The 60,948-nt window shown below is 34.6% G+C and overlaps 5 protein-coding genes and 1 pseudogene across 10 annotated transcripts; 4 read left to right on the top strand and 2 right to left on the bottom strand.

Annotated features, from left to right (window-relative positions):
* Positions 1-348: 348 nt before the first annotated feature.
* LOC145574974 (serine/threonine-protein phosphatase PP-X isozyme 2-like) lies at positions 349-9,039 on the top strand. Its single transcript, XM_081632876.1, has 8 exons — positions 349-674; positions 3,701-3,853; positions 6,286-6,348; positions 6,427-6,512; positions 6,709-6,784; positions 6,859-7,127; positions 7,226-7,304; positions 8,506-9,039. Exons 1-8 carry the CDS (start codon positions 534-536, stop codon positions 8,554-8,556), a joined length of 918 nt encoding a protein of 305 aa, XP_081489002.1. The 5' UTR covers positions 349-533; the 3' UTR covers positions 8,557-9,039.
* A 1,364-nt stretch (positions 9,040-10,403) lies between these two features.
* Positions 10,404-14,283, top strand: LOC145574973 (O-fucosyltransferase 23 pseudogene; annotated as a pseudogene). The gene is made up of 2 exons (XR_014098233.1): positions 10,404-12,181; positions 14,166-14,283. The product of XR_014098233.1 is annotated as an O-fucosyltransferase 23 pseudogene (transcript).
* A 2,057-nt stretch (positions 14,284-16,340) lies between these two features.
* Positions 16,341-23,350, top strand: LOC145574972 (60 kDa jasmonate-induced protein-like). 5 transcript variants are annotated; one of them, XR_014098231.1, is made up of 5 exons: positions 16,341-16,493; positions 18,622-20,288; positions 21,204-21,330; positions 22,255-22,409; positions 22,533-23,350. XR_014098231.1 is itself a non-coding variant. In XM_081632875.1 (2 exons), the coding sequence occupies exon 2, from the start codon at positions 18,635-18,637 to the stop codon at positions 20,225-20,227; it is 1,593 nt and encodes a 530-aa protein (XP_081489001.1). In that variant the 5' UTR covers positions 16,341-16,493; positions 18,622-18,634; the 3' UTR covers positions 20,228-20,505. The 5 variants fall into 5 exon arrangements, 1 of the variants encoding a protein (XP_081489001.1); XR_014098232.1 differs by lacking the exon at positions 21,204-21,330; XR_014098229.1 differs by having other exon boundaries at positions 21,204-22,409.
* A 1,850-nt stretch (positions 23,351-25,200) lies between these two features.
* LOC145574970 (uncharacterized) lies at positions 25,201-28,174 on the bottom strand. Its single transcript, XM_081632873.1, has one exon. The coding sequence runs from the start codon at positions 26,099-26,101 to the stop codon at positions 25,406-25,408; it is 696 nt and encodes a 231-aa protein (XP_081488999.1). The 5' UTR covers positions 26,102-28,174; the 3' UTR covers positions 25,201-25,405.
* A 119-nt stretch (positions 28,175-28,293) lies between these two features.
* LOC145574971 (protein GOS9-like) lies at positions 28,294-29,889 on the bottom strand. Its single transcript, XM_081632874.1, has 4 exons — positions 29,770-29,889; positions 29,443-29,643; positions 28,694-28,960; positions 28,294-28,512 (listed from the first exon to the last, which is right to left on the bottom strand). The coding sequence occupies exons 1-4, from the start codon at positions 29,788-29,790 to the stop codon at positions 28,489-28,491; spliced, it is 513 nt and encodes a 170-aa protein (XP_081489000.1). The 5' UTR covers positions 29,791-29,889; the 3' UTR covers positions 28,294-28,488.
* A 3,966-nt stretch (positions 29,890-33,855) lies between these two features.
* On the top strand, positions 33,856-35,157 carry LOC145574969 (protein GOS9-like). The gene is made up of 4 exons (XM_081632872.1): positions 33,856-34,011; positions 34,136-34,336; positions 34,501-34,764; positions 34,866-35,157. Exons 1-4 carry the CDS (start codon positions 33,991-33,993, stop codon positions 34,890-34,892), a joined length of 513 nt encoding a protein of 170 aa, XP_081488998.1. The 5' UTR covers positions 33,856-33,990; the 3' UTR covers positions 34,893-35,157.
* Positions 35,158-60,948: the final 25,791 nt, after the last annotated feature.

Genomic DNA, 60,948 nt, shown 5'->3' with positions numbered 1-60,948 from the left:
TTTGTTGAACATGAATAATACAATTTGTTTGATCCACATCTTATACTACATATTATATTTTGTCATAGGCAACTTAATTACAAAATACCTTGTTTATTTAATTTTTTTTAATAGTTATTTAATAATTTGAGCTAATTTAATAATAATATTGTCTTGTAATATACTTTGATTAAGCTCATGTCAAAAAAAAAAAAAAAAAAAGGTGGAATGTCAAAAAGTGGTGAGTAGAAATGTAGAATGATGATCAATTGAATTAGTGATGCTAAAGAGATCTAAATTAAATCCCTTGAAAATATAAAAAGGAAGAAGAAGAAACAAATCCAGGAAAAAGAAAACAAAAAACATAATAAAAGAATCAAGTCAAGAAAAATAAAAATAAAAAAAGAGAGTGCTTATTTCACTAAAAAAGAGCGTATTTTCTCTCTCCTCCTTCTACTCTTCCCAAATCTGCTCCTCCTCTCCTCCATTGTTACACAGAGGAGAGAGAAAATAGAGAGTTTTTGGAGAGAGAAAGTGAATAGGTGGATGGGAAGATGTCAGACCTTGACAGGCAAATTGAGCAGCTAAAAAGGTGCGAACCCTTGAAAGAATCTGAAGTGAAAGCACTTTGCCTTAAAGCCATGGAAATTTTAGTCGAAGAAAGTAATGCTCAAAGGGTTGATGCTCCTGTCACTGTTAGTCTCTCTCCTCTTTTCAATTTCTATTTTAAAGGTTCAATTTTTCTGGGTTTTGTTTGTTTTTTGCTCATCTTTTCTGGGGTGGATTTCTGGTGTTTTTTGTTTGATTATTGGATTTGTATATTTATTGCTGTAATTCTAGTTGTTTTGCCACTAAATTTTTCTGGGTTTTGTTTATTTTAGCTCATATTGGGTGAATTTTATATGATTGGAATTGTATAAGCATGGTTGCAATTTTAAGTGGAAGCCTTATTTAATGATTAATTAGGGGAAATATGAGAGAAAAAAGCTGATTTTGCAGTCTATATTAAGGGTTTTCGTTGGGGTTAAGCTTAGTTTCTTGTTTGAGTTGATATATTGATGATGGGCAAATTTAAAGTGACAAATTTTGATGGTTGAGAGTCTTGCGACTGATAACATAGTGAAGTATTAATAGTTGATTGGGGACTGAATATTTTTGTTTGACACTTGGCCTGTTTTTTGTTTCCCTCCTCCGGCTTGGATTGCGGGGTTGTGATAGAGATCATACAAAGCTAATGTATATAGTGTTATTTGTTTTCTACAGCAAAAGTTAGAGTTAGGGGAATGTTGGAGATATAGAGTAATAGTGTATTGAATTCGAAGCTGAGGTTTTTGTAGTTGAACATGATGGGAATGGCCGAAAGAAGAAAAATAGACAAATCCTGATGCTCTTTAATTGTATAGAAGTTTGAGCTGGATTTTGGTAGAAGTTGAGAAGTTGATTTGGAGTGGTTGATGTTCCTATAAGTATCTCTCAGGGATCTTAGTAGGATGGATTTTGGTCCAATAAGATCTTGGCTTGATAGTTTAGATGAGGTTTGGGTACATTAAGCACTCGGGATGATGATAGTTTTTTTTTTGTTTGTCAAATGTTATTTGTGTCTATGATAGATTGGCGGCACACATCCTATAGCTTTAGGGTAGAGAAATATGTATAGACATCTACAAAAGCTTCTATCTTCTTTCTTAATAGCTTTGTGACAAGAGAAATGAAACTTCTGTTGATGGTTGTAATAAAAATTCACAAGTCCTGCATATAAGCCCCAATCAGGAAGATGATGTTTTGTAGATACCATCTTAGGGGTCAATTACTTGAAAAAATCCTTTTATACAAAGAATCTGAATTTTTTCCATAACATTTGGAGGTAGCCCAACTGGTTGAAAATTTGGAATTGGGACGTTGAACCCGGCGCCCAAAAATCATGAAGTGGCCCAAAGCAAGTCAGCATTTAGTGCAGGTCGCTTGCAAACATTAAGTAGTTAGTCTATGGTTAGCATTGAGCTCCACATTGTGTAGCATGCCTAGAATGTAGTAACAAACTTTGGATGGCCCTATGGCCATATTGGCCAATACCATCATTAGTGTAGTTCATGGCTAGTGTCAAAACAAGCTAAGCTGAGTAGGGGCATTGATTCATGTCAAGCTCATGATGGCGAGGCTAGTTAGTGTTCTCGCTGACAAGCTCACACATTTATGCTGTATGCAAAGTCTGATGCGTGTGATGCTTTGCTACAAGAAGATTAAAGTTATGCCTTTCTGGCATCTATGCTTCGTTACTTCAAGTACAAGCCATTGTTTGTGCAAATGAAGCTTGCATAGATCTTGTGCTCAAATCCAAAGCCTGAATACCCAACGATATAGCTCTTCTGTGAAGTATGCATTTTGTGAACAACTGGCAAACAAGCCGTCCAGTGATAGAAACTAGTTACCTATCGTCCAATTTGCTAAGGGCAGCATAATTGTGAGGCTGGAGGCTGATTTATTCAGCTCTAGGTCAGTGCTACCTGGAAAATCCATTAGTTGGTGTGTTGGACACTTCATCAACCTGGAAAATCTTCTTTGACTTGAGATAAATTGAGTAGCACTATAGGAATTAGAATCAAAGTTGTAATGTCCTAATATTTGATAGTGCTTTAGGTGTCCCTAAGCCTTAATCAGGATTTATGGGTTTTATTCATCTCGTTATGAATCTCATAAAGCCCTAGTGGACCCTCCATGGTCTACAACAAGGCTATTAACATGATTTATTGCACGTTATTGCTGTGCTGTTGTGACCAGTAATTATACTTTGCGATTTATAGTCAAGCATGATTAGTGTAGCTTGTAATCATCTTGATTTATGAGAAGAGCTCAAATGAGCTATTTGAGGTTAATGAGGCTTTTTTTGGACTACAAAAAGTGTCTTTGCTGTTGTTCTATACCAAGTAATTTGTAGGGGTGTGTTATTTGAAATAAGTTTTCTAGTATATATATATTCTTCTCATTCATTGGTTAGCAGCTTGTATCTGTGTAAGAAATATGCCTTGAATATGATTTCGGGTCTTGGAGTAGTGAGCGATAGCTCGCGAGGTAGCTTAGTAGTTCGTAGGCAATTGTGAAGTTGCGACGAAAGTGAAGCTATAGCTCCTAGGCGAGCGAGCTATAGGTTGCGGAGTTGTTTAGGTGTGGCTGGGACTAGCGAGAGCTCACTCAACAGCGATCAAAAGCTCGGTCGCGCACAACACAAGAAGTCTCTCAAAATTGCGTGCGGCAATTTAATGCCGAGGCGGTCAAAGTTTTTCTGCTCGTCTATCTATCTTATTCCGGAGTGCTAGCCTATATATATACTTCCCTAGGGTTATTCGTAGCCGTATGATGTGTCATTGGGTGATTATTCAGAAATTTGAGAGTCTTTTGTGTATTTCTCATCCGTGAAATCTGAGAGAGATAACATTAGAAGTCCGAGAGACAATCAATTTGCTTTTGGTGTTTGGTCTCAAATCTGTTCTGAATATTCTGTATTCCCCAAAATCAATAAAACTATTGCTCTCGCCTGCCCATGGACGTAGCCAATGCATTGTTGGTGAACCACATAAATCTGTGTCTGTTTTTCTTGTTAATTTTGCATTCAATATTTGTTCTTTCTTGCATCTGTTATAACGGTTCTTCATTTTTTATATGATTTGTTAGCATGGGATGTACTTTAGAATAATTGGTGATGTCTCTTTCAATGCTTTCACAGATATGTGGTGACATTCATGGACAGTTTTATGATATGAAAGAACTGTTCAAGGTGGGTGGTGATTGTCCAAAGACAAACTACTTATTTCTTGGAGATTTTGTGGACAGAGGATTTTACTCTGTGGAGACTTTTCTACTCCTTCTTGCCCTTAAGGTATGTTATAACCTTGTTTTTTTGGCCTTAGTTTTGTTTTTTTGCTAGCTTAGTAGTCAGATGAGTATTATTGTTTAGCTAAAATGTGCGAGATGTTAGCTCTTTTTTTGAATGTACATGATGGTGATGATGAGCTGATACCCATTGAATTTTTTTTTTTTTTTCATAGTATATGCAAATCAACATTCCAAATAGTCCAGTTTAACAAATGCCCTGTGGAAAAGTACACATACTTCAGTTGCTTCTTACATCATGATGTAAGTTTAGTTTCTTGCTGTTAGTGAGCCAATTCAAGATGGTTAAAACCCAGCAACAACTGGTGCTATGATTTTACAAATTACTTAAATGTTATTAGAAAACAGTTAGACAGGATTTGATCCCTCCTATGCAATGGCAGAACTGGGGAAAATAAATTATTAATTTTATTTTGGGGTGTGTGTGTGTGAGTGTGTGGTTTTGAGTGCCTGACCTCTTGATTTTGACAAAGTTAGATTTACCATGAGTACTTGTTTTCTCTTATGTTTTATAGGGTATTATATTATTCATATTATATTAAAATAAATCCAGGCTGGCCACCTTGGTCCCCCACCTGCCATAAGGAGTTTTGGCACTCCTATTTAATTATGTACTAAGACTAAAATTACAGCGCTGACCAATCTGATGCGCTTCCAACAATGATCAAAGGTACAATAATGTATATCTTATCTGTATATGCGATTGCGGAGGTGGTAATTCTTGAATCTGTTGAGACCTGGCCTTAGGTGTGACCCTTTATATGTTAGGATTGATGTTGCTGTGAGTAAAAATGGTTATTCTCCAATGTAAGCCATTGGTCAGTTCTTCTGGATGATTTGCACTCCTAGAAAGCAAAGGGAACAGGGTGCTATGCTGGATACTTTCTTTTCACTCATTGTTCTTACGTCTCCTCAAGAAAAAGCTACATGGCCACTAATAGAGTAATAGGTCTGCAGGAACAATTAAAAACAAACTACTTCTGCTGTATGTCATCTATTTTTGTGTGATAACTGGCCTGGTTTTATAGCCATGCTCTGCATTTGGTTTCTCTTTATTTGTATGTAGTTAGCATCATTTATATATAAAGCCTTTGAAGAACTGCTCAATGCAATACATGATGGAAATGAATTGAGTGTTTTTTTCATGGGTCATGTGGCTGAGAAAAATCCATATTAGGAAGCACAAGCATCCAAGAAGAGGCTGCTTTCTATGCATTTGTTTGATGAGCAAGAAACTAATGTCTTGGTTGAGATTCAAGTCAGATTGTGAGATTCTTTTAAAGATTCAGAATTTTCTATGGTGATAGCCTGTTATCCATCCTTGACCAAACCGAGCTAGATATGAAGCACTTTGTAGGGTGTGATTGAAAAGCGTTGGAAAAATGTCCTTTAGGATTAGATGAAGCTGTCTGCTACAAAAAATAATTATCGATCAAATGATTTTAGGGGTTCATGTTAAGATTGTTGTCTTAGGCTTCAGCATCCTATTAGATCATACCTCTGAACTGTTTTTATGTCCCAAAATACAAACCTCTTCTCCTGCCTAGACCTGCAACCTGAGTTTGAGTTGACAATGTGTCTTTCATGCAACTGTAACATCTTCTTAATGGAAGTTTCTTTCAACTTCATTCCTGACTATTATATCAAATCCTATTCCCATCTTTTTTTTTAGATTATTTTATTATGATGTAACAGAAAATGGTGTTTTGTTTTGCTCAATAATTAAAGTCTTCAGTCAAGAATATGACTTCGTAGTCATAGTCCTCATAGGCGAGTGATTTGGCCCATAGAAACAAGGACTTGGAAAAAATTGTTGATACTATGTCAGCGTCTATATTCGGGGGAACCAAAGATTCACCATCTCTGGTTTAGTGTACTAAATTAAAACAGGTTATTAAAAAATGCTTAAGCTTCTTGTTATAAAATAGCAACACAGCTACTATGTATTCCGTATCAGACAAAGGGTCCTTTCCCTACCTTTAGAGGCCACAGAGTAATAGTGAGGTCAACTAATATTTGGCCAATATGGCAATTTCTTTCTTCGTTGAAACTTGAGATTGCTAGAAGCAGGACTTTGACTTGAATCAAAATAATTGTCTAATGACGAAAGTATATTGAATAGAACGTGGAATATAAACACCAAAGGAGACTCAATAAAGATGTGCTTTAGGGGAGAAATAAGGCTTCTTCACTGAAGAGTATTGGATCCTCTTATCTCCTAATGTCTCAACTCTCAATCATTATAAACTTGTTTGGAGGATTATAGTAATTTAGTGGAAGCCAGGAAAACAGGAATGTGCTTATATTTCTATTGTGCGTCTAAATTTCATCATATAAAATTAATTGTTTATGAAGTAAGGTTTCTTCTATCATTTTCTTACTGATTAGTTTGGAAACTAATTGTTTGTGTAATTATAGGTGAGATATCCAGATCGGATTACTCTTATTAGAGGGAACCATGAAAGTCGTCAAATTACTCAGGTTGTTATTTGTGTCACACCTTATTTCTGGCTCATTTCAGAAGTGCTGTTTGGTAACTGATTATCCTTTGCTTCCCAGGTTTATGGTTTCTACGATGAGTGCCTCCGTAAATATGGCTCTGTGAACGTTTGGAGATATTGCACTGATATATTCGATTATTTAAGGTTTGATTTCTTTGTTAAATTTATATGTAAATTAAGATTGCACAATGATTTCTGAGTCAATTGAGAATGTGCAATGATGTATTAATGTTAATTGTCAAGAGTCAAGTGTTGTTTATTATTTTATTTCCGCCTGTCTTTCTTGTAGCTGTGGTTTTGGCATCCACTTGTTTTTCTGAGTAACTTTATTCTATGACAGTCTATCAGCTCTCATTGAGAATAAGATCTTTGGTGTTCATGGTGGTCTATCTCCATCCATAACAACGTTAGACCAGGTTAGAAAATATATTCATATTATTTTTCATTTATTTTGGCTCCTGCTGGATCTTCTCATTGATGTATTGTTCAGATACGGACAATTGACAGAAAGCAAGAAGTACCACATGACGGTGCCATGTGCGACCTCCTGTGGTCTGACCCTGAAGATGCAGTTGATGGTTGGGGAATGAGTCCTCGTGGGGCTGGTTACCTCTTTGGTGGCAGTGTGGTTACCTCATTCAACCACACTAATAACATTGATTATATATGTCGTGCGCATCAATTGGTAATGGAAGGTTTCAAATGGATGTTTAACCATCAGATTGTTACAGTTTGGTCTGCTCCAAATTATTGTTATAGGTAATTTTGAGATTTATAATCATGTTCCCATTCATTAATAGCCATTCAGGCCATGATATAGATAACTAACACTTTGTTCTTTGGCGGGGACATTCTAGATGTGGTAATGTTGCTGCAATACTTGAGCTTGATGAGAATCTTAATAAAGAATTCCGAGTTTTTCAAGCTGCTCCACAGGTTTGTACATCTGAATATCTGATCCTGCTGTTTCTTGTTCAGTGTATACTATAGGCTGTTTGGTGACGGTAGCTGCTACTGTTCACTCCTGGCCGGAAGCCAGTGACTTGAGTTTGACTTTTAGGCCGTGTTTTGAACTTTAGCTTCAGCACAAAAGAGCTATATATTCTGGTTCTCACGGGGAAGAGCACCGGTTGAAACTAATCATGAGAAGATGGCTTGCGGACCTTTAAGTTCACTTCTCATGTTTCATTTTCATTAATGCCGATGCTAGAAAAGTTATATGTTAGCTTAAGTATTGTATCAAACATAATGCAGTATATATTATTCTTCACAACTTGCTGAGCTTTTTGTTGGGAGTTTGTTCTTTAATACTTCGTATATGGTAATCACCTGAGCAGAAAGACGTACTGATGAATTTGATGAACCTTTGCTGGTTAAGGTTTTAGCTATTAGAAAACTTAACCTTGAAAGTTGCAACCATGTTATGATGTCTTGGCCCTTTAGTTTCTGAAACTACTTCCTCATGACCTTATCAAAGTAGAGTTATACACTGGATGCTTCAAATTATGAGGATGCTAGGTACAGTTCTAGGCACTGTGTAGTCTGTATGGATGGCTGGATTGATTAGACATTAACAAGATTTTGGCCTAGTGAAAATGTTGGGTGTATTGGAGAGTACTTTAATGTATTTTAGATGCAAAAGCCATTTAACAATCACACCTGAAGTCACCAAATGAGAAAAAGTCGATAGGGAATATGGATTGTCGGTCAAAATGATGAATGGGTGCATATTGTGATAAGCAAGACTCAATGAGATACACTTGTGATCTCACCCAAAAGATCTTCTGTAAATTAAATAGAGTAAATTGTTCTGATTGAAACAGGAAACTAAATATCTTCTAGTCAAAGTGAGTGTCTTACGTACTTTTTTACATTTGTATGCTCACCAAGGACTAGTTTAGCAAGCTTTCCTTGGGTGCTAAGCCTCAACACCTTTTGGTACTAAGTAATCTCTCACTTAAACTGCTGTAACAAAATAAATTGCCCCTCTTACTGTGCCTTGTAGTACTGTCCAGGAGTGCCTGATAAATGTAGCCTTGTTAGTCCCAATAAAATAAGCTTTAAGAATATGCGATCTTTAACATCCTTTTGAAGAAATGGTACGAAGTGTATCTCACTGTTTTGTGCTTTGATACAGGAAGCAAGAGGAACTCCTGCTAAAAAGCCTGCACCGGATTACTTTCTCTAAAGATGTTGCAGGTCATGGTATACTCTGGTCAATCAGCGATTATTTAATTGTGGTTGTGAAGCTGGTACATACGAAGCAAATGAAACAATGATTCGGCTTTTTGAAGGAGCTGAGCTGTCAACCTGGGTTACGTGCGAATTTTGGGCAGTACTTGGAGCCTATTCTGCAACTGTACTGTCTGTCAGTTATCGCATGTACTTGTAGTTATGTACTGTGGAATCAAATATGGAGCTGCCCAACTCCTGTAAATCCGCAACATGGTAAAGAGGAGGGGTAGTTATGGTGTGTGAATGATTTATAGTTTGAAATAGGCTTCATTGAGATACTTAGGTGGAAAATTACACAGCAATTTCCAATGTCATTTTTGATTGTTTTGGGGAAACATTGAAGCAAATTGGCAGTGCAACAAAATGCATCATTCATTTCTGCTATACCTTTTATAACCAATTCATCTTTTACAATGGTAACTTGACATATATCTCAACATTTTAATGTCCTCAGACTCGCATCTATGAGAATTTTTACTGATCAAATATGTTCGGTCTAGTGGTAAGAGATTGGCTTTGTGACCCAGGTCACGGGGTTGACTCCCACCCATGGCTCTTGGGTTGGATCCCTTTTCTTCCCCCCACTCTCAAGAGTATGTGTTTTGACAGGCGAGGGTTTTTATTCATGTTTATACTGTGTAATTATTCATGCAGGTTATAAGAAATGAACCATGAAGCATTGATACATTGATTTTTTTTTTTTTTTTTTTTCCAATGTCGAGTTTACTGCTCTTACATAATATGAGTATCATACATATCACAAATTCTTTTGGTGCTTATAAAAGAATGTCTTGTTTATTGAAAAATCTGACTATTTACCGTAATGAAAATACTATGTTCCAACGCAACCATGCATAATTTGCCAATGATATCTCTAATAAAATAAACTAGAGCTACTTTTACTAATTGGAGTCTAGAATCCGCATAGAATCGAACTCCCAACTTTTACTATTCTTGTATGTTGTATCTTGTGGCAAATACTCATTGATTAGGAGTAAAGATGAGAGCGTTTAGATTACCACTATCCACTTTCTTTGAATACATTGAGTCTGATAGAATGAACTAATTGAATGATTAATTTTGTCAAGAGTAAAACAATTTGTTCGAAAAATAATTACATTGTCCACCAAACTAATGCCACTTTAACAAATCTGCCAATCAAATTCTTGATAGAAATGAAATCCAACTGAAAATCTGATATAAGGTTCATTACTTAATTTCTAAGACCCACATTCGAGTACAACATTGTCATTCATTAAGAGCGAGTGAGCCAAATGATAATCAATCTCCAATAGACCATATGACCCTCTCTACGAGTCGAATTAACTTGTCCATAAACCATAACAATCACAGTCTAAACAGAAGTTAGGTTTACAAACTAAGAAAGCCATAAATCTGGACCCCATTATTCAAACATTCCAACATCCCAACCAGAACGCCAGGAAAAGGAAGTGTCGTTAAAATTAGTGAAAAATGCACGTGAATGCTCTTCTGGCCACGACCAGGAAACATCACGAGAAGCCGGAGATCTGAATTTTGGTTCTCTTTTTCAAAAAGAATATTTGCACTCCATCTTACTTGTAATTCAAGGAATCAAGGTTAATACACTTCACTAATATTTTCCCATTTGAGGTCAGTCTTTTTCTATTCCAAGCCCAATCTTTTGGCAATTTTCTTGATAAATCTTTCTATTTTTTTCAATTTGGAGTATTTTGAGATCTGGGTATTGGTTAATTGTTGCTAAATTGGTCAATTGAAAGCAAGATTGAAGTGGGCTTGTTGATAATTATTTGCTGGAAAGTTGATTTTTGTTATTGTTGTTTGTAGAATTTTCTGGGGTTTTTGTGGTTTAGATGAAAAAAACTTGGAGATCTCATGCATGTGTTTTGGGGTTTTGAAGAATCCCAATAATATTTGATGTTTGGGTTATTTTGAGACCTGGGTTTTGTCTTTAGTTGATGCTTTTGAGGAGTAATTTGGAATTTTTGCCTGACCTCATGAGTTTGTGGAATTTCAAGGTTTGGAAATTATCTCATTCCCCTTTTAGTTCCTTGATTTGTAAGTGTCTTGCTTTGGTTGTTGCTGCTTTGGTGTTTAGAGCTGTTGTGTTCCCCAATTTTTCTGGGGTTGATGTGAGAGGGAAGCTGGTTGTGAGTGATATTCGTGCTGCGCCATTAGAAAAGGATTCAGATTATGGGATTCGTGGAGACAAGTATGTGGAGGTTCCACAAATTATTTGGGGGTTAAACAATCAGAAGATAGCATTTGCTAGGGCGTGCCTCACTGCTCGAATGCTAAACCGGACCCTTCTGATGCCTAGTCTGAGTGCTTCATTGTTCTATAAGGAAATAGATCAGTTGCAGCCCATTTCATTTGATAAGGTGTTCCAATTTAGGAAGTTTAATTCTCTCTGCAATGGGTTTGTTCGGTTGGGCCGGTACTCAGAGCTGTTGAATCAAACTGAAGTTCTGGAGCTGCAGAAAGGGAGTGGAAGAAAGTGGACATTGGTGAGAGACTTTGATCAATTAAAGGAATTCAGCAGAGACCCGTATGATCAGTATGAAGTCATACGCATCATAGGGAAGAACCCATTTCTCTGGCATGATCATTGGCCTGTGAAGGACTATGCTAAGGTTTTTGAGTGCTTAGCTTTAGTTGACGAGTTTGCAAAAGAAGCAGATCAAGTTGTTTCTAAGATTAGAGCTGTAGGGGCAGAAGCAATAGGCAATCAATTGGCGCCTGAGCTAGGTCAGGGTGCTAATAGGGACAGATCCAAGTTGCAGCCTATGCCTTATATGGCTGTTCATATGAGGATAGAGAAAGACTGGATGATTCATTGTAAGAAGCTAGAGCAAAGAGCCAATATCAATGAAATTTGTAGCAGCAAGGAAGAAATTATCGAACGAGTAGGGAACATTAAGGAGCTGAGCACACCAACAGTTGTTTACCTAGCTGTTGCAGATAGTCTGTTGGAAGACAAGACAATATTGAAAGGCTGGCAAGAAGGCTTGCTTCCTTTCGAGAAAAAGAAGCTCGGTGTTAGTCAGATTTATGACAAATACCCATATCTTATCAAGTCAGCAATCGACTATGAAGTATGCTTAAGAGCAGATGTTTTTGTGGGGAACAGCTTTTCTACTTTCTCTAGTCTCATAGCACTTGAGAGGACACAGAAGATGATCCATATGGGAGTTTCAAGTTCTTGTAATAACAGCATAAGGTGGCCTTCATATGCCTACAATATAATGGGGGACTTTGGTGGTCCAAGAAAGTGGCTGACAAATATGTCAGACACAAGCCTTCAAGCTATTAGCTATGGTTCCAATCATGTCACATGCTGAATGTCTTGCCACACTGGTCTTGAACGTACATTCCTTGATTTGTGCACAACATTCTTGGTATACTGATTGCTGGTATGATCGGAAATCTTAATTTGATTTATATTGAAAGGAGCAGATAGCCTGGGGCATAACATACTATTGTGTACTCGAGCTATCATTTGGGATATGCACTGCAAGTAGCTTGTTATTGATGAGGTCACCAAAGGAATTCTGTTTCCAGCTTCATGGAGTTTACAGGTTTAACTGTTGGGAATAGATATTATTTTATTGCATTTCCATTCTTTGATACTGTGGTTTTTTTTTTTTTTTTTTTTTTTTTTTTTTTTTTTTTTTTTTTTTTTTTTTTTTTTCCCGGAAGATGTATGTAAACAGTAGTACTTAAAAGTTACCTTTCTATATCCAGGATTAGATATATTTTCTTGCTTTTCCATTCTTTGAGGCTGTTTTTTGTTGAAAGATTTACCTAGAACCTGAAATATGACCTTTGTATATCCTGTACACTTTACTTATACTGGTATGCTGCAATGGCATTATAATAAAAAAGCTTTGCTACGCTGCATGGATAAATTAATGCTCTTTTATTCTATAAGGGCTTGAAGATTAAACTTAATTTTCTCCCTGTTAAAACCTGTTGACTGTAGCCTTCAAAGTCTTCAGGTTTGTGCACATTGATTCTGCTGTCATATCATTTGATTGCTGTTTGTGCCTAAAAAATTCTCTGCTTTTATTGATTGTAGTTCAGTCCTTTATTCCCCTCTGAGCAGGATTTCTGTAGCCTTCAAAGTCTTCAGGTTTTTTCTGTGAAGTTTCTATGTTGTTTTGCTTATGTTCAGTTGGTTGTGAATAACTGAATGTAACTAGTAGTTTAATGTTAGGCATGTCATCCATTGGTTTGGAGCTTAATATTTTATACCATGCCATCATGGGGTATTCGGGTAAGATCTGAAGATAGATTCATGGTTTCTATTTTCTAACTTTCTATACCACATAGAAAAATGCTGACTTCATATATATATATTTTTCCATTTTATTTATACAAAACTGTACCTTTTCAAGTAGGTATAGAAGTTGTTTAAACTTTTTATGATTTTTTATAGTTTATGATTTTTTATAGTTAATGATCTTGCTTTAGAAGAAATTGGTAATGCTGAATTGAAATGCATTATGCATGATGAGTGGTAAATTATCTCTCATGTTCCTTACCCCTAAAAGAAAATGGTAGTTTTGACTATTGATATACCCAGCAACGTGCCATTTAACATTAATTGATCATGGCATACTGAAAGAACAATTGCTAAGTTGGATCTATGAGAACTTTTTTCTTTTCTCAACTTAATATACTCTGTACTTGTTTTGAATGGTTAGGGCTATAGGGGTGAGTCGGCATACAGTTCAACCTTTTTAAGCCCTGCTGGTGGCAGGGGCTGTGTTGGGGATTGGGGTAATAGGATTCTAGTTGTTGCTGCTGCTACTGCGTTTTTTTTTTTTTTTTTTTTTAAATGTTTTTTTTTTTTTTTTTTTAATAATATATATTGTTCGTCTGTTTAACACAAGAATTGTAGATGCATCTTTGTGTGGGTGCATATATTTTCCAAAGGGGGAGGCAGGGTAACATTTTTACGGTGTTTCAACTTTCAACCTAATTTATGGAACATCTAGTTTGGCATTGTTTGGTGGCTGGCTTTGATTGTTTTGTTTCTTCATGACTTCATGTGAGCAAGCAGCCTAAAAAGATGCTTTGTAATTTTTATTTTTCCCCAGTTGCTTTAAAGCTAGCTTTTTAAGCTGACTGGTATAGCTGTAAATAAGTAAATTCTTTTGTGTATAAATTTTAAAGTTTTAATCGGCTAACATCTAATAGCTGGCTTCATCAAACATAATTATAGCTAAAGCTACCAGCAGACTAAAAGAATAGATGTAGCTACTAACAGCTGGTTAAGCCAACTGCCAAAAATTAACAAACTGCAAACCAAGGCCTTTGTCTGATTACTGTGATATAGTACATCAGTTATTGATTTTCAGTTTCAGTTTGTGTGGCTTTTATGTTTTAGTTTAAACTATAAACCATGGATATATTTCTGTGCAACTGAGGTATCATGCTGTTTATGCCGAAATTTTGATACTGTATTCCATATACATTTGTTTCTGCTGTTTTGGTTCAAGATATTGGCTTACAGGCTCTTGAAGCCATCTGTTGTTTATTGTGATTCTATGTCTACAGGATTTCAGAACTGCGCGATGTTTCAATCACTCCACTCAAACTGGCTTTTGAATAGACTCGATTTGGTGAAAGCTGTGTTAATCCTGGATAGCAAGCAACAGGTCTAAGAGTTTGCGTCGGACTTAAAGTGTTCCCCTTGTATGATGACTTGGTTATTTGGAGCCATCTTTCATTCAGATAAGTTTTGTTTACTTCTTTCTGTATTATGCACCTATATTGAACATACTGAGAATATTTCGTAGTACATATTATTTATACGAAGTTATGAACTTGTACGTAGTGTAATTTGTAGCCAACTCATGTAAGCCAAGTTTCTATTTTCTGATGAGTAGTCAAGTCCCGTGAAATTTGATCTATAATGTGCTGCAGGCCTGCAGCTCTGCTGCTAACCTAAGCAGTAGTTACTTTTGTCTAGAAGTTTAAATCCTCTCTTAAACTGAAAGAGACAGCTTATGCCAGAATGACTGTTTAGAATGATACAAATTTTTATACTTGTATAACTTATGCTTAAATGATTTTTTAGAATGCAAAGGCAAATTTCATGAATTGATATGCACTACGAGGGTAGAGGGATTGATTCTGGATAGGAGAGCATCTTAATTTTTTCTTTTTTTCTTTGATTGGAATATAAAGGGAAACAGAAAGACGATAAAAAGGTGGATTCTTGTGTATTTTGTTCTGCCAACCTCAAAATGTTGAGATTCTGCGTAATTTGCAAGTTGTGTATTAAAAGTTTGACATTACGTTTTCTAATGCAAAACTTTGACCATTGATATCTTTAATGATCAATTACAAAAGTTTGATAAGTTTAGACTAATCTCACATCATTAAAAAAAAAAGAAAATATACTTCCTTTGTTCTTAATTAATAAAGGAGTAACAATTAACTACAATGTTATTTTGGAAAGTTTCACAATTATTGCAACAATTTTATTTTGGGGATAATGAATTAAGGGGGTAATAAAAGTCAAACTAGAAAAAATATAAGTGATTAGCGGTGGTATTATAGGAGATAAGGTGTTTACAAATGAAATATGGTAGTGGTGTCATGAATAAAGAGAGAGATGGAGGAATCATTATGATAGTAATAGTTCCCCACCCTCCCCCTAGCATAACTATTACCCCCATAATGAGGGGTTATAGTTCTCTTTTCTTCACCTCTAACCACACCATTACTACACAAACTCTCTTACAATCACACCATCACTATCTCATCCTTAAATTCTCTTTCATTTTATATAGTTTTGACTTTTATTACCCTAGTAATACATCACTCTCAATCCAAGCATGCCCAAAAAGTAGAAACTTTAACCTTGCCAAAACCACATGTTTACCTTTTGTTTCTCTCTCTTCGATTTCTCATCACATGAGGTTCAATATAGAATCAACTCAACTTGGGCAATTAAATATTTTATCTACTTTGGAGTTTTATTTATGTCTTTTTTTTCGAAGCATTTACTTATTGTCTTTGCGTGTGTGTGTTTGTGTGTGTGTGTGTGTGTGCATGTGCGCGTACATTAAAGTGTGAAGTTTTTTACGAATTTACTAGTTGCATTTATCTTGAAACACTGTAGTTGCATCTTGCATTATTGATAGTTACAGTAGAATAGGAAAAGTATTCTACCGTGGAATTGGCCTTCCAGAGCAGTAAGTAATTTGAACCAAAAGGAAGCTTTGAAAATGACTCTTGTTTAGGGATGGAGAGATAGCATGTATATAGTTCAAACTTGAATATCAAGGCAAACACTAATAATTAGATGAGGTTAATCTCTATTTAGAACATGTACTGAGCAACGAGAAACTAATCGTGTAGAACATGAAAGGTGATCAATAGCAGCTTACAGATCTGTATTATTATGCCTATCATAATAATGATGCATCTGATTTTTTTTTTCCTTAATGCTACTATTTTTCATTTTGTTATCAAATAATATGCGAAGTATTAGAAATTTAAGATCGCAAATTATATTCATGCATAAAACTTGTAGGTATAATTTTAAGTGTTTACTTGTTTATGAATAAAAATGCAATAATTTGCTCTCATGTCCTACATTTTTTTTTTAGTTTTTATAATCTGTGACTTGCAATTTTTAACATTTGGAGTACTGTGGGGCAAAGGGAATAATTTGATTATACTAGTTTATGATCTTTTACTGTTGTGAATCAGAAAGAGGAGGGGGGGGGGGGTATCCATACTTGGTTTATTTCTGCACGTGTGGAAATACTTGGCCTATAAAACAAGGGCAGTGGTTTATCTACTGCATGTGTGGAAAGACCTGGGTTAGAGACCAGAGGAAAACCAACTCTTGAAGCTGCTCTGCTACTAAAGGTATGTAATCCCTTCTATTTATTTATTTACATTGCAATGAATATATAATTTTAGTGTGATGCAGAACAAACATTGCTATTTGGCTACCACTGATCTCCATTACCATGTCTATCGTGGCCACTTGTTTCAAAGTTGTTGATTGCCATGACTGTATGAGTTAATGGGGTGTTAGCAAAGTGTAGCTGCAAAGCCAAAGTAGTGGGCCTCTGGGAATCTGGGGTGATTGGCTGATCCTTACCTTGGTATGTGTATGAGACATATGACATTGTGATGGTTTAGTTTTGATTGTTTCTTGTTTGCTATCCTCTATATATGTTGATTACTGAGGAAAATTCATTCGTCCCAGAAGCATTATTTTTCAATCTTTTTCCCCTGAATCAGTTCAAATTCTTCTACGATTTATCAAATACGATTATAAGAATATACTATGTAAATACGTAATCATTTAAGGTATTGTTGCAACCCCAAAGAATAATTGAGTGGTAGCTAAATGGTTGAGCTCCCACCTCATGAATCCCAACCATGAGGTTTTGGGGTTCAATTCTTATCACCTCAATTTCATAGTAGGGTCATTGTCGTGGCTTCCTTCTGGATAATTTTACCTTTTTAGTGTTTACCCATCCAAGTGGTTGGGTTTTCTTGTGGATTGGGATCCGGTTATCAACCCAATCTAACAGGCTTTTGCTTATCTGGCCAGTAAATCTTTGAATCTAAAAACGAGAGATACAAAAAACTCAATTAGATCTCAAACTCTTCCAAATCCTGACACCACCTTCCTAAAACCAGATCACCTGGATTCCTGGAGCCTAAGCACAGTTAAATTTGCGAGCAGTTTACTTCATAGCAACCAAACCTTTTCTAAGAATCTAGTAGAACACATAAATTTGGCTAGGAAGTGCATGTTGGTCTTATCTTCATCTTGTAAGTATTGATAATTGAATTTCTTTCCCTCCAAAATCATGAACATACCCCATCAAATAAAAAAATATAAAAAAAAATAAAATAAAATAAAAAAAAAATCATGAACATAGCTAGAAATGCTGATCTGTTCTATCAAATTGTTGGATTCTTCTTTGATTCGCTAAATGTCAAAGTAAAATTGCTAAAAAAAAACCTTTTCATTTATTTTTACAAATTAACCTCACTGTTTCTCTTTCTCAACACCTATCGCAAGGGTCTCAGCGCCTGTCATTCATGTGGCACTGAGCCCTTCTGTAAACATCAGAAAATGGTGGCAGAAACTTTAAAATTCAACTTTTTTTTAAGGTAACTGTGTAGATTTTATGCCTGACAATTGAGCCAGGTTTGTAAAAAGTATGCTTTAAGCCTTGGTTAGGTGTGATGAAAGCCTACTAGTGTTGACAGAAGTGTCCGTGTCTCAAACTGGACCATTTCTTATAAGATGCCAAGGTGTCCAAGCCCATGTCAGACTGTTGAGCTCCGACAAGGGTGCTGCCAGTACATGAAGTTTGAGTAACGTGTGAAATCATGTTTGGACATCTGGGTTTAGGCTTGATTTTGCATTACTATTTAGTTAAAGAGTAAAATTCACTCACCTTGTCATATAGATGGCTACTCATTTCCGAAATACCTAGGCTTTTGAGTATTGAGCCACCTTGAAACACCTGCCTAAATATTTCATGAGAAGATGAGAAAAACAAGTTGGATGACATCTGTTCAGTTCACATTGCTGCTGAATGTAACATCCGGTAATGCTGTTAAGCTGTTGAAAAAGCTTATGCATGCTTGTGATTCACACACACAACCAATATAATAACTAGATGACCTCATGACCGGCTTTATGTGGGAGTATTCTTTTATCCTTTTTATAAACCTCTTCAATAAGGTAATAGGGAAGAAGATGAAGGAAAGTTTTGAGAACTTGTACCTTTACTTTTATTGTTTGGAACTGAAATTTCTGATTTGGTAGAACAATGTATAAATGTGTTTTCAATTGTTCTTAAATTTACTTCTCCTTTCCTTATCTTTATCTGAACCAAATGTGACTGAGATCAAAAGATACTGTTTTTCTTTGATATTAACTTTTGTGAAAAGCTTACTATTTTGGTGTATTTATGGGTAAAAACTTTTTGTTATTGTAAAATCTCCATAAACTTCCTTCTTACAGGGGCTTGACAAGGATGATCAAATTCAACATATCAACTGACAATTACATGACATTCATCCAACAAGTACGAGACTGGGCAAAGGATCCAAATAGGTTTTCCCATGGTCGTCCTGTCCTTCCGCATCCACCTCCAACAATGAAAGAAGCACAATATATGGACATTGAATTACGAGCAAAAGATGCTAAGCAAATAGAACGAGTTCTGACTGTGAAAATAAGACGGCATGACCTATACATTATTGGCTATCGGATGGATGGAGCTACCAACTGGCTTGAGTTTAAGTGGGACACTGCCAAATTAAAGTTAATTCCTCATTCTGTATCTCTTGGCTTTGGTGAGAACTATGATAACCTTGGTAAGCTAGAGAATCTTGAGAAGGTGGGCTACAGCACACTCAAACAAACCATCATTGACCTTGCTTTAACCACAGACAGCAAAACCAGGAAGTCCTCATTGCGTGCTTTAGCTGTTATGATATCAGAGACAGTTAGATTTCAGAAGCTGTCTGATACTTTCGCCCCAGTGATGCAGGGACTAAAAGATATTAAATTCGATGAGACTTGGATGGAGCCTCTGATTAAGAATTGGGGCGATCTTTCAGACATGTTACTACGTGAGGACCAATTCGCCATTTACTTCCGCCTACCTCGAGATAAAGAGACTAATCAGCCTAATATCCTTACAAGGACAAAGGAGTTGGGAATAGTCACTTCAGCAGATGCAGCCAAGTGTATCGCTGTCTTGAAAGGAAACTATCCAACTCGTAAATTGCAACTCATGGGAATTCCTGCCGCAGCTAATTCAGGTACCTCCATTCAGGGAAAAGGGTTACCTCTTCTCCAGGTGTTCTCTGTTCATATCAACAACATTGCTGGTGAAATCTATGGAACAATTCAAGTTGATGATGGCTTAGGTACTCTCCATCTCTACAACCGACAGAGGACTGCTTACGAGTCCATTAAAACTAATGAGGCTCTGACTCTCACTGGGCCCTATCGCTGCACATCGGTTAGTCAATACTTTAAAGTGAGTCTTGATCTCAAGAAGCGAGGCAGTAACCCTACTTCAGATGTTGAAGTAAGCAATGACTTGTTCTCATGGGATATTTGTCAACTCAGCAATGATGATTACTATGACAAGCGTCTATCTAATGTTGTGAATGGCAGAAGTGGGTCTGCAACAGTGTACTACACCCCGTTTCGTGATGCAGTGCAGGCTAATGTGGAAGTTGTGCTTATCAATGGGGATGGTAAAAACCCAGCTGAAGTGTATGGAAGCCTGGTTGCTCATTATAGCAACTATATTTTTTCCACTGGTGATGAGCAAGCTAAATACCAAAGTACTCTGTTTAACAAGCCAAGCAAGGAGTTTGTGAAGGTGAACCCTGGTAAACCCATCCCATTGTCGAGAGCTGTGATCAGTGTGCCTACTACGGGATCCCTTATAACTGAAGCTAACATTTTTGTTAGTTCTAATAAAGAAATTGCCAAGGGGACAGCTGAATTTCCTCCTCAGTTGGATGGTAAAACTGTGAAAGACATTAAGGGAAAATTTGGTCTTGTTCAAGTGACAGTAGCGTGGAAAGCTCGGACTTCTGACGACTGATTGACCAAAAAAATATGGTTCCTGCACTCGATCAATGAACCAAATAATCTGTTTGGCCCTGGTAATCCTCTAATGTCTTCTTTGTGTTGTAATGGCCTTTAGGCTTTAATAATGTATAATTATGTGTGTGTGTGTGTGTGTGTGTGTGTGTGTGTGTGTGTTGGCATGTCTTGTAATAATGGCTTCCACTTCTAATCTGGGGAATTGCCAATAATCCTTTGTCTTGGAGTTGCCTTGTATTTCCTTTGGGTATGAAGAGTTTGATGTTACCTGTGCTATCTCTTCACTATTTTGCTCAATGTTGTTGCTTCTAAGAAAACACAGTACTTCAGAATAAGCTCTCCTATTAGACCCCTTTAGTACAAAAAGATGGCCTAATAGGTGTGAGATAGGGGTACGTGAGATCCGAACATCTGACCTTGTGGTTGATGGCATTGCTTATTTACTGACCTTTTGCCAGATTATTAATTAGCATATTTATGTGGTCAATCAGCCAAAATATGAAAATATACACTAGATATGACTATCTTAGTCTGTCTAGTTTGCTAAAAAGCTAACTTTTCAAGCTGGTTGAAGCAACTTCTTCATGTTATTTTTTGGGTTTCCAAAAAGCTGGTCATTATCCCTTATAAATGGCTAAAAGCCTAAAACTACCAACTTGCTAAAAGAATATAAATAGCTAAACTACCAGCTGGTCAGTGGTCAAATAAGCCAAGTGACGAGTGAACTGATGGAAGCTATCAGATTATGTAAAATAATACTAGCAACTGAAGTAGGCTAGCAGCCTGTGTTGCACTTGTATTTCAATGTATACTGTGATCAAGGTTATATTACTTTGTAACTATGGTATCTCTTTTTTGATTCATGTGCTGATATTTTGTTACTGTACTGTACATCCATATTCTATTTGTTCTGCTGTACTGTTTGGCCATAGCTGGTTTAAATAATCTTATTGTCTACTCGTATATGATTTCAGAACTGAGTGTTGTTTCCATCACTCTACTCCAACTTTATTTGAGTATACTTGATATGGTCAATGTTGCAATCTTGGAGAGCAACTAACTGGTGTTAACAATTTGCAATGAAGTTGAATTATTTCCCTGGTATGGTGACTTAGTTATGTGGATTCACCTTACATCCAGATAAGCTTTATCTTACTATTTTCTGTTTTATACTTTGCATTAGATTGACAGAACCTTATGTATGAACTTGTACTGTAATCTGTAGCCCATCTCTATAAATTATGCGATTTTTACAAGTATTTTCTACCGAGCAGTCAAGTCCTGTGGGTTTCCTAAGAAGTAGTTCCTTGTCTTATATGAGAAAGCTGATTGAGATAGTTTATGCTATAACGACTCTTTAGGAGACACACGTACATGAATTATAGCTTATGCTAAAAGATGCTTTAGGATAAGGAGAATTTCATGAATTGACATTCACTAGAAGGATTTATTGATTCTGGATGGTATAGCATCCTAATGTTTCCTTCGTATCATTTTCGTAGAACAAGGAAAGAAGATAAAAGGTGGATTTTTTTTTTTTTCCTAAAGCTAAACTTTCTGCTTATCTTTTCAGCAAAACTTCAGTGTGATATTCTGAGTACCAAAAAGATCTGAGAATCTGGGCATAATTTCAGTATTGAATGAGAATTGTATATTTTAGCATTAGAGCAACAAAAGTATCCTCCTTTATTTCTAGTCACTGCCACTTGTACCTTTTATTATTAGTTGATTAGTTTATCTAGAATGAGCGGTAGAGTTAATATCAACTCACTCTTGCCAAAACTTGAGAATTTCAAATTGGATGTGATGCAATTTGTGTTATAACTGGTTTTCGAAGCTCAGTATATAAATCAGCTCAACTTCCAGTATGATTTTTGTCTCTAATTTGGAGCATTAAATGTTTATTGTGTATTTATGTGTTTGCTAAGTATATTCCACAAAAGGGGTGAAGTTTATTCAAAATTTACGAGTTGTATTAAGATCCCTGATGATGAAAACCCTGCAAAGCCTCATCTTATTACACAGGAGCTGGGAATAGTAACTTTGGTAGATGCAGCTAAATGAATAGCCCTGTTGCTAGGAAACCATCCAACTCCAGCAGACTTGCGACAAACTTAACCTGGCTCCATTCGATGGAAAGGATATCTTCTCCTCCAGCCTCCAGGTGTACTAAATACTCAGTACGTATCCAAAACCTTGCTGGTAAAATTTAAGAAAGATTAATTTCAAAGATGACTTGGATATATGAGATTACGAGTACATTCAAGGCTCTCAGACTCTGACTCTTACTGGACCTGTCACAGTTTGAAGTGAATTCTATTCTTCAGAAGCAAGGCAATAACCATTCTTCAGAGATGAAATCAGCAGAGGGAACTTCGTTTGTTAGTACACTGCAGGCTAGTGTTGTGCAGGCTAGTACATTGCAGACGTTTGTGGAAGCCTGATAGCAGCTCGTTATATCAACCATGATTTATTGCACTGCCACTGGGATGAGCGAACTAAATCTTACTATGGATTATGGGTCTACAGGATTCCTTGGAAGTTATTAAGGGAAGGGAAGCATGGCCATGATCGAGTGACAGTTACATGAAAAGTGGACTATCTTAATCCGAAAAATTAACCTGGTCCCTGTGATAAAATCGCTGCTGCGCGCTGAACCAGTTAGTGCTCTGTTTCCGCTACTGGTTATGGTATATACATTTTCGAATTGTTATACGATCTGAGATATTGCGTACAAAGTACATCCATCAGGCATTATAATCGAGTCTTGATCGAGTACAAAGGATTATCAACAACAACAATATCAAACGCAATTATGGGATCAGATCAGCACTTCTCAACTCTCTATGGAGGAAGTCTTAATTAATTACTCTGTAGTTTATTAAATTAAGGGTCTGTTCGGCAAAACTAGGCGTAGCTGTTGGCTATTAGCTTTTGAGTAATTGTGAGCTAGAAAGGTAGTTGTGAGCTGTCAAGTAGTAGCTGTTAGAGGTTAGCTGTCAAGGTAGCAGTTCATACTATGAGTGTTTGGTAAAAGTAGCGATTGAAACTATAAATACAGCTATTATTATTATTATTATTATTATTATTATTATTATTATTATTATTATTATTATTATTATTATTATTATTAGTGTGACATGTTATGTATCATCTGTTTGATAATTTCAAATATTATACTTCCCCCGTTTTTTTATTATTGCACCATAGGAGTTGGGTTCAAATATTTTGGTAGTGGAAAAAAGTAAGAGAGAGAAAGGTAAAAATATAAAATTGCCCATATGACATATTGATAAATTAAAAGTGTGAAAAAGCAAGGGTATGTTGGGTATTTGTAGTGTGAACACAAATACTTTTTTTCCCAAAGAAGAAATGGTGCAATATTTGTGAAACTTCTTAAAAAGGCAAGTGGTGCAATAATAAAAGAGCGGAGGAAGTATGGTATAAGAGCAACTTCAATGGCAAGCTAATTTGACAATTAGCTTGCCATGCCACATAACCTTTTAAGCTAATTATCATTTTAGCTGCTTTTTACTCCAATGGCTAGCTATTAGCTTAGTAGTAGTTGTTGGATACAAAATAAATGGAAAGAACTTAATTGGTGCAATGAGCATTTTATTTTGGCAAGTTTAATTTTCAAGCAAATTAGCTTGGCTAATTTGCTTAGCCAAACTAATTGAATTTTCTAGCTCCAATGGTCAAGCTAGCAGCTAGGGAATTATTGAAATTGCAAGCAAGTCCCTAGCTACAACCATTGAAGTTGCTCTAACATATATTGCTAATAAATAATTAATTTAAAAAATAAGATAGAAAAAAAAATACATAGTGAAAGGAAAAAAAAAAGATATGGAATAGAAAAATTTGATATTATGGTTGACCGAAATAAATAATACTGAGTCAAAAAGAAAAGGAAAAAAAAAAGTTCATTAGAAAATAAAAAAATAAAACATAAAAAAAAGGGTTGAACGCTGCTTTACAATTTCAAAAGCTATCTTTTTTAGCTTTCAAAAACGGCTACTTAAAAGCTACCTCTACCTATAACAGCTACTTAAAACACTAATTCACCAAACACTAATATTATTTTAAGGTAGTGTTTTGATGAATAGGTCTAAAATCTAACATCTACCTTAAAAGCTAATGCTGAACGGGCTTTAAAAGTATAATATTCATAATCACAAAAACTTCCATATTGATAATAATTATATTGATTGACTTGGTAAACTAAGTAGAAAAAAGATATATGCAGCCTTAAGGGTTGCATATAAGAAGCAAAAAAATGGAAAGAAAAGACAATAAATAAACATTTATTACACCGATTTACTCGTGAATTGTCGATAAATTTCCAAATTAGGGCGTGTTCGGTGCTAGTGTTTGAGTACCTTTTAGGTAGCTTTTAGTGGTTTGACTTAGTCAAACCACTACTTAACAAAAAAATGTGAGTGTTTAGCATAGTAGTGGTTAAGGTAGCTTTTAGTGGTGGAGGTAACTTTTATGAAAAGTTAGAAATGGTAGCTTTTGAAAGTAAAGGTAGTTTTTGAGATAGCTGTTGAAAATTTAATCTATAGTTTAAATGTAAAATATTGATCTTTATATGTAATAGCTAGTCAACCTCAATTATCTATCTTCACAGCTACACCTTATTGACAGCTAAAAGCTACCTACACAACTAACATCTACCTTCACAATTAACAGTTACCTTCACAGCTATATTTTGCCGAATACGCCCTTAATACCAAAAAGGAAAGTATATTAAATGTTTATATGCAGGCCTAAAGGGCCGCATAGGCATTACCCAACTAAGTAATAGTGGCCTTTTCAAAATCAATATACTTATTATAAGATTGTAACGTAACACAACAAATCACCCAGCTGTCTCTATCTTAAATTCCATAGCCAATTCTGTGTAACATTATTTCATTAAATATAACATTACCAATTCCTCACGTGTTGACCTTAATTACAACCACCAAATCAATGAAAGCAACCAAATCAAATATAAATTATTTTCTTCAATATTATTGTTTATTATAGAATATAAAACAAACTAAATGATATATCTAATCTCATAAAATATAGACATATTTTTTTTTTGTTTTTTTTTTGTTTTCCCCTTCAAAGAAGGGAATATAGGAGAATGAGTAATTACAATAAGTTAATTAAAAAATAATTAACATAATCAAATCTTATCATCTCCAACAATCAACCAACCTTCATCCTCATCTTCATCCACATGATTAAGCACATATGCAACATCATAAAATCCCATGTACCCATCATCCCCATCATCCGTTACACCCGCATGTATAATAACATCATCATCATCATCTTTATCCACCATAACATCATCATCATTATCAACAACATCATGAATATGAACATCATCATTAACATCATGATGAGTCAAGGCCGTTTCAAGCAAAAGCTCTCTTATCCCTACCTTCTCATCATCACCATCATCCACGTCATCATGATCATAATAATTATCATGATTATGATGATAATGAATATTCAATTCATCAAGAATACCCGAAGCAGAATAACCATTATCACGTAATTTATTCGAACCCATAACGCAAAAAGTAACCTGGCGGTAATCCAGCTCAGCATCAGCGTTTTTAAGTTTTAAAGCACCCTTAGACTTAACCTTAGACTTCCAAGACGGGTGTAGATGGCACCCGGCACACCGCAATTTTTCACATTTTCCGGTGAATTTAGAGTGGTTGGTAGGCTTGTTAGTGACCTTGGCGAAAAGGCCGGCAGTAGGGGGTGTATTAACCGGGTTTACGATTCGAGAGGCGGGTCTCGGGTTCAATGGTGATGGTAGTATATGGTATGTACGGACCATTCCATGTGGACGCCCTTCTCTTCTCATTTTGATTTTCAAAGAATCGAATTTCTCTAGGGTTAGTTTTTTTGGGTTTTTTGAGGGAGAAATGGGATAAAAAAAATTGAAGGGATAAAAAGATGTGAACGTTGAAAGCGCTAAGAGTGTATTTTTTTAGGGTGAGAGTTGTGTTATTTATAGGAAGAGATAGATTTTGACTTTGAACCAGGCTTTTTTTTTTTTGTGTGTGTTTTTTTATTTGCTTGGAGAGCAAGGATTATGCGTGGAGAGAAAGGTAACCGACGTGTTTGATCGGGGAGTATTTAAATAATTAATACTTTTTTTGACGTGTAATTAATTAATAATTTTTTTTTTTGAAATAAATTAATACTTTAATTGAGATATAATGATATGCGATTATCGAATTCTTTTTTTTGACACAAATTATCGAATTCAAACTTGATTAGTAAATGAAATTATATGATTTGATTTGGCATGAATTGTTATTGACCACCAACTCGAAATCAAAAGATTATTTATGAACAGATCGGGCCGGATATCATTTATGAGACTAATTCAAAGATTTTTTTGAGCTCCACTTATTTAAATGGAAAATGGTATACATAACCCTTAGGGCTATATATATAAGGCTGTTCATTGGTCTAAAATCGGATCAGACCGAAAATTAGAATTTTAAGAGCCGAAAACCGGATCGATTAAGCTAGGTACAAACCCGGACCGGAACGAAAGAATCGGTCCAAAACTCAAACTGGACTGCTTTGGACCGATTTAAGAATTTTTTAATAATTATATGGAAAAGTCGAAAAAAGTAAAGGAAAATCTACACTTTAACGTCTTTTTTTTTTTTTTGTATATTTAGTTCAAAAAAGCTCATAAATTTAAAGTTTTTAAAGCTTATTAAGAATAATTTTAACCATTATTTAAGGTTTCACGCATATTTTTTTTAAAAAAATCGGTCCGATCCAAAACCGGTTTTTTTAGGGTTTTGGACCGGATCGGACCGAAGACTGAAAAAATACATTTCTAGACATGAAGACCGAACCGATTAATTCGGTTTGTTCCGGTCCGGGGTAGGTCCGGTCCATTTTTTCGGTCCGGACCAATTTATGAACACCCCTAGCTATATATAAGCATTAAATTTACACTAAAAAATCGTATAGTTTAGGAAATAAAAAAATATAAACACTAATTACACTGATTTGCGCGTGTTTTTTAGTGTCATGAATTCCTAGTTTTATACAATTTTCAAAAGTATATTTAATGCTTAGGGCTACATACAGCATTACCCTATTTAAATTAAAACAACGCTTTTTTAGTGTGGCCAATCACACCGTGAGCAAATTGACACATACCAAAATGATGACCGAGTAACTTCTAATCGAATGAAAAATCCCTGACCGAATAATAAGACCACATAGTATGGCCAATCACATATAAAAATTTGTAATTTCGAAATATCTTACTACGTAAACGGTAATTATTCCGGGATTTCCCTTCTCTCACATAGTCCCAAACCTACAACATTTGTTGTAATTTTTAGGGTATTAAAAAATCGGTTTGGACTGGGCCGTCTAGTAGGTTGCAAAATTTAAAATTTCAATTACCCCTTAAAAATGGGTCTTGGAATAGATCTTTTTATTTATTTTTTATTCTATAAGTTTGACTAAAAATCCTCTATAATGTTTAATTTTTACCTTTAACATTTTTGTTTATGACCTTATATTTTTAGATGTTCAAGTAGATAACTAAAACTGAGTTACCAATAGGGCATGTAATGGATAAAATTTGGTTAAGGGTAGTGGGTCACAATCCATCGTTCAAGTATACGTTGGTATGATTCAATTTCTGTTCTGATAAACTTTTTCAAGTTAGTTTAGTTTTTAACAATTAAATTTTTTGGGTGCTGATAATCCACTAGAAAAATACAAATTACAAATGAGGATCAGCGGATTTTAATCTATGAGCTATTGTTTCTCAATTTAGTTTTAAGTTTTTAAAAATATTATAAACACTGTACAACATAAATAGTCAACTGAATTGTTAATGTATGTTTGCATATATGGTCTAGGCCATAATTAGTTATTTATTTATATTTATTTTGTTCCAGGTCATTATCTTCTTATTATCTTCAATTCATGTGTTATGAGGTCATTACTTAAGTTACATAAAAATATATGTGAAACTTTTAATTATGCACTAAAGGGTTAAGAGATCAAGTATTGATATATCAAGGCTTGTTAATATAATATATTAAAAAGACTGATACAACAATCACTCAAGTTGATTAATGGCTACAAATCACACTTGAGAGGCCACTTTGATGAGTAGTAAACATGATATGTGGCTTATTGGAAACAAAGAAAATCCCACAGCATAATCGCCAAAGATGGAGGCTATCGCGGTAGCCAAACACTTCAAGCGCATGAGCAGTCCTGAAGCTGATCAATTTGCCATGGAAACCAATTCAAGCATTATTAGGTGTGAACAAAATTTTTATAGCAAAATCTAAATTAAAAAAAAAAATCTTGGTATTATTAACTTTTTACAAATATATAATCATTTTTAAGCTGATGGTTAAGGCCCAGAAATATGTTTTATACTCTATCAATTATGTCTCACCTTTTTCTCGACGAAAATTCCAACAGACTCGAGATAGTTGTGGTGCCTTCCAAAAACTCCGACAATAGGGCCATCGAGTGTACATGGAGAAGAGAAATCCTTTGCGGTGCATTCAATACCCTTTCCTTGTCCGAATGGTCCGTATCCATTTGGACATAAGTTGGTGTGGATCTTCATTGTGCCAATCAAGCATTGACCACCTTGGTATATGTAGTTACCATAGGTGCCGCTAATTCGAGTTATCTTTTCACCACACTTGAGCACAATCTATATTCATTTATGTATGAAAGTGGAATTAAGGGAAAAAAATGTTAGAAGCAAGAACTAAAAAAAATTAACACAATAAGATATTCGATGATTTTACAACGGTATTATTTTAATGATATACAATATGATCGGTTTATTTTTTCACGTTATAAAATGGCCACAATTAATCATATAATATTTACCGTGTAAACTTAATTTTTAAAAATATTAATCCAATATAAAATAAATATTTTTCGAGTAATTATAAAATAAGAATAAAAATTACATAAATGAAAATATATACTACGTATTTGATAAATCAAAAAAATATTGATAATACTATTTTATACTCCGTACCAAAATTAAGTAATATAATTAATTACTAGGGAAAAATATATCAATTATGAACTATATAATCATTAACCATTATAAATGACTACTGTAAAATTTTCATACGTTATTAATTTGCTCGTATATATATTGTACGTGTATTAATTACTAACCTTGGACTCATTTCCACAAGTGCCACCAAACATCTTGGTGTAGGTACCACCACATGGCTTAGCTACGACGAACCCAATGGCATCGACAATGAACCCGTGCCTTACAATCACTTCCTTGATGCTCTCACCTTCTTGTAGTTTAAAGCTGTAGTTTTCGGGGCATTGTGAACCATAAGGTCCGTATTGTTCAATCATACGCTTCTGTTAAAAATAAACTTAATGTCAACGTACATGAATAATAATCAAATAATTGGAGCTCAGCTCGAAGTAATGGATTAAACTTATTTATGCATAGAGAAATAGAAAAAAAAGGAACTAACTCCGAACCTGGGCGATTTCTTGAGCCATTTTGTTGAGAGCGAGGTGATCGAAGAAGCTTGGAAATTACTAATAAGTTGTAGTAACTAAGTGAATGCTGTGATTTGTAATGAATGAAGAGGATGTGTATATATACACATTTAGATCATCACTTTGAATATATTCTAGTGGTCCATAATTCTTCATGCCTGCCATTTAGATCATGGATGTAGAGCATATGAATGAATGTAGTGCGAAAATGAAATATATAGTGTAAAATTTAATCAATTTATGCATCTGTACACGTATTCCATTGGATAGTGATAGATTGATTGAATTGATGAATTATCCATTAAATGTGAAGCTATCTAGTTTATTTGGTGCGTCCAAAGTAGGGCCGTGTATCGGTGCAAAACCGGATCGGAACCCGGAATCGACTTTTTTTGGGGACCGGGACCGAACCGTAATCAACCGGTCCGGACCTGTTTATTTCGGTCCGTTTCGGTTTTGGACCGGAATGGAATATATATATATATATATATATATATATATATATATATATATATATATATATATATATATATATTTTTTTTTTTGCATTTTAGTATCTTATTATATACATACATTTATAACGTCTTGTTTTTGTTTGTGTTCTTTCCTATTTTGCAACTAGAATTTATAAATTACAAGTTTTGTACCTAAATTTTTTAGAAAAATCAACATTAAATTTAATATTTTTACCCAAAATATTACAAAAATACACTTTTCGGTCCATTCCGGTTTTTACCCGGACCGTATCAGAAGTTGGGATCGCCAATTTGTGAGGACTGAAGACTGACCCGGAATCCCTCGGTCTGGTCCAGTCCAATTTCGGTCTGGTCCTGGTCGGTTTTTCGGTCCAGATCCATTTATGCACACCCCTAGTCCAAAGTATGGAGTGTGTGCCACATTTGGAGCTTAGTATTCGGTCTATAAATTTAATTTCCTTTTGGGTTAGGGTTGGATTGGGTCAGATTTCATAAATTTGATGGTAGAGGTGTATGCAAACTACTCAATGTGCATTCCCCTCAAAAAAAAAAAAAAAAAAAAAAAAAGAAAAAAAAAAGGTGCTCAATGTACATTTGTTGAACATCAAGCGTAAAACGAATGAACATAAAGACTAAGATCTTGTTTTTTAGTTGAACTGAAACATCCATTTTGAATTTTAACACCACAAAATAACACGAAAATGGTTTTAACACTTAAAAATAACCCTAAAACCATTTTTTTGTTTTTTTTTTTTTCAATTTTTTATGTTGTTAAAATTCAAAATTTTCTAATAATTATTATTATAAAAATCAATAGGATAATTTTGCAATGATAATGTCGCCATTATAATAATTTGATCAACCCCATTATTATAATTTGATCACAACCATTATATTTTAGTTTTAAATCTATACCATCCATTCCATTGACTAAACTATACATATTTTATTATATTAGGAAAATTACTTAGTTACCCTTTCTTCTTTCCCCTTCCCCTTTACCATCCCGTCTCAATAATGACAATCTGGCGCAACAATTGCATGCTCAATCTCCATAATTGCAAATTTCTACATTATAATTGCCAGTATTGCCACAATTAATCGGGGTTTAATTAGATCGTGGAGATAGCGTGATCTCCAAATTTTAGGATCTGCTAGCTTGTACAAAGGTTGAAGTTATGACATACACTCCAATAACTTGAGGAGTTTTCCCGAAATTTAAAAGTTATGACTTGTGAATCATGTGATGTAAGGTTAATACGGTTAAAACAAGCCCAACCGATATTCAACTTGAGCTCGATTTGCTTACGGTGGGCTTAAAATGTAAAAAGTTTAGCCAAGATTATTACTTAGTCATCAATAATAATTTACCTTGTCGTTATATGGTGTGATAGTGCTCAATATATTTCACATCAGATGAGCATATATGATATATTCATCAACTAGGGTGTTGATGTATGTTGATTCAGTCCTATCCTTGCATTTATTCCAAAGATGTTGCCTTTTGATCTGTAAATGTTAATAACAACATTGGCGATTTTCAAAGGTGCCACATAATTTTTTCCTAACACATCAACTAATGCTGCCTTTTGAGTTGGAAATGCTTTTTTTTTTTTTTTTTTTTTTTTACAAAAGCAAATTATATTAATAAATCAGAGTTTACAACATACAAAATAAAAACTTACCACTACATGGCTTTTAACATTTAAGCCTTTACAACTTTCGACACTAAAAACCATAAAACATAACTGGGGTTGGCCGGACATGTTGCGAATTAAGACCTCTTTATAGTCCCAAGAGCGGATACCTACTTCAATACACAAAGAGAGCAAAGAGTACCGAAACTGTTCAATCATGGCTAGTTCAACCTTACTTAGTGGGATCAACTTATCAACAAACAAGGCCATCAAACGATCACTTGGACATGTGACCTTTTATTCATAAGCTGTTCTTGTTGGCAAGAAAGCTTTGACAGCGTCGAGGCTCGAGAAACCCCAAAACAAAGTTTGGGCGCCTGCTTCAGATAAAAAATTTCAAGAGTAATGATTACAATGATCATTACAAAGAAGGGAGCAAAATGAAAACTATAATCATTCCACCATAACACACACTTCACCCTAGCCATGATCAACTTCTTGTTCGTTTCCCAAACAACGATAACCCATGTTAACTCTCTAAACACTACAACAAAACCAAATATCTTAACAAGGGATCCAAACTCCCTCCGCACACAACCATCCAATAAACTATAGCCAAAACAACCAGAATTACAGGACAACAACCAAGAAAGGCTAAATAAAACCATACATAACTTTAAAACATAAAGCAAACTCTGAATAACAAGAAGAAAATACATACTTAGGTAGGAAGACCAAATCAGAGAGCACCTTTCGGACACAAATTCCGAAACCATAATAGCAAAGAACCTCAAAACCCTAACCCTAACTTCACCGTTTCCGTCACAAACCACTCCTGACGGCGGCGTTAAGCCTAGCCCTCCACCGCAAGGACCCATGAAACCCTAACCTTAACTTTACCGTTTCATCACAGTCAAAATTACCAATGACCTATGACGACGGCGGCATTAGGCTTAGTCCTTAGACCACTTGTTTCGCCGGCGAAATCCTTTGAACGTGAACCTTCCTCTCTAAGGTGGGTAATACAAGGGCTACTCTAAGTCTTCTTAGCGGGGATAAGAGTCACAAAAACACCTTACTCAACACTAACCCGAACCCGAGTGTACCATCTTGTTAACCCATCCAAACCCGCCTCAACACAACCCGAACCTGAAATTAACCTTGATATGATTTTAACTCGAATTGAACTCGACCTATATCCGAAAAGGTGAACGGCCCGTTATAACTTGAACTTAAGTTGACCCGACCTGAACCTGAACTTGATCTAAAGCTAGATTGATCCGACATAACCTGACCTTGATTTAACCCGAGACCTAATTTTACCCGATCCAAACCCGACTTGAATACTCAAATTGACAGCTCTAAATACAGTAGAGGGATGTACATGTAATAATTTTAAAAAAGAGGTATATTATATGAGAAATAATGTGATTTTCCGTGCACACACTTTGTTGGAATTAGATTCTGCCTACTCTTTACGCAGTGGAGGAAGGGAAAATATAACATTATAATCTCTGATAGATTCTATGATTCTATCAATATGTTAAAAGTGCCCTGACAATTTTTTTATTGCATTTGGGAATTAGTAAGTAAACAAAATGAAATAAGGTTACAGTAAAATTAAAGTACATAATGTGGAGGGTTAAAAATGATTAATTAAAATTTACGGAATAGTTTTTATAAATGCTTTCTATGCATAGAAGATTAGCAATTTATAGGAGGCTAATTAATAGCCTAATGATATTCAAAATATATTTTTGACATTTTACTTTTTTTGACAATAATTTATGTGTGGTTAATACCTATGGAGTAGTAATTATGTTTACGGAAGTGTGTTAAATGAAAATGTGTTCTTACACTAATCGAATACTTTTGCCCATATTAAGAATCGATCTTTTCAATAAAAAAATAACAAAAATACAGAAAAAAAAGAATCGATCTTTATATCTCAAAGTTATAATTAGATGCCAACCCCATTATCGAGAGTAGTATATATATAACCTATTTGGTATTCTTTACCGTATCCAACGCAACGCAATTAACCAAAACTTGTTCACAACTTCAAGCCTCTTATATTATCCAAGAAAATGGCTCAAGAAATGGCAATGGTATGAAATTATTTCTTTTATTATAGTTTTAATTACTTTATACGAAGTATATAATTTCCTCATTATCATGGCATATAATTCGATCCTTCATTTATTTTTTTATTTATATATTAATTTCGTATAGAACCAAATTGTTGAAAAATACGGACCATACGGTTCTCAATGTGCAACAAACTGGTCCGTGATGCTTGATGAATGTGACAGCATAAGAGAGGTCATTATAAGGCACGCAAACATTGTTGACGGAATCGGATTCGTTATCATCGACGGAAGTGGGTGTAACACCACTAAAACCGTCGGTGGGCAAGGCGGCAAAACTTCCAAGGTATTACTATCAATTATGTTATTAGTTCATGTTATCACATATTAATTCACATATATCATCAATCCTAAGTTCCTAACATAATACATTTTGTTAGCTCGGGGCAAAAACGGATTATTTTTATTTCTGACCAAGTTTATAATTTGAAACATTTTGTATGTACGTAGATTGTACTAAGGCCTAATGAGTATATAACACAAATAAGCGGAACCCATGGAGAGCACAAAGGCAGTGGTTACGAGCGTCGTATCACCTCGTTGAGGATTCACACCAATTTATGTGCTGGAGGATATGGACCTTATGGACTAGCAAAGAACTGCCAGAATGTTTGTAGCTTCTCAACTCCACTTGCACTAAGTGATCCTATTGTTGGCTTTTTTGGAAGGCAAGGAAAGTTCTTGGATTCCATTGGTATTTACATGAAAAAACAGGTAACGTAAATACATATATAATTGGTCATATGTTCGAGTACATTAGTGTATTTTGTAATTTGTATTTCCCTTATCGCTCTAATTAGTTGATCTCATGCTAGTGTTTGGAGCAATACTCACCATACTGAAGTCCGTAAACTTTAGAGCTGGCCGAAATCAACTAGCAAAAGTGGAGCTTGGATCTGTGTTTATGATCGGTGCACCTTAATATTATGTTATAATTCTCTAATCTCTATTATATGAGTGTATTTCGTACCTACCAATAAGCCACTATGAGATCAGATCGAGTGGGCTGTTAAGTTTTAAGTATGATTTGTATAATCATAAGCTTAAGTAATTGCGTTGTTATTTATATTATGTTTGTCCTTTTTATATGAGTAATTGGTCTTTCAATTGTGTGGCTTGGGACTATTTTCAATATACCACTTGATATATGTTTTTATTTATTTATTTATTTATTTATTTTTATTTTTTAATATTATTGAAAAAAAAATGACATTTATTTTATGAAGAATTGATTGATAAAAACTAAGTGATATAAAAAAATCAAAAGATTTATTCTCCACACATTTAATGTTGGCTTCATCCTTTAATTTTTTTTTTTCTTTTTTTTTTTGAAATGTTTACAGGATTTATTTTGCTAATCTTATTGTCATTTTGATTAATTAGAAATTGAATGTGCTTTGGAGACAATAAAAATGTAATGGCTAAAATAATATTAATAAGAATGTCCAATTAGAAATTGCGCTTAACTGCCTGGAATAGGTCCAAATGGACCCTTGGCTTGAAATTCAGCCCGACTCACGCACCCATATGATCACATAGATTAGCTACAATATGTAATCTGCATTGTAAGTTTAATTTGTAAAATCAGAACGGAATAGTAGCCTATGTAACCTTACTAAGACATTATTAACACGCAATTGTTTAGACTTTTAGTAACCAGGTGATGGTATTTATTAGTGATCGATCATGTGCCGATATGCGCGGAAGAAGTTTTGATTATTGATTAATTATTGATCGTGGTTACTATATTACTGCTAAAAATTGTCAATTAAAATTTAAAAACAATTACAAGCTTGATACGATGAGCGCTAGATAAGGGTCAGAGTGAAGGAACACTATGTAGTTTAAGATGAGCAAATTAATCATAATTGCACCTATTATGTACTTTGTTTTAATAATAGTTGCACAAAATGAATATTCATGAAAGGAAAGTTCATTAAATGCGATGAATAATTTGTCACTGAGTACCTTTTTTTTTTTTTTTTTTTAATTGATTGATATTAGTCATGTAATGAAATTAAGTTACAATTATGGACATAATAAGGTTAATCGGATGAACATTTCTTTCTTTAATGTTTAGAGATTTACAAATGCAAGTGATGGAAATCAACTGTACGACAATTTAAGATTACTCAAAACAGCTGGATGACCAATGTGAACTATACCGTGTGACTAACCACAATAATCGTTTTAGACAAGTGTTGTATACTTGTATCTAGCGAAACGAAAGGACTATTTGAGTTTACTTTCCTACGCAAAGACTTTAGTCATATTAAAAGTATATATTATCTCTGCAAGTGGTATGTTTACTTTCCTATCCAATGCAAGTTGTTATTTGATTATTTGATCATTAACTAGTAGTTAGAATGAGACTAGACATGATTACATCTTAAATATTTTTTTCCTTTTTAAACATGGTTAGCATGATGAATATTGGTACATGACTAGATAATGGGGAAGAAGTTAAGTTGCTACCATACCATTTTCAAGAGACGAGCAAAACACAAAACAAAAAACTCAAAATTCAAAAGCTTCATAATTTCATCAAAACATGGCCTCATCATCAGAAAAGATGGATGAGGATCTGAGAGAAGCAGCACTGAATGGAAGTGTAAAGTTTCTTAAAAAATGTGTTAAATCCAATAAACCTGTGGAATACTACATGAGTTATCACCCCAAAAGCAGCAGCGATGAAGCTGATCGCCGTCACGGGAATATCTTTCACATGGCAGCGTACAATAACAAAGAAGAGTTTATAAAAAAGGCTATTCAGATTTTACCTGTGGAAAACACGCAACAACTCCTCCTCCAACCACGCGAACCAAACAACGGAAACCCTCTACATGTAGCAGCCAACCCTGGCAATGTAAAGATAACAAAGATATTCCTAGATGTGTATAGATCTTTGCCATCATTACCATCTGATATTACACAACGACCTTGGTTACAGCAGAATACCGAAGGCGATACCCCTTGCTACGTGGCTATTGGAAATAATCACGAGGAATGTGCGTTGGAGATATTGAAAATTGATATGGAGTGTATTTGCAATACGCCTGATAACCGCGGCTCCTACATAATTTTCGATGCTATCTATAATAAGCTAACCAAATTAGCGTTGGAGATATTAAGGTCCCCCTTTTCTATTTCTTGCACCGGATATGAGGGCTCATCTCCGTTTATTGCGATACACGTTTTGAATAGCTCAGGTAACTCCCATGTTTCATTCCTTCTTTTAAATCTCACAATTTAACACATTGCATTCTTCTTTATGTACACATTCCGATTTCCGAGTGCCAAATAATTTAACACCACCCTCACAAAATCCACGAAATCCCCCAGAAAACTGATGGAAACCGCACCCTTGTCAACCACCGTTGTTTTGAATTTTAAGCCTCCACCATATCAAACATCCGGTCTTATAATCAACTACAGTTGGGTTGTTCATGCCTGTGACATGGTAAAATGAAGAATAATGTTTTATTTTTTTAATCTAATCTTATTATTCTAATTTATCAAAAAGTGATTTTAATAAAATAATTATGAAAATAAAAATAAATTTTTTGAAAATCAGAAATTATTTTTTGGAAACAAGAATAAGAACTAAAAATAGAACAAAAATAAAAAAGAAGCTTGACCAAGTATTTTTTAAAAAAATAACCAATAACATTTAAGAACAGTCTATTAGCACCCACTTACAAACATCTCTAATCACCAACAACCACCACCAAGTTGCATTGCTCCTTTTCATACACTGTACTCTGCACCCCCACGGGCCCACCCCTTCTCCACCTTGCACGACCCACCACAAACGCACAAAACCCCATAATCCACATAACCTAAAATCGCCTATTAAAACCACCCCCTCTCGCAACTCTCCCTCAAATTCTATACCTCCAACGACATTACAGTGACGTCATTCCTAAAAAAGCACCATTCATAACATGTTAACATGGCATGTTATGATTGGTCAATATTTCCTTTATTATTAGGCCAAAATGTGCTATAATGAATGTATAATAATAAGTACACTTACTTTTATAAAGAATACATAATTGAAGTATTTGAAAATCTATTTTTATTTTAAAAGACGTCTTAGGTAATGACCAAAAGTAGTGTAGGTGATCACCTAATCCACAAACAAGATCGCGAAAAATTTATTACGTTTTTATGGATCAAACTAATTGGGCTCGAAAAGAAAAGAAAAAAAATATGAGCGGTTGTCTTTTCCGATTGCACAGTCCGAAAAACATCAGTCATTAAACCTAAATCACTTTGCTACCTGCCACCACGATATTGCAAAACACCCAGGTGATAATTCTTCCTTAACCAAATACTTAAAAATGACATTGTTGTTGAGATTGTTTTATGAACAAAAATCCCCCATTAAACCAGCAAAAAATGTAAAAAAAATTAATTAAATAAAAAATAAAATCATAAAATATAGATACCATTGATAAATCATAAATGTGGAGACCTAATTTATGGTCGTATTTGACTATAAGAACTTTAAATTCAAGCTAAAACTTGTCCATGTTCAATAAAAATCAAACAAAGAAAAGGCATGAGAGAAAAAGGATGACAGAAGAAAGAGAACAAAAATAAGAGGAGAGAGAAAGAGATGCAAGAAAGAAAGAGGATGAGAGGAGAGAGAAACAGATGCAAGTAATTGGTATAGATTTTTTAAGTTCTTTTTAAAACTAGAAATTCTTAGTTTTATACTCTACAAACAAACTAAGTAACTACTTCTATTAGTTTCTGAAAATTTTAAGGTACATGTGGTGGTATCATGCTTGATACAGACAAAAAACGCAGAAAGAACATGTAACTATTTTGTAAAAAAAAACATATAACAGTTTTGTAAAGAACATCTAATTTTATGTTTTTTTTTTATTTATATCTAATAAACATCTGTAATATTAATTAATAAAGAACATGATAATATTAAGTAATGAACATTATTTATATATACCCACTATAATTTAAAGACAAAATTCAAATAACATTTCGCAATAAGAAATGAACAATATATCACAAATAAAAGTACATTACACTGACAATTAAAGAACATGGACATATGTTCTTTTCACTATTTTTTGATGCAAACATGTTTTTTTTACTTTAGGTATATGTTCATTATAATTTAATAGTATGTTCTTTTCACTATACCTGTATGTTCTTTACATTTGTATTATATGTTCTTCCTTTGAGAAACGTCTGTACAATACACGGTACAGGTGCCTGTAGGAACCACGCACTAGCTAGTTTCTAGTGTATACGGAGCGCATATATATATGACATGTATATCTCATGAAAAGCATTTCTTGATGATGCAGAAGAAGCAGATGAAATCTTTCAACGGTTGCTTGAAAGAGATCTAGACCTAATCAAACAAATTGATGAGGATGGATTTTCGGTGTTCTATCACTGGGTAAGGTATGGTAATAAAACATGGCCATTTAAAAGACTTCTAAAATGCCATGATATTATCCCTAAGAGTGTTTTTGTCGACATGTTCTTTTCAACAAACAATTATGGTGATAACCTTCTACACAATCTAGCCGAGTATACGTCGAATGAAGAAGTTGCTATTGAAATAGCAAAATTGCTCATAAATACATACAAAGAAGAACCATCCAACATTGATGTGCATCCTTGGTTAGTGGTAGACAATGACGGAGATACGCCATTGTCCCTGGCTATTAACCGTCAGTTTGAAAAGTTTGCAATTTATATTTTGTCATTAGATGCAAATACCGTAATTAAGATTCGGAAAAATCTTTTATTCTTGGCTGTCGAGAAGGGATGTCATCAAGTCGCTGAGAAGATTTTGGAGATAATAGAAAACCAAGGTTGGGCTCACCTTCTTAATAGTTATCACAAGAATGTGTTGCATATTGCACCCTTTTGTAAACGTGAGTATACCCCTCTCTCTCTCTCTCTCTCTCTCTCTCTCTCTCTCTCTCACTCACTTTTTATTGCAGTAAATTACTTCTGCTGATTGAAATTACATTTGTGTTAAAGTGATGAATTTTTTAAATGGAGAAAATATTAAAAAGTATATTGATAAATTATATTTTACGTATCACTCTTAAAAGATAGCTTTTTTTATTTACCACCCTTTTTGTTTAATTTAGATTACCATCTATAAAAACACAAAACATTAAATATTACCACCTCTTCATAATGTAGAAACCATTAAATTTTAATTTCTAGCATTTGTGAAGAAAATTACCAAAACTATCTCATTTTATGTGCTAAGACACATGTCTCGATTTATGTGTGACTATTTTGAATAATAATATTATTTTTTTTGAAAAACAGAAGAGTTTTTTACAAGATTGGTTGAAGGGCATCCGGAGTTACTTAACGAAATAGACAAAGGGGGGATTACGATTTTACGCAATTGGGTTAAAAACGGTGAAGTATGGCTCTTTCAATACATTTTAGAGAGCAAATGGAGAAGTACATTTGTTAAGCTTCTAAAGGAAATAGATTACAATAAATGGAACAACCCTTTTCATGATGCTGCAAGTACCACCAATAATGAGGCAACAAACCAAATAGTAAAGCTCCTTGTAGAAGCTTACAAAGAAGAATTTCCTAATTGGGATGTGTACGCGACTAGTCAATTGCCATGGTTTGTAAAGAATAAAGCGGAGGAAGGACCTTTGCACATTGCCATAAGCAACAAAAATGAAAAACTTGCATCATACATATTGTCACTACTTGATGAAGATGATGATATTAGTGAACTACTAGATTATTACAAGCCCGAGCACAGAACTTTGTTTCTTGCTATACTGAATGATTGTCAAGAAGTGGCTGAATTTATAATGTCAAGATTAGATAAGGAGGGCTGGACAAAATATCTTAAGGATTTTTCTGATGGTCGGAATATATTGCATTTGGCTCCAACTTTGACAAGTAAGATTTCATATTCACTCTAGCTTAGCATTCTTGATATTTAAATCATCCAAAATTAAAGTATAGTATTTTCTCTATTCATTTCCTTTTATTTAGGTCGATATATCACTTATCGATATATATGACAAAAAGATAAACGGTAAAATATTTTGAGTAGGATGTATGGAAAGAGAGAAATAACATATTAAGAAATGAGAAGAATGAGAAATATATATATATATATATATATATATATATATATATATATATATATATATATGGTCAAATGAGAAGTTCCTTAAAATGGGAAGGATGAGAAGGATTTTATGTGCATAATTTTCGTCCTAAATGTGCATATTTTTTTAGCTGAATGTGCAAATATTTTTTAGTCATATTCGATGTGCATAACTTTTGAACAAAATATACATAATTTTACTTCTAACTATGCATAATATGTATTCCACTTATTCATTCACCTAAGATGGTCTACTTCTTGATCTCTCTTCCTCATCCTCTGTTTACCTTTAGATGCTACTACATGTCTACATGTGTGTTCAATCGAAAGAAAACTGATATTAATTGTGCATGATTTTACTACTAATTATGCAAAAATTTACTTCAAAATATGCATAATATTTACTCCTTTTTATTCATTCACCTAAGAGTCTCTTCTATTCTCTCCCTCATCCTCTGTTCTTGCAAGTATTTAGCTAAATGTGCATCCTTCTCAACTAGATACGCGAAATTTAGCAACAAAGAATACTAATTAATTACAATTGTGAATTACATAGCATCTGCTAAAATAATACAACCACTTAAAAAAGAATATCCCAATAATATGTTTTACTCTATACCTCCTTGTTTTGGGGTCGTTGACGACATTGTTCGAGAACTTTTTCCAGATTAGAATAAGAACCAAGAGCAAGAAATTAAACTTTGCAATTTTAAAATTAGGATTATTGATAAATCACCAAAAGTCATATTCAAAGCTTTGAAAAGAAGTGGGAGATTTGAGGAGTGAAAAATATGAAAGTGATGGAGTTGTGTCCATGGAAGAAGTAAGCAGCAACTAGAGTTGTCCATAAACAAATTAAGGTAGCAACAAATAATCGGGCTTTTCAATCTCATCTTGGTCAGTTTTTAATTTTTTGTTGGGCATGTTTCCAAGTTTTGCATGGCCGTTGGATTAATAATTTGAATGGTTAGGATTCCTTCTCATCCTTCTCATTTTAAAGTCCTTCTCATATATATATATATATATATATATTTTGATTGTATATATAAATTGGTTGTATTTTTTTAAATAAAAAACGGTTGAATAAGACGAGTGATACATTTACAATAAATTGGAGGAATTAGCGGTGGGTTCGAGAGTGTTTTGAAGTCGATTAACGATGGAAATTTGGTATAAGTAGTATTTTATAACATTTTACCTTTTGTTAGATAGTTTTTTTACAACATTTTACCTTTTATTATGTAATTTATTACAACATGTTTTTTTTAGGTATTTTCTCACAAAATCTTAGTTTTATTAGGTAGTTTTTGACAATAAAAAGTCCTAAAATCTAGTATTAATATGTCATATTTTAACACTTTATTATGTTTTTAATATTGTTGAAATGTTCCCCGTTTTTACTAAATTTTGGGGGGAAAAACTCTGAAAGCAGATGTAAAGTTCGGGACATGGCTTGTCAGTGTTGCACCAGAATTCATTACCCAAAAAGACAACAATAATCAATCGTCTTGGGATAAAGCATATGAAATTGGTCCTGCATGGTTTATACAAGCAGTTTTGGAGAAGGATCCATCCGTGTTCAATAGTGCACCCTTGGTTTGGACCAAAGCTTGCGAAAAAGGCCATGTCGATGCTCTTAAGGCATTCATTGAACATAATCCCGGTGCTTTTCGAGATCTTTGCGTTAAGTATAAGGATTCGCCTTTGCATCACATAAAACTCCATACCTTAACGGAGTACGAAAATTTTCTTCAAATTCCACACATGAAGGATCTAATCAATATTCAAAATGTCAAAAATGAGACACCTCTCCATAAAGCAATACGAAATGGAGACATATTTCTAACGGAAACACTACTCAAGATGGAGAAGATAATATATGACATCAATGATATAAAAGATGTGACTGCCATGGATTTGCTGGCTCATGTACACAAGGAAGATAATGCAGCATGGGTATTATTTCTTTCCATAGTTTTTCTTAATTATTGTTATGTACTTTCTCCTTTCCATAATACTTGAAACATTGGAGTAGATATATAGTTTAAGAAAATTACAAGTGAGTCTATTTTAAAACATTTGTTTATTGTATAAAAAATTATCTTTTGGATTTTTATATTACAAGAAAATAACAAGTGGGGTGGAAATGGGGGGTGAAAAGAGAGAAAATGTGGAAAAAAATATTTTTTTTATTAGTGGACCTAATCAATATTTAGTAACGTGTCAAGCATTATGGGACGGACGAAAATAGGAACTGTGTCAAGTATTATGTGACAGAGGGAATAATTGCTTTGGAAGTCCAGTTTTATATGTTATGACGTATGACTATCATTTTTGAATCATTTCAGGGGCATATGTGCAAAAGAAATGGACTTGATCCGACAATAAAAACAACGTACTTTAAACACAAGACAAATTTATTAGACGTGCGAACTTCACTATTTTTAGTAGCAGCCTTACTAGCCACCATTACATTTACTGCTGGATTTACTCTACCTGGTGGGTTTAATCAAGAAACTGGAGAAGCACTTTTAGGCAAGAAGGCTTCTTTTCTAGTGTTTTTGGTGTCTGAGACGTTGGCCTTATTTTTTTCAATGTTGGTGTTGATTTGTCTCACATGGTCCATGGTCTTTGAACCTAGTAAGTCGCTAATATTGGTTGATCGAAGCATGGTGTTACTTAGGGTAGCACTCAACTGCACCTTATTGGCGTTTATGACCGGAGTATATATTGTTATGGCCCCAATGTCCTTGTGGGTAGCCATCCTAATAATCGTCGTCATAAGTTCTCTTATTATTATTTCCGTCGATAAAACTTTCTTGTATGAAGTCCTAGATAAACTATTCCTCATTGCAAGTAAGGAGAGCAAAGACCCGATGCAACTAGCCGAACTGGTAAGTACTAGTTAATTTTTTAATCAAAGCTCCTATTTTGTTGATTTTGTTAAATTTCCCACATATTCTTACTTCAAGAACATTTTCTTCATCGAAGACCGTCCCTCTTTAATTATAATCTAATACTCAATTCTATATGTTTGTAATGCAGGGATACAACTTTAAGAAAGAGTAGGTGGTTCTAGCTGTTACCTATTAGTACGAGTTTGTGAGCAGATTGAGTTCAAAGTTCAAACCAAGGCCTTCGATTTGCTATCTAGCCAAGAATGATTAAATGAACGATGATCAATTATGAGGGAATGAGAATGAAGATCTTGAAACATGATATGCTGGCTAATCTAATACTCTGAAAAATTGGATGTTATTAGCATGGTTCTATCTTCTATACTCAAGTTTCAATCTATGTTTTATACCCTTCAGGCTTTCACGATACATTTTTATTTTTGGACTTTTTGTAAAAAAACCTACCTTATATACATTAAATTTTGTAAAAAAACTACCTTATAAAAAAATTGTTGTAAGAAATTACATTATAAAAACTAAATGTGTAAGTTTTTACCATGTGCTTAATTTAACAATGAAAGAGAGGGGGGATTAGGGGTTATAAGGGGGCTATGGAGAAATTGGGTGGAAAAGGGAGAAAAAAATGATTGAAAATGGGTCACTAAACGCCCCTTAGGGTCTGTTCATATTTACTGAACTGAACTGATTGGAGTTGAACTGAACTGAACTCAATTGAACTAAACTGATTGGAGCTGAACTGAATTGAACTGAACTGAGCTGAAATGAATATTTTATGAGAGAAGGAAATTAGGAGCTGAACTGGTTAGAGTTGAACTGAAGTGAACTGAATTGATTGAAGCATAACTGAAATTAAGTAAATGTGAACAGTCCCTTAATCAATGCAATAATTCGACAAAAAGTAGCTTGTTACAAAATTAATTGTTTTACAAGGTAGTTTCTTACAGCATCTATTGTTAAAAAGGTATTTTTTTACAACATTTCTTTAATAAAGTAGTTTTTCACAAAAACTGACTTGTATAAGGTAGGACAAAAAGCCCTTTATTTTTTTAATGTTCATTATTTTATTAAAGTAAAATTTATGCGCACATCATGTTTACAAATAAAGGACTAGTATGACTTTATTGGAATACATTTTCGAATCTGATGAGGCCCGTGAAATATTTTAGGGGGTTGTTATTTGTCGCTCCCATTTTACCGGGTAACGCTCCCTTTTTTTCTTGAAATTCCAATCTTACCCTTGATATATAAATACGGTTTTTTCATTCCCGACCCACATTTCTCACTTCTTTACTTCTCTCTCTAACTCTCTTACTCTCAAACTCTCTTACTCTCTAACTCTCAAACAATTTTTTTGTTAAAAAAAAAAAATTCAAAAATTGTTTTACATGGGTGATTCGAGGCGGATTAGGCTAAGATTCGGAGGGAGGACTTCTGGCGGAGCTGGTGGCAGCGGCGGAGGCGGCGGCGGCGGTGGAGACGAGGTAAAATTTTTTTTTTTTTTTAATTTCGGATCCTAGAACTTCCGCCCAGAATATCCGGAAGTTCCATGGAGGATCCGCCTGGAATTTCCGGATCCTCCATGGAACATCCGGAAATTCTGGGCGGAAGTGTGACATCCGCCCAGAATTTCCGGATGTTCCATGGAGGATCCGGAAATTCCAGGCGGATCCTCCATGGAACTTCCGGAAATTTAGGGCGGAAGTTCCATTTTTTTTTTTTTTTTTTTTTTGGCCGTTTAAAAAAGTTGTTAATTTTATTTTATTTTTTTCGGATTTTGTTTTTTTTTTTTATTTTGAAGTGTTATTATTATTGTTGTTATGGTTAGTATTATTATTATTATTATTGTTGATATTATTATTATTATTATTATTATTATTATTATTATTATTATTATTATTATTATTATTATTGTTATTATTATTGTTATTATTGTTGTTATTATTGTTATTATTATTGTTGTTGTTGTTATTTTGAAGTGTTATGGTTAGTATTATTATTATTATTATTATTATTATTATTATTGTTGTTGATATTATTATTACTATTATTATTATTATTGTTATTATTATTGTTATTATTATTGTTGTTGTTGTTATTGTTATTATGGTTATTATTGTTATTGTTATTACTAAAATCGGATTAATTTTTAATTTTATGTAGATCGAGGGTTCTGGTGCTCGACATGCAATATCACGACGTCTGAATGCGTCTGTTAGGAGACAGACATCTCGATCTTCACTGGCTCAGCCCGAGCAGCAGCAATACGGGTCTACTAGTGGTTGGTCGAGAGACCAACAGTCTGGTAGTAGTCGGCCCTTGTACTCTGCAAGTGGAGCACCCATATCTGACGAGGAAGACGAATGTTCGGGTAGTCATGCTGGTGACCGGGATGAAGAACAGGACCCTCAGGATTACCATATGGTATATAGGGGTCAGTTTGGGAGATTTGTTGGTAGTGGGTCGAGTCAGCCTACTTCCAGCTCTGCAGAGGCATGGTTAGTGCAGGAACCGATGCCGGGTGGGCCTGAGGATGGGTCAGTTATCCCTAGTTTTGGCGGTCACGTGGCACGGTATATCTGGATGGAGCAGGAGCGTAGTGTTTTGCGCTGTTTGAGTAGGACAAAGTTATGTTCTGACTTGTGTACTTGGCGAGGCCGTCAATCTGTGGAGGCCATTGCGGAGATTGATGCTAGTTGGTTGTCTCACTTGCCCGGCCTGATGTTTAAGAGACTTGATTGGCCGTTGATTTCTGCTTTTGTTGAGAGGTGGCAGCCAGATACGAACACCTTTCACATGCCATTTGGGGAGATTACGATCTTGCTGCACGACGTGTACAACATACTTGGGTTACGGGTTGCAGGCAATATGGTGTCCACTACTCCTAGCACGGACGTGTTACGGGCTGAGTGCTCGGTCACCATGGATATGACTCCAGATGATCTGTCTGAGGTTTGCGGCACAAAGACCATTTGGCAGGGTAGTGGGGTGTTGACTGATAAGATTTTTGAGTCGACGTTGGCGGTCGACCGGGATTTTAGTGAGCAGCTTGATGCATACTTGTGGTTAGTGCTTGGAGGTACACTGTTTGTAGACAAGAGTGGTAACCGTACGCATCCTTCCTTCCTCCACAAGCTATGTCACACGGATGTCCCTATTAACGAGTATGCTTGGGGAACAGCTGCACTGGCCTACTTGTATCGGCAACTGGGCACGGCATCACGGAAAGGTGCTGATTCGATTGCTGGTTGTCTCACGCTTCTGCAAGCGTGGATTTACGAGTACTTTCCGTGCTTTCGGCCACAGCAGGGTACCTTGACCCGGGACCTTCAAATGCCTCGTGCGTCTGCTTGGGATGTAGGAGCGGGATGTCCTAGCAAGAACCTGGAGCGCCTGTTAGCTTTTCGTACTAGGATTGATGCGCTTACCGACCGTGAGGTGAACTGGCTACCGTACGGAGCTGATCCTGCATTACGAGTGCCCCCCACTTTATTCATTGGCTGCATCCAGTACCGTAACATCATTGAGCCGTACATGCCGGATAGAGTGGTCCGCCAGCTTGGTTTCGTGCAAGGCATTCCCCGCGAGATCATCAGGCCAGAGAAGGCCAAGAGGCCGACTAACTTGAAGATGTATCGGGTAGACTTCCCGACTGAGATGATAGCTGTGTTGTGGAACAGGTTTGTCCCTGGGGTATCTCAGAGTGTTGTTTTAGGTGCCCTACCCAGGCTTAGTGCTGCAGCTCCTTCGGTTGCGCCCGGTTACATGCAGTGGCTGTACAGGTTTTCTCACCCGCGGGTATCTCCAGGTCCAGGAGTTACAAGCAACCTGCCTGAGCGGACTAACACTGATTACGTACGTATTAATGCTTAATATTATATTAACAATGACTTCTATTAATTTTTGTGTTATAATATGTTATTGTTTTATTTGCAGTGGATGGGTCGGTCCATGGAGATTCACCAAAGAGCACTAGCTGAGTATCCTGAAATGTCGAGTGAGACTCTAACAATGACTGAGCAACTTGTATTTGATTGGAAGTCAAAAATGGGACATTAGATTATTTTGATTAGATGTTCTGTATAAACTGGACACTTATTTTATTTTATATTTGATGTTTTGTACAAATATCATGTTAGATTAAAAGCAAATACATATAAAATTAATTTCATAAATCTAATTTTCGTACAAATGTTCAAAGTTAGTGAATGTACATTACAAACTACCTAACTAATGCATCCCACATGTCCCTTCTCAATTGATATGCTTGATCCCATCCGTTGACACTATCCCCGTGGTGTTCCGTCCACCAACCGGCGATCGGCGGGAGTGGTGAATCAGGTACAAGGTCAAGACGGATAAAATGTGATCCACCAACTGTAGCAATCACAAACTCTCGAGTCGGTGACCGAACCCCGTTGCGTGCCCTAAGCGGTAAGACTGTGATGCATGGGTAGTAGCAAGTTGGTACTAGGCCTACTCCGAGACAAATCACCCTTGCGTTGAACCACGTAGCAATAGGAAATAAATCTTGAATTATAACCATCCAATGCCGCTCCCCGACAGCCCCACCATCCCATCGAATACGCTCCACGTTCATCCAAAGTCGCCCAAGCCCGTAAATCCGTTCGTACAAATCAGGATGACCAGCGACCTCGTTCGCTATTGTTTCCCGAGCGTCATACCACTTATTTTGATCGCCAAAGAAGAAGTCGGCGACACAACGAAAGCCACAGTTCCCATCACCAATGACATCCTTCCAAGACGAAATGTACGGCAACATTGGGGCTGGAAGCAAGTTCAAATACCTGCATTGACTAATGTCACTTGGATCTACAACACAAAATTAAAAGATAAATTATTAGTAAAGCTACAAGTATTAATTTTACATATTTTTATATTAAATATAGAATTTTAGTATTACCTGGTTCTTGGTCACCACCACGTTGAGTGTGTTGACGGTTCACATGCTCGAAATAGCTACGATCACGCCTGGTGTTATTTTTTTTCGGTCGACCACGAGTGTTAAGGTTGATACGTGGTTCTTCAAGGTGTGAATGATCTGGATGTAGCTCCTCTTCAATGATTCGCTTTACATTTCGACGTACGGCCGGGTCACTTTCCATGACTTCGTCGATCAGGGACCGAAAATGTGCAGCCTCCTCGGTCGAATCATTTACCACTTCAGGAATGTTAACACCATCACAACCAATAACCAGTGTCTTCCAGAAAGAATGAATTTGGCTGCTATACAATCCCGTCTGTGCAACTATCGATTCATGTATCTGGCAAGCACATGGAAGACCATGGGTCATACGCATAGCACATCCACACCGTTCATGGACCTGGTAACTCAAATCCCGCATCCTTTTCGTCTCGTTATCCAGAACTTTCAAGCAATGTTGAGACACTTTGCCATTTATACGTGACAGTGGCAACTGTTTGTACATCTGACCAATTTTAGACCTTGATGCCTCCAAGTCATTACGAATTTGTATGATGCGATTACCGATGTGACTATGGACTCGGGCCCATACGGTATCCAAAGCACCTGCCAATGATTCTAATTAGTAAATTCAAATACAATTACAATTAATACAATTACAATTACGTAACAACGAGAACAACTAATAAAATAATACAACTAACCTGTGGATGATTCTAACCAAGTTTTCACTGCTGAATGTTGGCTCTCAACTCTGCAGTTGGTGGTGTTACCAAAATGAAGAACCTGGTTCGTCCAAAATTTCACAAATTTCTCCTTATGACAAAGCCAAGTTCTCTGAACATACTGAATCACTTCCGGATATTTTCCCCACCTCACTTGCATGGCAGTTAGAGCACGATCATACTCCGCCTGTGTTGTTGCATTCACGATTTTGAACCATCTCCCAGCTCTAAAACTGACACCAACCTTCTTGTTTCCAAACATCTTCGTCACCTTCGCCTCCACATCTCTGTTGATGTGCCATAAACAGAGTAAATGTGACGTCCCTGGAAAGACTTCTCTCAAAGCCGCACATAGCCCAAGATCGCGGTCTGAAATAAATACAGATGGCTCTTTATCAAACCCAATCAACTCCCTTAATCTCTGCAACACCCACCGATAGCTAGCCGTGCACTCGTCGCGCATGAAAACATATCCAACTAGAAAATTCTGGTTTGTCGGTGTCACGCCTACTATCTCAAAGAAAGGCATGTTATATCGATTGGTCTTGTAAGTAGAATCCATACCTATGACATGTGGGTATGTGCGGAGTATGTTGACCATGATCGGGTGCACCATAAATGCATGTTGCAAAACGTTGTGATCATCATTCGTGAACCAGTAAATGTATTTACTCTCTCTCGCCAGATGAAGAAATTGCTGAACAACTCCTCTTCCTTCGGACATCTCCATCCTGAAGTCATTTCGGCAATTGTAAATGTGTCGGATGTTTGGATGATCATCAGGAAATTGCTCGGCAATAGTGGACATGATGTTACGGGGAGCAACCTTGGACTTTGTCATGTCCCGCACAACCTGTTTTGCACCCGGACTCAATCCGCTCACTTTACGGTGTCCCTCTGGGTACACAATCATTGGGTGGTTATGTGTCCCGGTGTGATCATTTTTCGCAATGATCTTCCAACTTTCGGTGCTGACATCATAATATATCTTGATGTAGAATGGACAACCATTAGCTTTGGTTTTGGTGTCCTTCCGTATCGCGTTCTCCAAATCTCTCGGCTTGCTCCTTCGTGACCGATCACATCGCAAATACCGATACGGCCGACCATAAATGGTTTTGTTATAAGACGATTTCACCAATATAAATCCCAATTTTATGGAAACACCATCAGCCCATGTAACAGCATCGTCAAATGTAGGAAAAAACGTATCGGTGACAAAATTCCCACTATAATTCACACCGTCACCGCCTTCCTCAGATTCCATATCCTATACAAATTAAACAAAACATGCTTTATGTCAAAATAATAATAATAATAAAAACAATAATAATAAAAACAATAATAATAATAATAATAATAATAATATTAATATTAATATTAATATTAAAATTATATTTCTACTAATTAATAATAACAAAATCAACAACAACAACAACAATAAAAATAACAGCAACAACAACAATAATAATATCAACAACAACAACAATAATATCAACATATTAATAATAATAATAATAATATTAATAATAATAATAATTAAACATATTACTAATAATCATATTAATACAACAAAATTACATTAATTATCAAATACTAAATCACAACAATAATCACAAGACATATGTTGATAAACGTACTTAACAATTTAAAAAAAATAAATAAATAAAAAAATAAAAAAAAAAAAATAATATTTGGGACATCCGCCTAAAATTTCCGGATGTCCCTAGGTACATCCGCCTAAAATTTCCGGATGTGCCTAGGTACATCCGCCTGAAATTTCCGGATGTACCATGGAACATCCGGATTTTTTAGGCGGATCCCAACTTCCGCTTGAAATTTCCGGATGTTCCATGGTACATCCGGAAATTTTAGGCGGATGTACCTAGGACATCCGGAAATTTTAGGCGGATGTCCTACTTACCGAAAATAAAAAAAAAAATACTTACAGAATGATCCGACGCATTCTCCGGCGTACGTATGTTCCACTCGCCGTCCATGACCCAAGACCCGTCGGAAAATTTAACGATTTTTGAAAATAGAAATTTTAGGTGGTCGTGGGGACCGATTTGGTTGCAAGGTCGTGGGGACCGATTTTGGGAAGCTCAGGACAACAATGTCGTGAAGTAAGGGTACCGTTTCATGTATGGTGTCCAAATGGGGAACAAGTTCATTTTTATAACCCATATTGCATAAAGGGCATAGTGGTAATTTCAAGAAAAAAAGGGAGCGTTACCTGGTAAAATGGGAGCGACAAATAGCAGTTGATATATTTTACTTCATTTGTGTATCACATTGCATGATTTGGGAACTTCAACATATTTTACATTCCTGCAAATTCCCGTACTTCGAAAAATAAATTCAACTTTTATTTAGGTGTTAATCAAATAATTAAGGATCGTTTTGTATCATTATAGTTTTTTATTTTATTTAATTTATATAATTTTTTTTGTTCCGCATTATTATATATGTATTATGTTATAATTTTCTTATGAAATTAGTACTACTCTAGGAACTTCTAAAGAATATTAATATTCCTTGATCTACTTATAATTTTTTGTTCTTGTAATAAGCCACTATGTGATCTGTCGAGTAGCCTCTTAAGTTTTAAATATGACTTGTGTAATCATAAACTTAAGTAGACGCGTTGTTATTTATGCTTGTCCTTTATATATGAGTAATTGGTCATTCTAATTATGTGTTGCTTGGGGCTTCTAGTGCCTATATTACCACAAGATATATGTCATTTTATTTTATGAAGAATTGATTAATAAAAAAATATGATCAACACTTAGCACATAACTGATATATGTTTACAATGCATATAGGATGGCAGAAATGTAAATTTTACAAGGTTCAGATTAACACCTATCACATAGCTGATATGTGTTTACAATGCATATATGTGTTCACCATTATATTTACATATGAAAAAATATCAAGAGCCCAATAAGTTTTAATAATTACTAATCTAATTTAAACAGTTATGCAAGAAAATTGTTTTATACTTCGATTAATTAGCACCATTTCTCCAATTTATGACCACTTACTAAACGAGCTATAAGATATACCCATAAATTATACTTGTATCAATTAAGGACTAGCAATGCCAAATTGTGTTGAGGAAGGATAAATTTAACATTTCTTCAAACGCAAATATTTAGGAAAGCATGATGTATTCAAATGGAAGGTAATCAATTTAAAGTATACATATCAAAATCCAATAAGAATTTATTTAAACATTGGAAGATGGAGTAACTTTAATTAATCGAACGATTTGGACTTGTGGTCCTTATTTGCTGAAGGGATTAACTTTTCTAGCACTTTACACAAAATAGTCCCATCAGCTGATATTCTAGTGAGATAGCACAACATGATGATCATGATACTCGCCCAAACGGAACTTGGGGATGTTACAATGTAGACTCCAGTCATAAACGCCAATAAGGTGGAATAAAGTGATACCAAGAACAATACCATGCTTCGATCAATCAATAATAACGACCTACTAGAATCGTAGATCATAGACGACCATACGAGGCTAATTAGCACCAACGTGGAACAAGATAAGGCCAATGAATCAGACACTAGAAACACGAAAAATATAGCCCTCTTCACAAAAATTGGTTCACCAGTATCTTGATTGAAGCTACCAGGGAGATTGAATCCTGCAATAAAAGTAATGGAGGCTACTAGAGCCGCCACCACTAGTAGTCCGTCTCGTGTCTCTAACAATTCTGTCTTACGTTCAAAGCTAGGCATCTTTTATCCTTGAATAAAATCCAGTCCTCTTGTACATCTCATACTGTAAATATACACAAATTAAATTATGATTGAATTGTTGGTCATGTCATTAATTAATGTTTAACCACGAATTAATCAATTACAACATTATGCAAAGGAAAGCAAGAATAGCTTTATTTCCAAAATGTACAATTATATTTAATTAAGCTAACTTAGCCAAAGCAAAAACCAATAATATCTAGCTGAGTTTTAACATAATATTAAGTAAAGAAAAGCAATGAAAAAAAAAAAAAGCATACCCATTGATAGTCTTCATCGCATACTAGTTCCAGCAATTGTATAGATGTTTCATTTTCATAATCCTATTGTAATCTCCACATGCATGGCCACGTGCTCCTATTGTAATTGTGGTTTCAAACTATTAACCAGTTAACTATAAAGATTATATATACAGTACTTCAAGAAGTAAATTTGAGTGATAAGGTTGGGTTTAGGTTAATGTTTAAAATTTGATTTGTTATGTGTTAGGTTGTTTACCCTTTTCAGGAAAGCTCATTTTTACAGTAAATTATTAGCAATGGAAAAAAAAAGATATAATCTATAGTAAAGAGTAAAGACTTGCCATTTGGTATGTTATGGCACACTACATAACATTTGAGTGGTTATGTTTCTTTCAATATATATATATATATATATATATATATATATATATATATATATATATATATATATATATAATTAAACTATTATGATAAATCTTTAAGTATTACCTCTATTTCTGAAAATACAGTTCACTCACTTACTATTCAATTTATGTGGTAAGAATAAAATAAGTTTGACCATATTTTATATTTTATACAATAAATTTAAATTAGCATGTTTAATAAAGTGAGTTGTTCACATTTCTACTTGGCCCATACTTGTAAAATCACTACTACAATATTTGGAAAAGATGGCACTTTAAAAAGTACCTCTTGGCTTTTGCATAGTTTAAAGATTATAACTTAAACCACACATTTTACAACTTTGTGACCTTAAAAGGCACATACAAATTAACGGGCCACATCTATAAACAGTATACAAAACCCAAAAGAAAAGGGATAGTATCTGTTGGCCCATACATGAGTAAAATTAGAGCCCAAAAATCTTAGGTAGAAAAATGAAGCATTTAAGAGACAATTCTTAAATTAATCGTGCGCTTTTAAATCATGAGGTAGAACTGAAGAAGGCATCATGCCATCATCATAAAATGATACATATACTATCTCTGTTAATTTTTAGTTGTATTAAAGGAATAAATATACCATTGAATTTTCTTTGATCCGTAAAAAACGTTATTCTTCTATCCTTTAATAAATTGTTAACATGCAAAATCCACTATTTGTGGTGGCGCCTAGCTGTGTATACTAGTCACCATTTTAATTTCTAACAAATTGGAGAAGTCGTCGCAGTCTAGAAGGTTATTTAGTTGGTTGTTTTTATGTCTGATACAATAAATTAGACTTTCTTGTATACAATTCTACTATTCCCTTGTCAAATACGAGTCTGGGCCGCACCGCAAACTAAGAAAAAGAGAGTCCACTTTACAAGTCCAAGAAGGTTTCATCCTAAAACCATATGACAATAGGAGGAGTAGTCCCTTAGGATTATAAAGTGATTAGCCCTTTAGCATTATAAAGTGATTAATTCTCTTTTCTTCAACCAATATGGGACACTTACATGTGGTGATACTTGAGAGGTCTAATCTTCAACATCACTATAAGTATAATAGAGACCGACCTTGTGAATCATACTGATGTAACTAGTTATTATGTTTGAAACTCACTATCTAATTTTCAAGATTAGATTAAGCATAGTACATGTTTATACATCCCTAAATAGCTTTAGAGAATTATTACTTATTAATTTATTATTACATCCATTTCTGTAAGTTTTTTACACTTACTTTTTCATGTTTCATATATATATATCAAATTAACACGTTTAATGATGTATAATTAAAAGTTATAATAAATAATCTAATACTTTTATAACATACTTTAAAATTAAATCTCATGGCTTTTTAGAAAAAGCTAAGTTTTCCATGTTACGTATAGCACAGTACAGGAGCTAGGAATTTGATTGAAATGAAAGTAAAAAATAGTATATTTTCTTTCATCAAGTAAACATGTGTGTGCGTGCCTCATAGATCACATGATATGATATGCTTTATTTTGTATGTAAGTTTGATACCAAGCCAAATCAAAAGTTGATATACTATGCTTCATCAATTCGAAAGCTTTTTACTAAAGTAGGTCTTCATTATAATAACACTTTCAAGTTATTTATGATTCTTGTCCTTTGCGTGGGAATCAATATTTTATGTTTATCCTCACAGGATAGGGGGCATTGTTCCAGATTTTTGCATGGGGGTATAGCGTGGTCAATTTTGGTCAAACTTCATATTCCTGTCTAAGGTAGTAAATTACAACATTTTTCAAAAATTAGGTAGTCAATTATAACATTTTTTTAATAGGTAGTTTCTCGCAAATTCTGAAGTATAATAGGTAGTTTTTCACAAAATTTCCTTGTTAATTATATAGTTTTTGATTTTTTTTTTTTCCCTTTTATACAAGTCAAAGTTCAAACCCGCCTTTCCTTCTCCAACCCTATTTCTAAAATTTATAACCTTAGAGTTTAAAATAGAGGTGTCAAAAACTAACTCGTTCCAACTCAAAAGTAGCCCGATTCAAATTTTTACTTATATGTGCATAACGACTTTGCATGACTTCAATTTGAAATAGACCTGATTTGACGACCCATATATAGACCCTACTGAATCTGATCTAATTTTCTAAATCGATACCTCTAGTTTTGAGGTATGGGTTCAATATTCTTTAATTTAAATTATTACCCAAACACGTGTTATGGGTTTAAACTTTAGATCGACCATACCCTATACTAAGATTATACTTTGTGAGTCAAACATAATCTTAAGTACCAATGTCGTGAGAAGTGGGGTTTTCGTTAGAAATCTTAGAATATATGAATCTTTTATAGATAAAATTCATTCCTTGTAATGAAGTGGGGTTTTCGTTAGAAATCTTAGAATATAAGAATCTTTTATAGTTAAAATTCATTCCTTGCAATATTTAGAGAGGTTTGGAATATATTTTTATATTATCCTTTACGTATTAATCAATTTAGGGCTCTTAGAAGCTAATGCTTAAATGCGAATACCTTTCCTAAATGTTCTATAGAATTATATGCATCTATATAAATCTTAAAAAAAGAAAATTAAAAGAGAAAAAAATGATGAGAAAAGGTGATAAAGACAAAGTATATATACAAGTAGGAATAAAATCAACCGTGAAAATTTGTTCCATGTAATATTTAGATAAGTTTGGAACATGTTTTGATATTCCTATATTAAGCTTTAAGCAATTTAATAAATCGTTTATAAAACCTATTTTTGTTATTTTTATTATTAAAAGACGGTCAATTTAAAAATAATTTAATATTTAATTTTTTTGTGGTAACTTTAATTTAATTTAACCTGTTTAACTAAGCTTCTTTATTGGATTTACTCATAATGTACAACAGTGAAAATATAATGTACCTGTGGTAGATCATTAAGTAATCATTTGATTTTGTGTGTAATTTACTTCTGTTAAACAAGCAGTTTCAATTCCAATACTTTATTTGTTTTTAGTTGATACAAAGCACTTTCCTAACCTACTCAAACAATATTGCTAGTGGGAAGAGATAATGATAGATAATTAAGATATTAAATTAAATGGTCTATGTCATACAAGAAAGTTTGACAATTGGTTTCAAAAAAATGAAAGTTTGACAATTAACTTAAAAATAATATAAAGTAAAAGTGTGACAATTAAATTAGGCAAAAGTAGAGAATGTTAATTAGTCTATAAAAATAATAGGGTTGTTTGACTTTTCTCTTACGAATTTAGATAGCCCCAATGCTCTAAAAGGTAAACACATATTGCGTGCCTTTCAATTAATTACTAAAGATTCTTACTGGCTTGTAATTCACCAAAATTTAAACATTCGAGCTTGTAGAATATGAATTTGCTAAGGTGGTTGCTTTATTATTATATTCATTATTTTTTTTATTTTTCATTTTCTGAAATTATCACCTAAAAAAGCATCCAAAAAGTGACACACAATATATATAGACCAACTTGATTTTTCATTATTTGACTCTAAACCACACTTAATTATTTTTGTTTTCGAACTCAAAAAATTCCCTGAAACCCAAAATTCCAATCATGACATCCTTAAAAATGGATGAAGAGCTGAGAAATGCAGCAGTGAGAGGAGATGTAGAGTTCCTTAAAAAATGTGTCGAAACCAATAAACCCACCGAATACTACTTGACTTTCTATCCTGAGGAGGATGACCAATCTGGAAACCAAGAAGAGTTTACCAGGGGACGAAGAGAACAAGTGGAACCCTCTTCATGTAGCAGCCTATGTTGGTAATGTAGAGATAGTAAAGATGTTTCTAGATGTTTATCGTTGTTTACCAACTCATCTTTCGGAACAAGAACGACCCTGGTTATTGAAGGATTCAGAGGGAGATAACCCTGGTTGTTGTGTCAGATATTCTAGGGTGGAGGGAGTACATGAGTACCATTTTCTATATGTAAAGTTTTTAATATATACATCAACTATGTATATATACATGAACACACAAATATACACACATGTGCATAAGTATAATCTATGTAAACCTTTTATGATTACAGAAGAAGCAAAACAAATCTTTCGAGAACTACTTCGAAGAGAGCCTGAGCTAATTAAACAAAAAAGTGAAAATGGAGATTCGGCATTCCATTTTTGGGCATCTAATGATAAAATTTGGCCATTCAAAATTCTCTTAGAATGTAAGGATATCATCCAAGATGTAAATAAGATTTTCACATACTTGGTATCTTCAACAAATAGTTATGGTGACAATCCATTACACGACTTAGATAGATATTTACAAAAAAGAATCACCAAGCCTTTCAAATAGTCAACATCCCTGGTTAGTGAAGAATAATGATGGAGATACACCTTTGTCATTGGCCATATCTAGTGAGAATGAATATCTGGCAATATATTTGTTGTCAGTGGATGAAAATGTAGTTATCGAAAGTGAGGAGAATGTTCTGTTCTTGGCTGTCAAGTATCAATGTCATACAGTTGCTGAAGAGATATTGAAGATAATCGATAACAAAGGTTGGACTCAACTTCTTACGAATCATCAAAAGCTCAATGTCTTGCATCTTGCTCCATTATGCACAGGTGAGTTATCAAATTATCAAATAGCAATTCTTGTTTACAAGCAGAAAACTTTTGTGCACAAGTAATGGAAAGACATCCAGAATTAATCAAAGGAGTAGATAAAGAAGGATCTACAATAGTTCATAGTTGGATAAAAAGTGACAAAGAATGGCTATTTAAATTCATATTGGAGAGCAAGTGGAAAGATCCGTTTGTAAAACTTGTTGACGTTATGGATTACAATTATCAAAACAATCCTTTTCATGTTGCTGCAACTACCACTCATGAAGCAACAAACCAGATTGTACGACTCCTTGTTGAAGCTTATAAGAAAAACAAACTTACTTGGAGCATAAATGATATTGATCAATTGCCGTGGTTTGATCAAAATAAAGAAAAAGAAGGAGCTCTACACTTGGCATTACGCAACAAACGTGAAGATCTTGCACTTTACATATTGTCACTACTTCGGGATGATCAAACTGTGGATGAACTACTTGATTATTACGAGCCAGAGCACTCTATTTTGTTTCTTGCTATACAAAACAATTGCTCTCAAGTAGCCGAAGCCATATTGAAAAAGTTGGATAAGAGAAGCCGGACCAAATATCTAAAAGATTCATCGACTGATCAGAATATATTGCATCTTGCTACAAGCTTAACAGGTATGATTTGTTCCACTCGATCTAGTAGTAATTACTTATATTGAAAGGCCGGGTGTATTTAATTTAACCCTCCGTTTTAGAATGTTTTAAACACATAATTTATGAGATAATAAGTTAATGCATTATTTGACTAAGAAAGTAATGTAAACTTGTAAAGTAGTTAGTAATAAGTGATTTTGTTAGGTCTTAGGATGATGGCGGGAATATTTTCTTCTTTTACTAATTTATGGTTAATAAATGGAAGCAGATGTAAGCTTTGGGACATGGTTAGTAAATGAAGCACCAGAATTAATAACCCAAAAAGACAACAAAGGACAATCACCTTGGGATAAATCGCATGAAATTGGTTGTGTGTGGTTTATAAAAGCAGTTTTGGAAAAGAATCCATCTGTGTTCGGGAGTGAACCCTTGGTTTGGATTAAAGCATGTGAGAATGTTCGTGTTACAGCTCTTCGTGCCTTCATCGACCATAATCCAGGAGCGTTTCGAGATCTTTGTATTGATAAAAAGGATTCTCCTTTACATCATATAAAACTTTCAAGTTTAACAGACTATGAAGAGTTTCTCAAGATTCCACGCATGAAAGATCTAATAAATGTTCAAGACTCACAACGTGTAACACCCTTACGCAGAGCAATACAAGAGGCCGACTTATTCTTGACTGAAACTTTACTCGGTGTTGATAAGATCAACTATGACATCAAGGATAATAAAGATGAATCTGCCATGGATCTGTTAGCTCAAAAATGCATTGACAACCAAGCATGGGTATGATTTCTTTTCAATAAAATTTGCAATTTAAGATTCATTTTATTAAATGTTATATATATGAATATGATGCTTTTTTAATGCGCAAAATAAATAAATATTTTGCTCTTTTGTACCTTTTTCTTAAAACACAAAAAGATAAGATCTATTCGAGTTTTGGATATCAATGAACACAACTTTTATTGAATTAATTATGTTGGCAATAATATACGTAGTATGAGAAAATATAAGTTCATTTACAATATATCTTTTGTTTGTTAACCATGGGGGTACAACAGTCTTTCCAATCATTTACTATGGGTATAGGGGTCATATCCCTTTGTCTGACTAGGATGTTTTGCCACATTTCAAATTCATGTACTATTACAGTTGGCATAGTAATTATATTATAAACAACGTTACCTTGTTGGTGTAACAGCACCTAACGGCAAGTACTCCGTTTATTGCCCAACAAGGCAACAACCCACATCAAGTCATCAATGCAATCATTCTTGTTTATTTGTTGTTTCTTCCCACAACAACAACAAAAATAAATCTTGTAAATGGCTCATAATATATGTGGACTAGCATATGAAGGTTTTTTTTTTTTTTTTTTTTTTATGTCATATAGTTTGGAAGCTAGAAGTGAACTTCAATTATGAATCATTGCAGGACCTAATGTGCAAGAGAATTGGACTTGATCCAATGATCAAGACGACATACTTTCGAACTAAGACAAATTTGTTGGA

Source organism: Chenopodium album, chromosome 13 (genome assembly GCF_948465745.1).
Source record: "Chenopodium album chromosome 13, dcCheAlbu1.1, whole genome shotgun sequence".
Classification (NCBI taxonomy): domain Eukaryota; kingdom Viridiplantae; phylum Streptophyta; class Magnoliopsida; order Caryophyllales; family Amaranthaceae; genus Chenopodium; species Chenopodium album.
Note: the sequence above shows the minus strand (reverse complement) of the source record. Positions and strands in the feature narration are given on the sequence as shown.

What these genes read in the sequence shown, in the direction of transcription:
- LOC145574974 (XM_081632876.1), top strand. Translation starts at nt 534, where the DNA reads ATGTCAGACCTTGACAGGCAAATTGAGCAGCTAAAAAGGTGCGAACCC. An exon ending in GGGTTGATGCTCCTGTCACT is followed by an intron (nt 675 to 3,700) that starts GTTAGTCTCTCT and finishes ATGCTTTCACAG; the next exon opens with ATATGTGGTGACATTCATGG. An exon ending in TTTTTCAAGCTGCTCCACAG is followed by an intron (nt 7,305 to 8,505) that starts GTTTGTACATCT and finishes GCTTTGATACAG; the next exon opens with GAAGCAAGAGGAACTCCTGC.
- LOC145574972 (XM_081632875.1), top strand. Translation starts at nt 18,635, where the DNA reads ATGATCAAATTCAACATATCAACTGACAATTACATGACATTCATCCAA.
- LOC145574971 (XM_081632874.1), bottom strand. Translation starts at nt 29,790, where the DNA reads ATGGCTCAAGAAATCGCCCAG. An exon ending in TGGCTCAAGAAATCGCCCAG is followed by an intron (nt 29,644 to 29,769) that starts GTTCGGAGTTAG and finishes TATTTTTAACAG; the next exon opens with AAGCGTATGATTGAACAATA. An exon ending in GAATTTTCGTCGAGAAAAAG is followed by an intron (nt 28,513 to 28,693) that starts GTGAGACATAAT and finishes CAAATTGATCAG; the next exon opens with CTTCAGGACTGCTCATGCGC.
- LOC145574970 (XM_081632873.1), bottom strand. Translation starts at nt 26,101, where the DNA reads ATGAGAAGAGAAGGGCGTCCACATGGAATGGTCCGTACATACCATATA.
- LOC145574969 (XM_081632872.1), top strand. Translation starts at nt 33,991, where the DNA reads ATGGCTCAAGAAATGGCAATG. An exon ending in AAGGCGGCAAAACTTCCAAG is followed by an intron (nt 34,337 to 34,500) that starts GTATTACTATCA and finishes GTATGTACGTAG; the next exon opens with ATTGTACTAAGGCCTAATGA. An exon ending in GTATTTACATGAAAAAACAG is followed by an intron (nt 34,765 to 34,865) that starts GTAACGTAAATA and finishes ATCTCATGCTAG; the next exon opens with TGTTTGGAGCAATACTCACC.